Consider the following 72,089-nt stretch of genomic DNA (forward strand, 5'->3'; position numbering starts at 1 on the left):
TTATTGTCTGCATATTTCATCAGTTACATTCATTTTGGAAAAAATAGTAAAGTGTCTCCAGTCCTGCTTTTTATATTAGGAATACTTTTATCAGTAAACATATACAGAGCCAAATGCAGAATAATCCTTAGCATCAATGATTTTAGGACAAATTAAACCTACCAACTGTGATATCTTTGTATGGAAAATGTGCACACCAATAAATGTACAAGGTATGTATCACACTTTAGTTTGACTGGTTGGTAATGCAGATATTTCAGATTTGAAATAATGGTGTAGCCTTCTGTAAAAAATTTATCCAAGTTCCTATGGCGTTCATTTATCAATTGCACTCAAATATGACAACAGACATAATCAGATGGGATAGTATAATTAGAATATATCAGAATATATATGAAAAGAGACAGAAAGGCAACACCAAAATCTGCAATAATGATTTGAGGAAAACAATTTCTTTACATATTACAACTATGCAGAAAAAAGGTTTAGAAATTTTATTCACCATATTGAAATAATATTTCCAAGTATCCTCAGAATTTCCTTTGAGAAGACATTCCAAATCAATTTTGCTATATTTTGCTATATTATGAATTGTAGCTTGACATTTCTGTGTATCCTAATGAAAATGTTCTCTTTTCCCAAGATATCTCCTCCAGTTCTTTGCTTTAAGGGACTGAAATTATTTATTTGAAATACTATGAGAAACTCAAAAATAGTTTGATCTTGTCTTTAGGACTTTAGAAGGATTTTTTTGCAGGATTTCTATGCAAAGTTGGCTTCAAAGGTCCTGAGGAAAGAGGGAGAGATCACATTTTAGAAGCATTAATTTGAAAAGAAATGATATCGCCCCAAAAGTTTGGTTCAAAGATTGTGCAACAGCCTTGAACTTAAAAGCAAAAGAATTCAGAAGACTCAGAATTGTTCTTCATAGACTTTGAATCTTTCTGGTTAATAAAAAATGGAGAACATGCTACTTCTCACAGTCCTTCCTTTGGTTGCTACCTCGTCTAGAAAATTATTGGCATCATGCTGCAGATAACTATGGAAATCAGGGGAAGTGATGCCCAGCTTTAGCAAGTTAAAATATAAGCCTTTACGTCTGTCCAGATTTTCTTAAATCTGGTAGATTATTTAACAAAACAGGTTGACATTGGATACATGCAACATTTACAAAGAGCATGGCTTTATGTGATAGCCATGAGAGCAATAGAGAAAAAGGTAAAGGTTTTCCCCTGACATGAAGTCTAGTCATTTCTGACTTTCGGGATTGTTGCTCATCTCCATTTCTAAGCTGAAGAGCTGGTGTTGTCCATAGATGCCTCCTAGATAATGTGGCCGGCATGACTGCATGGAGCTCCATTAGCTACCACAGAAGCAATACCTATTGATCTACTCACATTTGCATGTTTTCGAATTGCTAGGTTGGCAGAAGCTGGGGCTCACAGAGGCAGCTCACACCGCTCACCAGATTCGAACCACGAACCTTTCGGCCAGCAAGTTCAGCAGCTCAGCAGTTTAACTCACTGAGCCACCGAGGGAAATAAATATGTTAAAATTTCTTTTAAAAAATCATAATCCACACAAGGGTCTACAGTACCACTTTTGCCTGACTTACAAACCATCCACAGTACAGAATTGTAATAGTTTAGCTGCCATGGCTTCATGCTATAGAATCCTCAGATTTGTAGTTTATTGTAACATCGAAGCTCTCTAACAGAAAGGGTAAATATATTGCAAGACTACAGATCTCAGATTTCCTAGCATTGAGCCATAATAGTTAATGTAGAATCAAACTTATAATTCTGCAGTGTGGACACACCCTCAGGAAGCAGCAACCTATAATTTTAGAGTCACTATTGGGAAGGACCTTCTAACCATACCTGATGTGCCAGGAGCTACTTTCAGGAATAGCTTTGATTGCAATTAACCAGAAGGATGTCAGAAATAAAAAGGTGTGGGTAGATTTTATTTTAATTAAAGGAAATGCCCATGTGATTATCCTCAGAGATCATAATATTCACCCTAATTAAATAGAGAGTCAAGTAGGGTATCATGGCTTAGTGCACACAGCCTTAGAAAAACTCAAGTGAGCAGAGTAAATTAACAGTATCAAATTACTAATTTTCATTAAAAATACTTTACAGAAATCATACAATTATTTGATGCATGCAATTAGATGATACCCCTAAAAATATGGGAATCATGGCATTATGAGTGGAGAGGAGATGTGAAGAACCCAACTTCTGAGGTGTGTGTGTGGAAATGATGCACACCTTTAAAGAAAAAGTCATTCCCAGAGTTTGAAAACATTACCTAGGGAAATGACTCCCATAATCCCCAAGCCAGCATGACAATTGGTTGTTAATTCCAAACAAATGAATTTCCCCAGCTCTGATAAATGGAAAGATTTTCCAACTTACCAAAGGGAGGTGCCTCAGCAGTTCGCAATCTTCTATAGTGACGCCATCATCGTCTCCTGAAAATGCAGGATCATACCACTCTGTTTCATCCTGAAGGCTCGGTGGTTTCGGTTTTTTCTGCCTGTGTTGCAGAGTACAAATATACATTTTGTTCAACATAATCTTAGAAACATCCTTGCATTTATTTGCCTTTGTTTAAATGACACAACTGAACTAGCTTCATTATGTATTAGAATCAGACACTGGCACAATATAACATTATTCATAGTGCTCTTATAGAAATCACTTTTCCTCAAAACACTATGCAGAACATTTTGATGAATATATAATAATTTTATAATAATTAAGAACAAATGGGTGAGTCTTGCATAGAATATCCATAGATATATATAGATATATACGCATGTACACCTGGTTTATGCCCTGCTTTTGTTTTGTATATGATCCTTCTTCCAAGCTATATTTATCATAAATTGCTCTCAATAGAAAGTCACTCTTAGGAAATGCTGCTTGTACTTTTTGATATATTATAGTGAGGCTTGTGTTAATAGCTCATTACTGCTTTAGGCATTTAAAAACGATATGCCCTCCATGCTTCTTGTTTTTCTACCTTTTTTCTTCAGTTAAGATAGAGTCCAAATACTTCTTCACAGCTATCCGCTTTCGAAGGCGACTGTAATTGTTAGTGAAGACAGCATCAGAGTGGCGTTTGACTGGCATCTGTTCATCATACCTTGAAAACCAAGGACAACTGTAATCAGCACATTAATTCTCAGCCTCCTAAACAAGAAAATCCCTATGATGAAAAGTTCCCTTGCCAGTGACAAGTTTATTTTCAGAAACCTTTGGCTTCATTTATAGACCTCCCACTACTCTCTAAGTAAATATGTCTGATTAAGTATCTTATAGGATGGTTGTAATTCATTGGTGGAGCATATGTTTTGTATGCAAAGGCACTTTTGGGTCAACTTCTTGTAGAAAAGAACATTGTTTCACTTTCCAGATAGTGCTAGAAAAGAATGTTGCATGACACCACCGGAGTGAATGGACAAATGGTTTAGCACTGTGGAAGGTGGCTTCCTGTGCTCCAGGGGAAGTCGGTATAGGCAGTCCTTGAGTTACAACCAACTTACATACAACCCCTAGTTACAAATGGGAGTGATACAACAGGAAGTGAGAGGAAAATTCACTCCTGTAAGAGTTATCATGTGCAAAGGATGTGTCTCCACTGAAGCTTTATCACCAATCTATTTCCACAACAACCCAATATTTTCAAAATCCAATTGTCAAAGGGACAGAAAGTGAGGTGAAATCTTCTGAACAGAGGAAATACAGTTACAAATCTTATCCCACAAATGTCCTCTAAGTTGCAATTGCATGATCTCTAACAGCAGTCACAATTCTTAAAAATCATGAAGAAACAAGAAAGAGAAAGCTGTCAGACTGTTTCAGAGGATATAAAAGGTAAAGGTTTCCCCTGACGTTAAGTCCAGTCGTGTCCGACTCTGGGGGTTGGTGCTCATCTCCATTTCTAAGCCGAAGAGCTGGCGTTGTCCGTAGACCCTTCCAAGGTCATGTGGCTGGCATGACTGCATGGAACGCACATATACCACAACTTTATTTAAATTGGTAATTTTGTGAATTTATGTTTGCTGTGGTTAGATTTTTAAAACCATCTTATCTGTCCATAGCTCTGGATGCACCATAATAGTACTTGTCATTCCCAGGAAGTGTTGTCTGCAAAATATCACCCTCGGGTTTTAATGAGCCTTGAGCATGATCAGATTCACTTGCCCCCTCAAAGGGCATTCTGTTTCCTGATCTGGTGGAGACAGGAGATGCCAGAGAACTGCCATCATTCATTGGAAAGAAACATAGCAGCATTTTAACAAACAGGATTGTTAGCAATGACTAAGAAAACACTTTACAACAAACACGAAAGAAGCCAGGTTGGCTCTCTCTCCGCTGTTTAATTTAATAGTTTAATTTGTATCCCACCATTGCCAATACAAGCCAGAAGGCAGCTTACAATAGAAATTAAACCAAAACAGAGCTAAAATCTATTCAGTTATAGTAGTAAAGAACAATTTCAAATAATTAAATGTGCTACGATAACTGGATCCCCAGTGGCAAAGTGTGTTAAAGCACTGAACTTGCAGACCGAAAGGTCCCAGGTTCAAATCCCGGGAGCGGAGTGAGCGTCCGCTGTTAGCTCCAGCTTCTGCCAACCTAGCAGTTCGAAAACATGCAAATGTGAGTAGATCAATAGGTAATGGCGCTCCATGCAGTCATGCTGGCCACATGACCTTGGAGGTGTCTATGGACAATGCCGGCTCTTCGGCTTAGAAATGGAGATGAGCACCAACCCCCAGAGTCAGACATGACTGGACTTAACATCAGGGGAAACCTTTACCTTTATCTTTATGAAAAACAAAGCACCAAATGAAAGTGGTTTGAAAACATTAAAAATATATCAAGAAGAAGGAAAGGAGAAAAACACCCCAGCCCCATTAAAAAACCTCTTCATCCACGTCTTTGCTTCTGGAAGATAAAGAGCAGATATCTCCAGGAACTAGCATAGATGTTGCAGTGGTATTTAACTGTGCAAATTATCACCACTGAAACCTGGGCATCTAGGCTCAAGTAAATTTAATGTTTTTAATTTAAATTTATTTCTGTTTGATTTTTATTATTTTGAAAGAAATTGGGTACCATTTTAGTATACATTTAAGCTGAAACACACTGCTTTGAGTTCAATAGCCTAAAAGTCAATGTTGGTGGTTTATATGTATAATAATTCATTCAGTGGAATTTCTGTGAAGGGAAAACACTTCAGTGAATAATGTATATGTTTCCAAAATATTCGTGCCTATTTTCACTTAATGCTTACAAGCTTCCAACATAATGTTGATAAAAATACTTTAAATTGCTAGAATGGAATTAAAATTTTAAAACATGTGTTTCTTTGCTTGCTTATTGTATCTTTATGTCTTTTTATGCCTAATGTTACAAAGACTGGAAGGGATACAAGAGCAGGTAGAGTTTTCTGTTCATTGCCAAAGGGTAGATGTCTAATATGGATGTCCTCGCCCAGCAATATATAGTAAGGGAAATCAACAGACATACTGTATTGACTCTGTCTTTCTACTTTATGTTTTATTTCCTAGTTACTAAGACTGAAGTACTACTGGCTCCAAGAAGGTGTTCAAGAGCCATAAGATACTTAGACCTCTCTCTTCATGAGTGAGGAGAGGGATTTGTCTCCAAAGAAGGAGGTTTAATTGCAATGCTTTCCCTGGATGGCAAAAAGCCTTCTCCTAACTCAGTGCTCCTCAACCTGTAGGTCCCCAGATGTTTTGGTCTTCAACTCCCAGAAATCCCAACAGCTGGAAAACTGGCTGGGATTTCTGGGAGTTGTAGGCCAAAACACCTGGGGACCCACCGGTTGAGAACCACTGTCCTAATTTTTACTTTTTCTGCTCTGATAGCAATGAGGAAAAAGGTAATACTCCATCTGTGGTAGCTGGTGACTTCCATAAGTGCTGAAAATCTGTGTCTGTTAACAAGCTATCAGTGTATAAATGGGGCTTCTGAAGCTGAAATTGAGTTGGCTGGCATTCACCACTAATGACACCAAGACTATTTTCAGTGCTAATGCCCAGCTAGCTCATACTGACAATCATAAAAAGTGTGGATAAAACAACCAGTAATTGTGCCACCTGAATCTGAATTTAGATCCCCCTTCTCTTTGTAGCACTTTAGATTAAAGCCTTGCCATTCAGGCAAACATGAAAGACTTGCCGTTCAGGCAAGCATGAGTCAAGCTAGCAAAGTAATATTTTCTTAGTGGAAAAACAGACAGTAGGCGTCACTTCATCCCACCACCACCCAAATACCAGGATTTCTATTTTCTTTTATAAGTCAATGTCAAATTTTAATTCTTTTCATTCTTTACTCACCTTATGCTTCTAGAAACATAAAATAATATTATTTGGGAATTAGATTTTCATAGGTGAGTGGGCTAGTCTTGACTCTATACAATTACTACTAACATCCATTGGATGATCAGAAGCCTTATTTGCTCATCATAACCATGGTGAGTGAATGCCTTAAAGTATAGGCAGGGTGCACTTACATGCAAACAAGTAAATGATTGTACAAATCATGGTACCTGCATAGGCTTTATCTACAAAATCAAGGCCTCTATATTTTCCAATTTTAAAATAGATCATAAGTAGTACCCTAAAGGAACCACATCCAACCTGATTTGAAAGCTAAGCAAAGTCAGCCTTGATTAATAATTGGATGGGAGAACACCAACAAATACCAAGTGATATAATAGGCAACAATTCAGAGGAAGGAATAGGTAAAATCCGCTCTCATTATTCCATGCCAGAGAAAATCTTATATAAAATCATGGTGTCATCATGCAATGACAAGCAATTTGAAAGCTTAAAGGTTTGTACAACTAAATAAATGCTTTGTATAAATGTCTTGTAGATATCCCACTGTATGCAGGGTCTGTTACTGTAAATCCATGTGTGAGCTTGCCCTCAGAGTTCTGCTGACTACAACTCTTGCCAACTTCTGGACTGTATAAGTCTCTAAAATCAGGAACTCTTCAAGTTAATATGTAAAGATGCCCATTTTGAGAAACTTGAATGTGCACATTTATATTTGCTAAACATTGTTCTCTAATACACATTTAATTTTACTATTTGTGTTTCTGAAATAAAACTGATCTGAAATTTTAATCTGCATGTGCCTTTGTGTGGTGTATTATTGACTAACAAATATATTATTTCCAAATGCTGGCAGAAAACTAGTATATAAAATATATTATAGAATAATAAAAATGATTTTGGCATATTCATAGACAGCACATCAGATGTGCATAATTTCATCAGAATTCAGAAACATAACTGGCCATCCTTGGGGGGGGGGGGGGGGGTTACAGTCCAAAACCTTCCTAAGCCCTTCTTCCTTTAGAAGAGAATGCTGAGAAGCTAAATGTCAGCCAGCCTGAGGATCTGAGACCAATTATTACATGCTGAAAAAGTGCACATTAAAAGAATATCAGATAAGGAAAATATTTTCCAAATTTACAAGTCAGCTGCATTATTTTCACTTTTGAGGTAGAAGCTCCAAAATGACACAACTACTATTTCCGTTCTAAGAATCTATATATATAAAAGGGTAATGAAATTTTGGCCTAGGACAAAACAACAAAACTACACATCCCAGAAACACTAAACTTGGCAGCACAACCCCTCATCCATGCCTCTACGTTCATACAACAAAAAGAAAAGAAAAATTAAGTCCTAATGAGAGGGAGAGGAATAATTGTTTTTATTTTGTTTTTAGCCAATTGCTGCCAGTTAGAAGGCAAAGCTCTGCCCACTTGGTCTTCTAGCAACCCACTCAGCCCAGGGGACAGGCAGAGTTAGGCCTCACTTAGGCCTCTTCCACACTGCCTATAAAATACAGATTATCTGATTTTAACAGGATTATATGGCAGTATAGACTTAAGGCCCTTCCACACAGCTATATAACCCATTTATAATGGACTTTATGTAAGGTAAAACCTTTACCCTTTACCTTAACTACCACCAATTCCTCAATACTTTATTTCCCATACCACCAGACTTCGCCACAGCAACACGTGGCCGGCCACAGCTAGTGTCTTATATTTCTCAAGGCGTTGACATTAATATTTAACAAATATTTTGCCTATTTTTCATCCAGATCAGAAAAAAAGGTTGTTGTTGCTATGTGTGATCAGGTTGTTTTAGACTTACTGCATCCCCAGGCAAACCTGCCATAAGGTTTTCTTGGCATGAGGTGTTCATAGAGGCTTTGCCATTGCCCTCCTCTGAGACTGAGAGAGTGTGACTTGCCCATGATCACAGATTGAGTCTCCATGGATGAGCAGGCATCTAAACCCAGGTTCCCCAGAATCCTAGTCCAAGACTTTAACTACTAAACAACACTGATTCTTTCTAGTAGGTTGCACTAATCAGAAAATATTTCCATTTTCCTTCCTTTTTGGTTGTATTGTCTATTAGTGTTTAGCCCACGAACTTACTGAGTTTGCTGCCAGAAATCAAAGTATTTGTTGGATTTGTGGATCATAGCATTTGTTGTCAGATAGCTTTCAGTACAGAGATCTTACCTCATTGCTGCATATGTTCCCAAAGAAGATAAAGCAAGAGTTTGGGAGCAGAAAACATAAAGAAGCGCAAAGGACAGGAGATACTGGAAGCCACTTCTGTATTCCATCTCTATGGACCTGGGTTGGCAACAACAATACAAATATCAATATCCAGGTATTACAGAAACAAAGAGACATTTGCCAGGAAAGTAGGAAGTTCATCCTTCGCAAAAAAAAAAAAAAAAAAGGAAGAAGAACCGATCCATCTCTCACATCTCCAAGTATCAAACAAGAATATGATATGGATATATTCACTTTGTTGCCTGATGTCCAAAGACATCTTCAAACATGATTTCTGCCAGAGGCAATATATTTTCTTATCCTGAAACATGGGGTAAAAATTGTAAAAAAAAAAATCAGTATTGAAATGACTGCTCTCATAGTCATGAAGAATATGTTTGTTAGTATAAATAGGAAAAAAGCACTGGTATTGTCTTGATTGCACTTATATACACTTTTATTTTACAAGTACTATTTTAGTGATGCACAAATGTAAACTACAGAGGAGCTTTAAAATAAAACTTGACTTTAGAAAGTATATAGTCAAGAGTAACATAGAGACTGGTAGAGACCAAAATAGGTGCACTGAGTGCCATACAATTTTACTAATTACATTGAATTAAAATGTTAAATATTAACCTACATCATATTGATTTGCAAGTGGTTTAATCTTGTTGCTAAAAAAATATACAATTACTTCAATAGTTCAGAAAGAGCTTTCTGCAAAATCGAGTATGGCACAGAGTAACAGGGAACTTTTACTTACAAAGGATGAAGGAGGCTTTCTTGTCTTCTCAGGAGCAGGATAGTACCCTGACCAAAACAACCCTGGGAGCTCTCGTGAGTGCTGAATGCCTTTGCAGCTGTTTTGGTTTTTCCGCAGGTTTCTTCTTCAGATACTGAACTGGAGTTTTGAAGGAAAAGTCTGTGCTCTGCTCCCTCCCTCTGATTGCTGGTCGGAAGTTTACCAGTTCTCCTTGCTAAGCCAATGTCTTCTTTCCCCTTCAGTGCACTCTGTGCAGTCGTTCAATCTGTCTCATGTTGTAGGGTTTATATATATGTATCTACAGAGGACCACTTCCCTACACCAAACAGTTCATATTTAATTCATGGGAAGCCCCCTCCTCCCGCTTAAATTGATTTATAGCTAGATTGATGAATGACTGGACATGAGTAACATTGGACTGGGCAAAGAATCCAGTTTTTAGAATGCATGGCCAAATCCTGCCTCCAGGATCAAGGAATTAAGATTATAGTATTGAGTGGTGATTTAAACTAATGTGGGTTTTTTCTCTTCCCAAATCCATGATTTTAAAGGAAATGAAGGGCCAGAGACTGAAAGCACTCTAACACTCATGGAGAAATTCAGAATAAAATCTCAGAATATTTAAGATGGTGTCATCATTCTTCTGGATAAATTTTTAGTTCTAAATACTGTCATTCAAACATATCTTAGTTAACTATATGTTTAAGGATATGTTTAGTTTATTGCTACTTTGTTGTCTAAATCTATATATGTTGGCATATTTTTATTGCAATTCAGTGCTAAAATATATTGTGTGGCATTTTAAAATTACACAAGAGACAAAACTAGATATTTGTTCAGTAGAATTCTCTACTTTTCTCCATTTTCCTTTAAGGCTGAGAGAGTATTAATAGGTTTCCACAGACAAATGGGGATTTGAACGCTAATTTCCAGAGTTGGAGTCCAACACACAAACCATTTCACTCTGCTGGCTATACTGGAGCAGATATCATTTAGGATCTCTTTGATAAAAATATTTTTCTTTTCATAACTATCTTTATGTTCATGATATGAAATGAGACTGCTGCCTATTCTTTTACAAATCATAGCTAGGTTGCTTAATACATGTATGCCACAATCCTTGAGATAGTTGTCTGGGACTAAGCCCTGTTGAACATAGTGAGCGTTTCTTCCAGGTTCATAGGGTTTCTCTGTCTTATTTCTCATGATGACTTGTAGATTTATTTTTTAAAGGCAAAAGAAATCAAATGAGCCATTTTAAGATATGAAAATATGCATTCTGAATTTTGGAATCACTGAAGTTTGGGCTCACTGGCTTTGTTTAGACAGGGCTTTTTCAAATTTTCCACATTCTCAATCTCTGGATGTTCATCAACTTAGAAAGGACTCTTGCCACACCCTGGACTCTCCACAGATATATATTATTTCCCTTTTTTTGCCTAGTTTATCCATACCTCACAACCTCTGAGGATGCCTGCCATAGATGTGGGCGAAAAGTCAGGAGAGAATACTTCTGGAACATGGCCACACAGCCCGAAAGACATACAACAACCCTGTGATCCCGGCCATGAAAATCTTCGACAACATAGATAGGAATGTTTGCCATCTTGTCTTCTCTCATTTTAAGCATATTTGCCCACTTCAGCAACTCCAGCTAACAAGGTGTTAGTCAAGAATTGTGCCCATTAACTAAACCAGATAGCAGCTGGCATTTGACTCCCTAGTCTCTTTGCATTATCGATTCCCTAAAATCAACTACTTTAATATGATTTCTTGGAAATGGGAATGCTGAAAGAAAGAACATCAGGCAAATGGTTACTACCAAACCTCCTGATAGCCCTGATTTTGAGTTTCTGTAAAATAATCTGTATCTTAAAATATTTGTTTAGTGCAGTGATTTTGAAATGTGGACCAGTTTCATAGCATAGATTGGAAGCATTCTGTGTGTAAAAGTTAAAGACTTCAAGTTGCCTGTCAACTTATGTCAACTCTACGAATTTCATAGGGTTTCCCAGCTAAAGAATAACCAGAGGTGGTTTCAGGCAGACTTTTATTTGATAACAGTCACAGAAGTCCTACAGTCTCAACAAATCATGGTGTGTTCTGCTTTCCATGACTTGGGAATGTCATGGCTTAAAGTGGCCCAACCCCACCACCTAGTGGTTAAATAAAACTATTTCTTAATTTCTACCAGGACACTTTCCCCTCTTTATTTTGTTTATAATTTCATATTTAAAAATCTCAAATACAGAAGAATCTGAATTATTTTCTTCAGATCTGAGAAAAAGAATGTTCAATTGACAATTTAAATATTTTACAGTGGAGGGGGGGCTGGGGTGAACTTTCTTACGGTAGTTCATAAATAAAATCAAAAGGCAATAAAAACTTAAAATATAAATCATGAAGACAGCAGTATCTATCTCCCTAGGAAATTCTGTTTATCACAGATTAAAGACTCCTTTTACTCTCACCATTGGAATGATTTCAACAAAGGTATTGCATCACATCTTTATCAATATTTAACCATATTCCCTCATAATTGCATTAAAAGTAAATGTAAAAGTTTCCCCTTGATATTAAGTCTAAGTCTAGTCGTGTCCGACTCTGGAGGGTAGTGCTCATCTCCATTCCTAAGCCGAAGTGCTGGCATTGTCCGTATACACCTACAAGGTCATGTGGCCGGCATGACTGCATGGAGGGCTGTTACTTTCCCACAGAAGTGGTACCTATTGATCTACTCACATTTGCATGTTTTTGAAATGCTAGGTTGGCAAATGCTGTGGCTAACAGGGGGAGCTCACCCCTCCCTGGCTTTGAACCTCCGGCCTTTTGGTCAGCAAGTTCAGCAGCTCAGAGGTTTAATCCACTGCACCACCGGGGGCTCCCATAATTGCATTAGCACACATTATTGAAGCCATAGTGAAATAGAACTATAATTTTGCCTCAATGCCGCAGTCATCCTTACCATTAGACTGAGCCAATAGCCTCATGGCCAAGTACAAGATTTTTGGATTCAAAATTTAATTTATTATTATTATTATTATTATTATTATTATTATTATTATTATTATTATTATTATGTTGGTGCTTTTTTAAATAGAATATATGGGAAGAGCTTCTTGTTGGATTATGTGGCCCAAATATAAAAGTAATGTGGTGAAATTTAAATTACTTTTTTGTTGTTTTTTGTAGCCCAAATACATTCACTGTCATGGAAGTTCAGACTTCATTCAGAATTACAATCAGTCCTCCATATCCAGTCATCTCCTGTTGGATTTTTAAAAAAATAATCCAAAAAAGCACATTTTGATTTTGTCATTTTATAAAATGGACCCCATTTTCCTATGCTATTATACTTAATGAGACTTGAAAATCCACAGATTTTAATATCCCACTATATCAAGCAAGGGCAAACTAAGACCCTTCTCATTTTCCTTGTCCTTTTGGTATAAAGCTGCTGCAGCCTGCCACATCCTTACGCAGAAAGGAGAGGTGAGGAAGGCACACACCAGCTGAGAGCCCCCGGAGTCCTCTCAGCCACTCTCCGTTCGCCCTCCTCCTGGCATAACAACAGTATGAGCAGCCCTGTCCTTATACCAGGAGGAGTTCTTGAGGAAGGCATGCAGCAGTTGAGAGCCCTCCAGAGCGTTCTCAGATATTGCCTGTCTTGCCCTTCTCCCGGCATAATGCTAACTCTGCCCAAAATATATTTTTCCTCTTCCTCCTTATTTTCGGGACAAACCTTGTATCTTTCCTCATCCTTCTCTCCTCCTACTTCTTCTGTAGAAAGACATGATCCAACACATAAACAATTGTTACTTTACATTTGTTTGTTATCAATATGGATTAAAAAGGCAAAACATTCTGGGATGCAAATCATTTTTCATCCTTATTTATTTATTTACAGTATTTATATTCCGCCCTTCTCACCCCGAAGGGGACTCAGGGTGGATCACATTATACACACATAGGGCAAACATTCAATGCCCATATACACACAGAACAGAGACAGACAGACAGACGCAGATGCAATTTAACCTTCTCCTGAGGGGATGTTCGATTCTGGCCACAGGGGGGAGCAGTTGCTTCATAATCCATTCTGACCGCACTTCCTCATTCCAACATCGTTGTAAATTAGTTATATTTGCCTCCCCACTTTTTATAAGTGGTACCTTATCTCCTACTTGATAGATGCAACTATCTTTCAGGTTGCTAGGTCAGCAATGACCAGTGGCTATTTTTTTTATAATTGACGGGTGCTCACCCCGCCACGGGCTGGCCTTGAACTCATGACCTCCTGGTCAGAGTGATTTATTGCAGCAGGCTGCTTACCAGCCTGCGCCACAGCCCGGCCCCAATCCTTATAAAGATTCTTCTAATCCTACTGGGAAAGGGTAAAAAAAGAGCTAAAAATGGGTAGAGGAAATCCAAAATGGAAATATAGATTGTGTAATATCCATAAGTAGTACATCACACAAGTGAAAGAAGAAAGCTCCATACATAGTCTTAGTCTTGGGCTCAACATCTTTCTGACTGGTTTGGTCTCCTAGAACGAGTCCAAGACTGCTCAGTGCTGTTGTTTTTGTTGTGATGTGGTTCAAATCATTTTTAACTTAAGGTAATTCTAAGGCACCCCTATCATGGGCAAAATTTATTCTGGGGAAAATGTATTCAGAGGGAATTTGCCATTGACTGAACCCGAAAGACTGTTAATTGCCCAAGATCAGTCAGTGGTTTTCCATGACCAGGTGGGGCTTTGAACTCTGGCCTCTCAGAGCACAGAAATCACCACACCACAATATCTATTATTATTCAAGGGAAAACTAGATCAGAGAATAGAAAAGATCCAAGCCATGTGGAAAGGCAGACTGTGGCAAATCCAATCATCTGTATATCCGTTTTCTCCACCTGCCCCCATTCTCTGAAACAAAGATCTCCTATGATGCTCGCCTATAGACCCTTGAACCCAGGGTCATAGCCAGAAAAAAATGGGGGGAGGGGTTTTTAAACTTTTTTAGTGAATCGTGAAGAGTAGTTCCATAACACAAAATAATTTAGAAATTAGGCTCCATTGATAAATTTCAGTGGACATTCATGGTGATTTGGTTAATCAGTTAAAATACATAAATAAACCAGGGTTTTTAAACCTTAAAATTTGGGGGGGGGGGGTTGAACCCCTAACCCCCGCCCCCTTGGCTACAGCCCTGCTTGAACCACATGAATTATAGCCTAGTGATTTTTATAATGAGAGTGGAGAAATGGGAATTAGGAGAAACTGTGCCCACTGATCTGGATACAAATTATGGTGGTCACAACTAGGGTAGTGAAAGTAGATTTCCACCCTTTCTCCTCCCAATATTTACACCTATGACCCCTTGAAAATGCTGCACATTTGGGGAGGGATCTGTCATATGTGTATCAGGAAGATCATCCCCCAGACTCAGGTAGAATCCCCTCCATAGAAGGCAGAAGTTGGATCAAACTCATTGTTTCAAAAAGTGTAATGCTTGATGGTCCTTCAGAGGCCTAGGAGCTTGAGACTGTTTTGCTGAAGCCAGGCAAATGGCTGTTATTTAGCTGCTTCTTGTTCATTCCCATCCTCCTTAGGTCCTCTACTGTGTATTATAGAAATCCCAATCTCCCAATCTGAAAGAATGATGGCTGTGAATTCCTTTTGCAAAATGGAAAGCAGAAGATACTGTTATGAATATAATATTCTTAGGTCTGGTTGAAATAATCTGAAATCAGTTCCAAATAACTATGGTGTATCCACAAACTGCTTCCTTTCCCTTGCGCAGCACCCATCAAAATGTTTCTATTCAAATCTGTGACAGGATACTATGTAAGTGCTCTTTACTGTGACTATATTTATTACAAAATTGCCATTAATTAATTTAAAATAATTGCAGATTTCAGTGCAGAATTGTATGGTTCTTGAAATCATCTTAAAAACTGGTTAGGGGAAAATGACAGTTCAGTTGTTCATTATTAATTCCCGCAAGCATGGGATTTCCCAAATTCAAACTTGGATATCACTCAGAAAAAATTATCAAATGACTTATCAAATGACTTTATACTCCTTCTTTCCTTCCTGCTTTTTGATAAGTGTTGTCAATTAGTGATCCAAATATTTAATCCCAAAGATTAAATAGTTGATTCTAGACCTTTACAAAACTCTGGGAATTTCTGAGGCATGGTCATTTGAGGCCACGCCCTTTTCATTATGCTATCCATTAGGATTGTCCAAATATTCGTTATGCTTCTCGTTTCGTAATTATTTCGGATTGTTCTCGTTTTTTTAAACGAGTATTGAAACGTTTTCCCTGGGCGCAACTGGCAATGTAATTCGAACCATCGTTGGCCCATTCTCTAATTGTTTCTTAAAATTTTCGTTAAATTTTTTCCTTCCAAAATTTTTTTTAAAATATTTTTTTTAATTTTTTTTAATTTTTTTTTGTTTCTGCAACCTAACATGAATGGGAGCCTAGCACAGCCTAACATGGCTACCGCTCCCTGGCCAATCAGAGACTTCCACGATGGCTGAAAAAGGTGGGGGCTAGCGTCCTCCGCGTCCACGTGGAGGATCTCTATAAAAATCCCCTCCCCAACTGAGCCAAGCCATTCTGGGTTGGGATACCGAGGAGAGAGGGTGTTTCGCGTGCGCTGGGAAGCTGCTTGCTTGCTTGGGGGGAGAGGGCTAAGTGACTGGGGGTAGAGTGTTTCTGTTGTTGCTGGTTCGATATTGTGTTTTTTGGGGGGGAAATTGGCTGGGGGCTTGGGGCAGAGTCCTTGCTGTGGCTGGCTTTAGGGAACTTTTTTTTTTCCAAAGGACGTCTATTTCCCTGCTAGTGCTGAGCTTGGGGTGCTTTCCATCTACTCCTGAGGGAGACCTTTTGCCTTTCTGTTTTCCTTTTTGGAATTTAGCAATCACCACATCAGCCCTTCTTTGCAATCCTGAAAGGGGGGGGGGGACTTGAAAATAATAGTTTCCAAAGGATGTCTGCGTTCCTGCAAGTGCATTGCTTCCCACCCGCTCCGTTTGTAATCCCAAGCCCCCGGGCTGAGTGTTATTGCAGCAATCACAAAGACACACATTGTTTTCAAACCAGTACTTTGATGGCTTACAGTGGTATTAACAACAAGTATGAATAAAAATATAAAACTGCTGAGCTGTGAGGCAAGACAGGAAAATTATAAATATAATGGGCGAACTGTAACTTCATGAGCACTTAGTCAAGAACTGGACCTGATTGTGCCCATTATCTATTGATTATAGCATTTTTTAACATTATCACATCATACTGTTATGCTGCTATAGTGATAGATTACTGCTGAATTTGTCTGACCCTTATTGCATGGCATCACTGCTTTCTAGGCATTGTTGCATTGTGGGGTTGTTGAAATTTATGAGGTTTTCCCCATACTGGAAATAATCTATTAATGTCCCTTTTCCTGCAACAATTCAGAAACCAGTTCAGATGCTAATATCTCATAGCACTTTGCAAAAACCATATATCAGAAATATCTTCTATGAAAGATCATGCATTAGGAATATTATGCTGTACATGAAAATGTATGTGAGTTCTAACATTTGCAAATAGATTTTAAAAATGAAATGTGAGGAATTTATGATAAGAAAAAAATGGAATTTGAATGATGTCTATCCCATTTGTTTTATAGACTGGACTAGACATGACATACATGCTGTTTGCAAGGCACTATTTCAATCCACTTCTCACTATAATATGGAAGAACAAATGCAAACTCTACATTTTAGTTTTTATTGAGATCTGTATGTATGCTCTCACACATTTGCACATGCTTGTGTGCGTGCGCGCGCGCGCCATGTCCTTAGACACCTCCAAGGTCATGTGGCCGGCATGACTGCATGGAGCGCCATTACCTTCCCGCCAGAGCGGTACCTATTGATCTACTCACATTTGCATGTTTTCAAACTGCTAGGTTGGCAGAAGCTGGGGCTAACAATGGGTGCTTACTCACCCCCCCCCCCCAGATTCAAACCTGCAACCTTTCGATCTGCAAGTTCAACAGCTCAGCAGTTTAACCCGCTGTACCATAGGGGGCTCCAGTACAATAGTTGCATTTACTTGTTAATAGTTTCCCAATGGTGTGAAAGAAGTATTATAGATATACACAAGATCTTTAAAGCATAACAAATATTAGTGTAGATGATGAAAACTTTAGTGTTGTATTAGAACACTAATACAACCCAAATTTGATAAAAGCCCACTTCTCAATTGGTTAAATCCCATCACACCAACCAGAATTATGGATGGGAACTTGTTTTATTTGGCATGCAGAAGTAATCCAAGATCCCTTTGGTAATGCTATGCCACAAAATCTTTGTTCTGCTTTCATTCATTACTCTACATTAAGCTGGATCATCAGTGCCCTCTAATCTCAGAAAAGTACCTAGCAGTCAGGGATCTGGAATGAGTCATTGTAGGTCTGAGAAGACATTTCCAACAACAACAACAACAACAACAACAACAATTATTATTATTACTTATTTTTATACCCCACCTCCATCTCCCCGAAGGGACTCGGGAACGGCTTACATGGGGCCAAGCCCGGATAAAACAGCAAACCAAAATAAAATAACATCAGAAAATACAGACACAAAAATTAAAATTAACATAGTAAAATGATAATCATAATAAAAACATGGATTTGGCACCCAAGTAAAGGAGATAAAATGAACTGGTGAAGTGGATATTGTAAACAAAGTAGTTAAGTAGCGTTTCGGAAGAGCCTGAAAACCTGGCTCTTCACGCAGGCCTTCAGTTAAAGACAACCCACCCACATAATTAATTATATTCCTTGACCTTTCCTGCATTGGTCGCACTTCTCCTGGTTAACTTGATATTACTTAGGGTCTTTCCCATCCCAAATCAACCTCCAATGAATTTGTAGCACTTTATCTGTTATCTTGAGTTTACAACTTATAACAAAGTGCACTTTAGCTAGTCTATTACTCAACTTCGCTGTTTTTAGTTCCGTGTTTATTAAGTGTGCTTTTATTTTTATAGGTTAATGTTTAAATTTTTATAATTTGGTGGATGTTTTTGTTTATTGATGTACTGTTATTGTCACTGTTTTTATCTAATACTATTTGTGAGCCACCCCGAGTCCCCTTCAGGGGAGATGGAGGCGGGGTATAAATGAACTTCTTCTTCTTCTTCTTCTTCTTCTTATTATTATTATTATTATTATTATTAAATACTATCATCAATAGGAGAGCAACTTGGGGTGGGGTGGACCCTGTGACTATAATAAACTGATTGGGCAAGATAAAGTGCAACAAGTGTGGAAATGGTCATAGATACAAAGTCTATCATGGGGATGGGAATTCACTCTCCAAAAGCCTTTTGAAAGAGCCAAATTTTTAGGCTCTTCCTAAATACTACCAAGGTGGGGGCTTGCCTAATCTCCCCGGGGAGTGAGTTCCAGAGCCGGGGGGCAACCACAGAGAAAGCCCTCTCCCTCGTCCCCACCAACCACCCTTGTGATGGAGGCGGGAGCAAGAGGAGGGCATCCCCTGACGAACGAAGAGAACATGCAGATTCATAGGAGGAGATATGGTCATGAAGGTAGGCAGGTCTTGAACCGTTCAGGGCTTTATAAGTGATCATCTGAACCTTGAATTGGGCCTGGAAGATGAACGGCAGCCAATGGAGCTCCTTAAACAGGGGGGTTGACCGCTCCCTGTAGCTTGCTCCAGTGAGTAGTCTGGCTGTTGAGTGCTGGACTAGTTGGAGTTTCCGGGCCATCTTCAAGGGCAGCCCCACATAGAGTGCATTGCAATAGTCCAATCTAGAGGTAACTAGGATGTGGACCACCGTGGCCAGATCAGACTTCATGAGGTACAGTCGCAGTTGGCTCACAAGTTATAATTATGCGAAGTCCCTCATGGCCACCCCTAACACCTGAGCATCAAGTGTCAGCATTGAGTCCAGGAGGACCCCCAAACTGCGCACCTGCATTTTCAGGGGGAGTGCGACCCTGTCAACAACAAGTTGCCACTCAATACCCCAATTGGACCTACGACTGACCTGGAGGATCTCTGTCTTGTCAGGATTAAGCTTCAGCTTGTTCGTCCTCATCCAGCCCATCACGGCAGCTAGACACTGGTCCAATATCTGAGGGGCTTCCTTGGATTCTGGTGGGAAAGAGTTATAGAGTTGGGTGTCATCTGTGTAGATATGGCACCGAACTCCAAAACTCCTGATGACCTCTCCCAGCGGTTTCATGTAGATGTTAAAGAGATAGGGAACAGAATAGAACTTTGTGGGACCCTACAGGTCAATGGCCAGGGGTCCGAGCAGGTGTCCCACAGCTTCACCAGTTGGGAACAGCCCTCTAGGAAGGACTGGAGCCACAGCAGCGCCGTGCCCCCAAGAGCCGATCCAGGAGGATACCATGATCACTGGTATCGAAAGCGGCTGAGATATCCAAGAGAACTAACAGGCTCAAACTCCCCCTGTCCAGTTCCCTGCAGAGGTCATCGACCAAGGTGACCAAAGCCGTCTCAGTACTGTGCCCAGGTCTGAAACCGGACTGCGATGGGTCCAGAAAATCGGTGTCATTCAAGAAACCCTGAAGCTGAGAGACAACCACCAGCTTCAGGATCTTGCCCAGAAAAGGGAGGTTTGAGATAGGTCTGTAATTATTTAGGATGGTAGAATCAAGGGAGGCCTTATTCAGTATAGGCCTCACTATATCCTGTTTTAGGCTAGATGGAAATTTGCCTTGATCCAAAGAGGAATCGATTATCCTCACAAATCACTCAATTTAATTAGCCAGGAAGGGCAAGAATCCAAGGAGCAAGTAGTCACTCTCACCGCACCAAGGATCTTGTCCATGTCATCAGGACGAACTTGCTGAAACGGATCCTATAAGATCGGTTACCTCATTTGGCATGACCTCCTTCCACTTGAGAGAGCACAGACAGTAAAACAAACAACACAGGGGAGTTAACCTTTCCCTGTGCTATTCTAAGCATATATGTGTGTGTGTGTGTGTATAATCAATCATGTATATATATTTGACTGGAGTTACACTTTTAAAAAGAACCTGTTCCAACTTATATACAAAATAATCTTGTTATCTTGTTTATAACTTGGAGACTGTGTGTGTATATATTGTATGAAACTCTTGTGTTTAACCTTTGGTTTGCTAGTGAAACAAAAGGATGCATATCTAAAAACTGTGTCACAAACATTAAACGTTTGAAAAGGTCTTCACTAGAGGATATGGTTGCTGTTCAATGCCAGGCTTATGAAATGTTCTTTGGTTGAGTTACAATTCTCGGGTATCATAAAAGGCTAAATTTAAAATAGACCTTGGGAAAGTGTGTGTTTTCTTCACAGCTGGAAAAATGGAATACCCCACCAAAGAAACATCATATATAAACTTTCTTTTCTGCCTCTGTATAATGGCAATTGTTTAAAAACATGGCTTCTTCATTTCCTTCAATTTCATTCTTGCAATCTTTGAATATCAATGCATAAGTGCAGAATCACTGGACTGTGAGTTTTCTGGGCTGTATGGCCATGTTCTAGAAGCATTTTCTCCTGATGTTTCACCTGCATGTATGGCAGGCATCCTCAGAGGTTGTGAGATTTGTTGGAAACTAGGCTATTGGGGTTTATATATCTGTGGAAAGTCCAAGGTGGGAGAAAGAACCCTTGTCTGCTTGAGGTAGGTGGGAATGTGGCAATTGGCCACCTTGATTAGCGTTTAATAGCCCTGCAGCTTCAAGGTTTGGCTGCTTTCTGACTGGGGGAATCCTGTGTTAGGAGGTGATTAGCTGGCCCTGATTGTTTTATGTCTGGAATTCCCTGGTTTTTGAGTGTTGTTCTTTATCTACTGTCCTGATTTTAGAGCTTTTTAATACTTGTAGTTTTTACATACTGGTAGCCTGGTTTCTGACAACTACCATGTCAGACTACACAGAGAAGCCATTGACATCCACAAGCATATGGACAATTTCAACAAAAAGGAGGAAACATGAAAATGAATAAAATCTGGCTACCAGTATTTTAAAAACAGGACAGTAAATAAAGAACAGCACTCAGAAAACAGAGGAATTCCAGGCAAAAAACAAGAAGGGCCAGATAACACCTGCCAACAAAGGATTCCCCCAGGCAGGAAGCAGCCAGACCTTGAAGCTGAAAAGCTATTCAGTGCTAATCAAGGTGGCCAATTGAAACAGTCACACCTGCCTCCAAACAGACAGTTCTCCCATCCTGGACATTCCATAGATATATAAACCCCACTTGACTGGTTTCCAACAGACTTCACAAACTCTGAGGATGCCTGCCATAGATGTGGGTGAAATGTCAGGAGATAATGCTTCTGGAACATGGCCATACAGCTCAAAAAACCTACAGCTATCCAGTGACTCCGGCCTTTGACAACACTGAACACAGATGACAATGTATCTGGACCAAACTTGGCACACAGACCCGACATGGCCAGCTTTGTATACTGGCGGGGTTTGGGGGTGAGTGACATTGGCATCAGGGAGTTATAGTTCACCTGTATTCAGAGAACACGGAACCCAGCAGATGTCGGATCTGGTCTACACTTGGCACACAGACCCAACATGGTCCACTGTGAATACTGGTGGACTTTGGAGGTGATTGACCTTGAAACCTGGGAGTTACAGTTACCCAGTCAACTTATATCACCAGCCCTGCGTGAACAATAAGCTGCCGTCCTTAGCTGATTTCCATAGCTCCTAATCTTTCCAAGACCTAACAGCCACCGCTCCTCTTAAAACCTTATCAGCAACTCCTTTTAAAAAAAGAATATACTCTAACTGTCAACTTAGCCACGCCCCCTTTTTCTCCCAAGGGAAGCTGTGTTACTATGGCAACCTACCAAATGTTGCTTCCAGCTAGTTTCCATGTTAGGCTTTTCCTTGCTAATATATAACTCCCTTTTCCTTTAACAAACAAATAAATAAAATCATATCAATAATCTCTGTTTAACACAAAACCTCTCTACAGGAGCATTCATAAAAAACAAAAGACTGTGGCTTTTTTTCCTAAGACATAGCGTAACGTATGATATTATGTACCCTAACTTCCAAAAAAACAAGCAATCACCCTTTCAAATAACCCAGAAATTACCAGGTACCTAAGCTAGTTTTTTTTAAAAAAAACTGGGAATAAGAGGAGAGGGCAGACGTTAGGACCCTGTGGACCTCGGCCGGGGGAAGAGGGAGACACGCAAACACACTCCAAGGCACGAGGGAGTCAAAGGAGGGAAACGGGAGGAATTGCCTTTGCCGCAGGAGCAAAGGCAAAGGCGGCAGCAGCAAGGGACTCACAGCACGCCCTGCCTCTCTCTCTCGCCTGCCTTGCCTGTGTGTGTGAGAGAGGGAGGGAGTGCACCGGGTTTGCTGGCTCATGCCTCTCTCTCGGCCCTGGCTCTCTCTCTCGCGCGCGTGACTTGCCTGTGTGTCATGGGACCAATTCCCAGGGCTGAATTTGCAAGTCCTGGAATTGGAGCCATAACATCAACAATCCTGAATGTTTCTTGAAACCACCTGGCAACAGAGCCTGGGAACTCGGGGTGGAAAATCATAACAATTATAATGAGTAGTTTGTGTGGGAATAGTAGAAATGTGATACAGGGGGTGGGGTTTGGTGATGATATTTACGTGTGGTGTTACGTTGCAACCAAGGTGAAAAATTGCTTGTATGTAAACATTATGTCATTCTCGACTTTTCCAAGTCGTGTGTTCTTCAATAAAGACCGGTTCTGATAGCAGCTGTCTTTGATCTGCGTTCATGCTGGTTGTTTGAAGTGAGCAGGACAATTAAGTCGAGAATCCCCTATTCTCACCCTCCTGCGGAATAGCAGTGAAGTGGAAATGAGTGGAGGGGGGCGATCAAAGCCTGAAAGGAGCAGAGGGGCCCTTGCCAGAGGCTCGGCCGCTGGGAGAGGAAACGCTACAAGCTATCGCTTCCTCTACCGGATACCCCAGACCGAACGGAATTACCCAGAGAATCCCCAGAGGAGGGAGAGGTGTCTCAGCAGCTGCAGAAACCAGTTGGGGGTCTGGAGGGAGCATGCCGGAGACCGTGGCCCTACGGTTGTCGATCTTGGAGACCAACCTGTCCAGGCTGTCGGAGACCGTGGGAAGATTGGTGCCGCTGTTGGAGGAGAATCTCCAGAAGGAGCCCACTCGATACGGTGCCGAAAGAGAGCCGAGTAAGGACGAGGCTTGGGGCCAGAGGGGCCAGCGCGCATCGACGCAGAGCCCGGCGGCGGCAGGCGGCGACGGAGACGAGGAGTACTGGCAGGAGATGGAGTTCAGGGAAAGGATGGCGCGTGAGGAGGAGCGCCAGCGAGCCATGGAGACTCTGAGACCGCCAACTCCAACAGTACTACCGACCCCCCGAATGGGTGTCGGGGTTGAAAGACCGCTGGGACCAGGGATCGGCTCCAGCAGGTTAATGGATGAAGGCGAGGAGGAGCCGGAGATCCCCGGAGAAGGGGAGGATGCCCCGTACGGCGAAGGAGTGCGACGTGCGGGGGCTACAGCAGGACCTGCATTCAGATGGGTGGAAGGGCCGACAGCAGCAGCGGAATCCCGAGGGCCGCGGGGAGCGACCGCTGGGCTGGGACGCGGAGTGATTAAAGGGCCAGCTCAGGGGAACCTGATGCAACCCCTCCCCAGACTACCCATGCAAAGGCAGAGGGCTGCAGAATGGATGCCTAGGAGAGAGGAGCTCAAACTAGAATTCGGAGGGGAATCTTCCGAACTGAACTTTTTCCTCATTAGCATCAGAGGATACATGGAGGACAATGCACACACATTCCCCTCCGAAGGAAGCATGGTGCGGGCCATTGGTAATACTCTGAGGAGGGGAGCGGCCAGCTGGTATGTGCAACTACATGCCAGACGCGACCCGTGCTTGAGGTCAGTGCCCCAATTCCTCGCCGCACTGGAAAACCGATTTAGAGACCCGCTGGAGCAATTAAGGGCTCGAGACCAACTAAAAGGAATAAAGCAGAGGGATAAGACGGTACCCGAGTACGCAGAAGAATTCCTCCATCTCGCGGAAAGGGTACCAGAGTGGTCCGAAGTGACCAAAGTGGAGATATTCAAAGAGGGACTGCGCCCCGAGGTGTTTAGTTGGGCGGCACACAGAGATGATCCAGAGACACTACAGGGTTGGATTCAACTGGCAGGGCGCGTCGAATCCACCCTGTCCCAAGTAAAGCGCTTCCGGAGCGGCGGCGGCGGCGGCCAGCAGAGACCGGTGGCGAGGGGTCAGGGAGAAACGAGGAAGCAGGAGAAACCCGGAGGGAGGCTGGGAATCCCCTTCAAAGGAGACGACAACAGACCTAAACCGGGATGCTTTGTATGTGGGAAGACGGGCCACCGGGCGGCAGAATGTTGGGCCCGAAAGGGAGAACCGCCCAAAGCCTCAAAGCCCACGCCAGCAGCCGGGAGACGAGCGGAGGAGGAGGTGCGAGAATCTCCGGAGAGGCTGGTGAGTCAAGACAAACGCATGCTGGTGGTGCCGATCTGCTTGTCGGGGTTAGAGAGTCGGGCCACCTGTAGAGCATTCGTGGATTGTGGTTGCTCTAGGAACATTATAACTCCGGAATTAGCAGGGGCACTAAAGTGCCAGCAGACGCTGCTTGACTCCCCAATTGCATTTTCGCAGCTAGATGGATCAGTTGCTGCTGGGGAAGTATCTACGAAAGAAATACAGGGGATCCCATGTAAAATCGGCAAATGGGAAGGAAGAATATCCTTTGTGATAGCCCCTATTGCCACATACAATATCATACTAGGGATTCCATGGCTTGAACAGGCAAACCCCGCAGTAGATTGGAGAGGAAAGAGCCTTGCATTTAAAGAGCAACAAACACAATGGGAGATAAGCAAAATAGCAGAAGAAGAGAGCGAGGGAGATGAAGGGGGGGGGAAATAGACCAAGAACTATTGCCCCCTGAATACAGGGACTTTGTGGATGTGTTCAATCAGAAAGAGGCAAGTAAATTACCTCCCAAAAGGAATATAGAAGTAGAAATCGAAATAACCCCAGGAGCAAACTTACCAAAACCAAAAGTGTATCCCATGTCTGTCCAGGAGAAGGAGGAATTGAGGAAATACATTGATAAGAATCTGGCGCGAGGCTTCATTAAGCCGTCCAGCTCCCCTTTGGGAGCCCCAGTGTTATTTAGGAGAAAGAAAGACAACTCTTTAAGACTGTGCATTGACTATCGAAATTTAAATGCAATTACTAAGGATAATAAATACCCTATGCCCTTAGTAAAGGATCTGATTACCGTGTTAAAGAAAGGGAGCATATTTACCAAACTTGATTTAATTTAAGCTTATCATAAATTAAGAATCAAACCCGAGGATACTTGGAAAACTGCATTTTCCTGCGCATTCGGCCATTTTGAATATAAAATTTTGCCTTTCGGTTTAAAAAATGGAGGCGCTTGCTTTATGCAGCTCATAAATGAAATATTACATCCACTATTATATCGAGGAGTATTCATATTTTTGGATGACATCCTTATCGTAAGCGACGACAAAGAGAAACACATTGAACTAGTCCGGGAAGTCTTGCAAAAACTGAGGGAAGCAAAACTGTATGCAAAACTGTCCAAATGTGAATTTAACAAAACGCAAATTGACTTTTTGGGGTATCGAATATCTCCGGAGGGGTTAGCTATGGACCCATCTAAAGTGTCGGACGTAAGGGAATGGGGAGTGCCTCAAACCAGGAGACAATTGCAATCGTTTCTAGGATTTGCAAATTTCTATAGATCATTCATAAAAGGCTTTGCACAGATAACCGCACCCCTCACGGAACTTTTGAAAACAAAGGGGAAAGGGGAGACAGCGAAAGTGAAAGCCCCTGGCGCCAAGTTGAGCTGGACGCCAGAATGCCAAAAGGCTTTTGAAACCCTAAAAGAACGCTTTACAGAAGAACCTGTCCTAAAGCACCCCGACATTCAAAGCCCTTTCATAATACATTGTGATGCTTCGGATTGTGCATACGGAGCAGTACTATTGCAAAAAGATCAAAATGGGAACTTAAAGCCTTGCGGATATTTATCTCGGAAATTCAGTGAAACTGAAAAATGTTGGCCTATATGGGAAAAGGAAGCATTAGCTATATTAAAAGCCTTAGAATGCTGGCGACACTTCCTCGAAGGGAGTGGGATCCCATTTGAAATTTGGTCTGATCATAAGAACCTCCAGTACTTACAGTCTCCTCGAAAATTATCCCCCAAACAATTTCGATGGGCACAATATTTTAGCAGGTTCGATTTCCAATTAAAGTTTTTCCAAGGGAAACAGAATGTTTTGGCAGATGCCCTTTCACGCATGCCTCAGCACGAGGTCACGACCACAGCAAAAGAGGGAACATTATTTTCTGAAAGACAATGGGGTTTAGCTGTCAGTACAAGAGCGCAGGCTCAACGGGAGAGCGCTGCTACTGTCAAATTTGAAGAAGAAGATAGTTGGGAAAAGGAACTGAAGCAGTCATATGAAGGAGATCAATGGATCTATTCCAACGCGGAAAAAGGGGAGCAGAAGGGGGGATTTTGGTTTGTGAACAAGAAACTGTACATTCCAGCGATATTAAGGGTTAAAATCTTGCATCGTTTTCATAATAACCAGAGCGCTGGTCATATGGGGATTACAAAAACGACGAAGGCAATAGCAAAACACTGTTGGTGGCCAGGGATGAGAAAGGACATAAAAAATTATGTTATCCAATGTGATGATTGTGCCAAAAATAAACCGAGAGGAGGGAAACCCATGGGACTATTACAAACGGTAGCAGAACCTACCAGGCCGTGGGAATGTGTAGCCATGGACTTTGTGGGAGAACTGCCTGTTAGCAGGGGACATCGCTACATATGGACAGTATTAGACCTGTTCTCTAAGCAGGCCCACTTTATAGCACTGGCTAAACTACCATCGGCAGAGAAACTGGCTGAATTATATATAAACCATATTTACAAACTCCATGGATGTCCCAGTAGAGTAGTCAGTGACAGGGGTGTTCAATTTACAGCAAAATTCTGGGAAAAATTCTTGGAGATGCTAGGAGCGGAAAGGAGCCTAAGTTCTGCTTTTCACCCCATGACAAACGGGGCGGTAGAACGTACTCAACAGACGCTGGGGCAGTTTCTTCGCATGTACTCTAATCTGAGACAAAATGATTGGTCTAAGCGGCTAGCCTTCGCTGAACTAGCTTTTAACTCTGCCATACATTCTGCAACAAATAAAACCCCCTTTGAAGTAGTTTATGGGTATGAAGTCCAGCCTCTGCCCCAATTGCCAAGGTGGACAGAGAATGAAGAAACAGGGGCAGGGAAATGGAAAACACAAATGCTAGAATGTTGGAGTCAGGTAACTGCATCCTTAAAGGAAGCTCACAAAAAGTATAAAACTTTCGCAGACAGGAAAAGGGTGGAAGGCGATAAATTGGAAAAAGGGGACTTAGTGTGGTTAAGCACACAAAACATCAAATTGGGACTACCTTCAAAGAAACTGGGCCCCAAATTTATTGGACCTTTCAGGATACAGAGTGTGATGAACGAAGTAACTTTCCAATTGTCCTTACCAAAAAGCTTGGGGAAAATACATCCAGTGTTCCATCGCAGTTTATTAAAAAAGTATATGGGTACTTTGGACAAAATGGATACCTAGTATTCTTGTTTGGTTTATTTCAGAGTCATGTTGGAAGAAGCACAGAAGAGGAGGACGGAGAAAAGGGGGGCGCCATGTCATGGGACCAATTCCCAGGGCTGAATTTGCAAGTCCTGGAATTGGAGCCATAACATCAACAATCCTGAATGTTTCTTGAAACCACCTGGCAACAGAGCCTGGGAACTCGGGGTGGAAAATCATAACAATTATAATGAGTAGTTTGTGTGGGAATAGTAGAAATGTGATACAGGGGGTGGGGTTTGGTGATGATATTTACGTGTGGTGTTACGTTGCAACCAAGGTGAAAAATTGCTTGTATGTAAACATTATGTCATTCTCGACTTTTCCAAGTCGTGTGTTCTTCAATAAAGACCGGTTCTGATAGCAGCTGTCTTTGATCTGCGTTCATGCTGGTTGTTTGAAGTGAGCAGGACACCTGTGTGTGAGAGAGAGGGAGTATAGTGCCCCTCGGGGATTGGTGCTATACACAAATGCCTATCTTGCCTATTGCTTCAGCCGCCCCTGGGTACAAATGAAGTATTATTATTATTATTATTATTATTATTATTATTATTATTATTAAGTTAATGTTGGTACCATATTGTTTTTGTTGACCCTACTTTTTAACTTACACTGATATATTTCTTTGAACTACAGTAAATATTCAAAATAATTTGGCTTACTGATGCCTCAATTAATGTAATTTTATTGGTATCTATTTTTATTGTGAAATTTACCAGTAGCTGCTGTATTTCCCACCCTCAGCTTATACTCAAGTCAATAAGTTTTCCTAGTTTTCTGTAACAAAATTAGGCGCCTTGGCTTATATTTGAGTCGGCTTATACTCGAGTATATATATTTTCAGCTTTTCATCATATTATTTACACTTGATTAAATCAGGTGCATCTACACATGAGCATATATAATGCATATGTTTACAATTCTTTTGAATGCACCTTACTCTTTTATACAATCTTTTTCTTACTGACATTTTATTAAATTTTATTGTTAAAAACCTCCCATCCCCACCTCCTATTACTCATCACCCAGACCACATAGTTTCTCTATAGGTTTATTCTTAGCCATGTGCACAATTTTCTTAGTTTCTGTACAATATTTATATTGACTTCACTGCTTTTTATCCATTCCATATAAGTTATCCATTTAGTTTTAATTTTTCCTATTTTATCCCCTGTGTATCATCCTGAATTAAACATGTCATAATTTCAAATTGGACCTGATCATGAAGGTAGTTATTCACATTTTCCATTTTTGTCTTTCTACCTTCATGCTATTACCACCTGTCCTGCTAGAATCTTGGTTTTAAACCATTCTTGTTCTTTTACATTAATTTTGTTATTGCCTAATATTTCCATTAACATCAGCTCTATATTCACTTGAAGTGGTATTTTGAATATTTTTCCATTTTCACTATTTTTCTTAAAATAGTATTTTTGAACATTCCCACAATGGATGGGTGTACCATCCACTTCTTCCATATTTTTAGTGCTATGGCTTTTAAAATTTCTGTTGTTAGGTTACTTGCAAACACCCCATATCTTCCCTCGCCCTTGTTGGCTTCATGCTCTATCCTAATCAATGTTTCTCTCTTCTCACGCTTAATTTCTAATAATGATTTTAATTGGAATGCTTCATAATATAGCTCCGGGTTTGGAATCTCCAATCCTAGATCCTCCTGGGGTATATAACATTTTTGGGTAGTTTAGATTTCTTTTCTCCAAAAATCCAATCTTTTAAAGATTTGTTAAATTTTCTTTGATTATTTTTTGTTGAAAGGACTTGAATTAAATAATGTTTGGATTAAGAACATTTTGACTGCTTTTATTTTGCCCAAAATGCCCAAATTCATATATTTCCACCTTTTTTATTGTCCTGGAAACTTTCTTCCATGCTTCTTTATAATTTCTCTCTGCCATCTTATCTATATATTTTTCTTCTGACACTCCTAAGTATTTTCTTTTCCTCATGCAATAGGGATAGTGTTTTATTAGAAACTGGTATCAGAAAATAGGATCAATCTCTGATAAGCAGAGACTACTGAAGGGTATCCATACATAGAGATCCTGATTCCAAAACAAGGCATCGATATTAAAATCCTTTCTGAAATCATTCCCTTTTCACCCCTTTGCTATTCCTTTAACCAATATTTATTCTTGCTCTGATAGCTCACGAAATGGCAGAACTGGGCTGATGTCTACCATTGACAATTTCTCACCATGCTGTAACAGTGAATCAAACCAATGATATTTTCAGTGATAATAAAGTGTCTTTATTGTCTGCATATTTCATCGGTTACATTCATTTTGGAAAAAATAGTAAAGTGTCTCCAATCCTGCTATTTATATTAGGAATACTTTTATCAGTAAACATATACAGAGCCAAATGCAGAATAATCCTTAGCATCAATGATTTTAGGACAAATTAAACCTACCGACTGTCATATCTTTGTATGGAAATTGTATAATATATCAGGCAACTTGAAAAGAGACAAAAAGGCAACACCAAAATCTGCAATAATGATTTGAGGAAAACAATTTCTTTACGTATTACAACTATGCAGAAAAAAGTTGAGGAATTTTATTAACCATATTTAAACAATACTTCCAAGTATTATTACTATGAGCCACTCAAAAATGGTTTGATTTGTCTTTAGGACTTCAGAAAGATTTTTTTGCAGGGTTTCTTAATTAAGTTGGATTAAAATGTCCTGAGGAAAGAGGGAGAGATAACGTTTAAGAGGATTAATTTGAAAAGAAATGATATCCCCCCCCACCCCCACCCCAAAGTTTGGTTCAAAGATTGTACAACAGCCTTGAACTTAAAAGCAAAAGAATTCAGAAGACTCAGAATTGTTCTTCGTAGACTTTGAATCTTGCTGGTTAATAAAAATTTGAGAACATGCTACTTCTCACAGTCCTTCCTTTGGTCTGTACCTCATCTAGAAAATTATTGGCACCATGCTGCAGATAACTATGGAAATCAGGGGAAGTGATGCCCAGCTTTAGCAAGCTAAAATGTAAGCCTTTATATCTGTCCAGATTTCTTAAATCTGGTAGATTATTTAACAAAACAGGTAGATATTGCATGCATGCAACATTTATAAAGCGCATGGCTCTATGTGACAGCCATGAGAGCAATAGAGAAAAAGTTAAAGATAAAGGTTTTTCCTTCACATGGAGTCTAGTCATTTCCGACTTTGAGGGTTGGTGCTCATCTCCGTTTCTAAGCTGAAGAGATGGCATTGTCCATAGCTGCCTCCTACATCATGTGGCCGGCATGGAGTGCCACTACCTACCACATAATCCACACAAGGGTCTACAATGCCACTTTTGCCCAACTTACAAACCATCCACACTACAGAATTTTAGTAGTTTAGCTGCCATGGCTTCATGCTATTGAATCCTGAAGCAGCAACCTATAATTTTAGAGTCACTATTGGGAAGGACCTATTTAACCATACCTGATGTGCCAGGAGCTACTTTCAGGAATAGCCTTAATTTAATGCATTTAATAAGCCTTTATTTAATGCATGCAATTAGATGATACCCCTAAAAATGTCATATGGGAATCATGACATTATGAGTGGAGAGGAGTTGTGAAGAACCCAACTTCTGAGGTGTGTGTGTGGAAATGATGCACACCTTTAAAGAAAAAGTCATTCCCAGAGTTTGAAAACATTACCTAGGGACAATGACTTCCACAATTCCTAAATCAGCATAACAATTGGTTGTTAATTCCAAACAAGTTAATTTCCCCAGCTCTAATAAATGGAAAGATCTTCCAACTTACCAAAGGGAGGTGTCTCAGCAGTCCGATATCATCATATTTTCCTGATACTGCAAGTTCAGCCAGTTCTGTTTCATCCTGAAGGCTCGATGGGTTCAGTTCTTCCTGACTGTGTTGCAGAGTACAAATATACATTTTGTTCAGCATGATCTTAGGAACTTGCTTGCATTTATTTGCCTTTGTTTAAATGACACAACTTGAACTAGCTTCATTTTGTATTAGAATAATACACTGGCACAATATAACACTTTTCATAGTGCTCTTATAGAAATCACTTTTCCTCAAAAAACAATGCAGAACATTTTGATTAATATATAATTATATTATAATAATTAAGAACAAATGGGTGAGTCTTGCATGTAATATACATAGATATATATGCATGTACTCCTGGTATATGCTCTGCTTTCTAATAATAATAATAATAATAATAATAATAATAATAATAATAATAATAATAATAAACAACTTTATTTTTATATCCCGCCCCATCTCCCCAAAGGGACTCAGGGCAGCTCACAATAGGGACAAGCCGAAACAACAACACACTTATTTGACAAAAACTTAAAACATTCCAACGATACACAAAATAAAATAATGGACAATACATTAATAATACATTTTATTTTACATAATACTAATACATTTTAGTATATGATCCTTCTTCTTCCAAGCTATATTTATTAGGTAAAGGTAAAGGTTTTCCCCTGACGTTAAGTCCAGTCGTGACCGACTCTGGGGGTTGGTGCTCATCTCCATTTCTAAGCCAAAGAGGTCATGTGGCTGGCATGACTGCATAGAGCGCCGTTACCTTCCCACCAGAGCGATACCTATTGATCTACTCACATTTGCATGATTTCGAACTGCTAGGTTGGCAGGAGCTGGGCCTAACAGCGGGCCCTCATTCCGCTCCTGGGATTTGAACCTGGGACCTTTTGGTCTGCAAGTTCAGCAGCTCAGTGCTTTAACACACTGTGCCAGCAGGGGCCCCCTATATTCATTAGGGTAGGGCAAAAAAGTCAAAGTTGTTGTGTGTCGGATCCAATCCATTTGTTTTGTCATTTTTGAACTGGGTTTCGAGGCGAGTTATCCCATCATGTGTATCCTGCGACATTGGACCGGGATAGCCAATTTTTCTAATGGCTTTGTAAGTTTTTCAGTACTTAAGCATTTTAAAGCATCCAAACTTGGTTTGAGGGAGGTGCAGCCTAGCCTGGCCTTGCCTTGCCTCCCTGTGGCCAGTCGCAGAAGGGAGGGAGTCTCGTTTGCAAAGGGCATTGGTGGCTGGCTGCGGTTGCTATTCAGGAGAGAAATCCCCTTTGCTGTTCTGGAGTGGTTGCTTTCTATGGGACTCTTAAACTGGGTTGCAAGAGGAGGGAGTCTCGTTTGCAAAGGGCATTGATGGCTGGCTTCGGTTGCTATTCAGGAGAAAAATCCCTTCTGCTTCACTCTGCGGGATCTCCCTTGCAAACCACTTGCTCTTGCCCTTCGCAGCCTTCCCTCCTGCTTTTGCCAGAAGCTTTAAGTGAGGAAAGGGGGGAAAGGAGGGGGGATCAATCCCAATCCACGATTCAGATCAATTCACTCTGGTTTTGTGCTGGCAAAACCTCAAACTAGATCTCTAACTAAACCTCCACCCAGGTTGGTGTGTCACTGACTTTCCACTTCAGGGGGAGAAGAAAATTGGAAATGGGTGGGGAAAGCAAACTATCACCCTGCTAAGGATTTTCCACAACTCCCTCTAATATTTTAAATTACCCTGATATTATATTATTATTATTATTATTATTATTATTATTATTATTATTATTATTAGTAGTAGTAGTAGTAGTAGTTAACGCTTCTGCAGTAAGGTAATGGTGCTCCATGCAGTCATGCCAGCTACATGACCTTGGAGGTGTCTAGGGACAATGCTGGCTCTTCGGCTTAGAAATGGAGATGAGCACCAACCCCCAGAGTCGGTCACAACTGGACTTAACGTCAGGGGAAAACCTTTACCTTTACCTTATTATTATTGGCACCCCACTTTTCTCACTAGACTTGAGACTGAAAGGGAGTCACGTTAAAATATATATAATACTAGCTGTGCCCGGCCACACGTTGCTGTGGCTTAGTCTGGTGGTGTTGGTCAGTCTACATTAGGTTGTATTTATGCTGTGACCTCTAACCTTCTTTATACTCACATTAGTAGTAGTATTTGAAGTCTGTTACCTTCTTCAATTTTTGTCTTGATTGATAATTGCTTGAGATCCCTGTTGTCTTTGGTTTGTTGATAATCATGATGTCTGATTCTGCTGAGTGCGGTTTATATTTTTATTGTGGTACAATAGTCTTTTTTTTTTGCCTATGTAGGTGTTTATTATTATTGTTGTAGTAGTGGTCATGAAGGTTGGATAAGTTAGATGCTACTGTATTATTTTTTTGGAGGCCCAGTATAGCACTGACTGGCCTCTCAGCCTCAGTGCCTGGCTGCTTCTTGCCTGTGATGGTGTTGATTCTTGTTGTTGTCATTGTTATTATTGTAATTGTTTTTTTGGAGGCCAAGTATGAATGTAGGGATTGGGGAGATGGATGAGCACTGAATGGCCTTGTAGCCTCAGTGCATGGCTGATTCTTGTAGAGAAAGGTTGTCCTGTTACACACAGTATATAATAGAAATGAAGTAGCAAACATATAATCACCAAGGCACATATATAAACTATTTTACAGCATTATATAAACTATTTCACAGCATTATAGCAAACATAGCATTCATGTTTATATATTGCCAACATAAAGGAGTTCATAAGCTGAGGTTAAAACTCAGTATTCAGTGTTGTCTTGAAGCTTGGTAGAAAAAGCATCTCAATTGATGATCTTTATAAATGAGGGTTGTACCCTTTAAACAAATTATCAAAGTCCCAAGCAAGAAAGAGTCTTCAAAATGTACATTCAAAGAAAGCAACAGCAAAAAACAACAAGGGTTCCCGGGGTATTCTATGTCCTTGTTTCAGGATGGGTGTCCCTTCTTCAGGTTTAGTTGCTTCTTGTATAGTCTTCTGAAGATTATAACAAACTGTATTATAAGGAGACAATATAATAGATTTGCTGTTATCAGCACCCAGTAGCATGAAACAAAATTTAAGGATATTTGCAAAAAAACTTACTTTCACTTTTCTAGGTAGTGGCTCTGCTGTAATTCCAGCTCAGGATAGCAACTTTTTCTTTTTCCAAGAGCGAGCAAATTGACTGATAAGGGCTACTCCCTTTTAAGGATTGTGAGCTAATTGCAAAGCTAATTCACAGGTAACAAGAGAGATCTAATTTATCATTCAGACCATGTGGATGCATAGTTTGTAATTTGGAAATCCAGAAAGCTTCTCTCTGGAGTAGAACCCTTTTAACATCACCATGAGGTTTTATGGTGATCTTTTCTAAGGCACAAAAAGTAAAGCTGGTATATGAGTGGGCTTTCTCTAAAAAATGAGAGTAGAGGGTAGACTCTGATGATTTATTTTTGATGCGTGAGCGGTGTTCAAGTATTCTAATTTTTAACGATCTGGAGGTCATGCCTACATATAGAAGTCCACAGGGACACTGTATAACATAAATGACCTGGTCAGTGATACATGTAGTAAAACTTCGTAGTTGTATATGGATTTTTAGAGTTGGATGTAAAAAATGTTTAGTTCTGAGAGACTGTGTGCAACATTGACAATGTCCACAGTTTGAGTGGCCTCTAAGGTTAGATTTCTTGATAGTAGAAGTTGTTAAATCAGAGCTTATTAGCATATCCTTAAGATTTCTTGAGCGTTTATTAGCTATCATAGGTAAGTATTTGCAACCAGGGATATCTCTAATAAGATGCCAATGTTTCTTAAGTATTTTGTGAATTTTTGGAGTGAACTGAGTCAAAGTTAAGGGCCAGATGATACGGTCATTGTGTTTCTTTACTTGGTCTTTCAGTAAATTTCTTCTATCTATGCTTTCTACTTTCCTAATGGCAGTGTTTAGAATTCCTGTAGGATAACCTCTCTCGTTAAATTGGTCTCTGAAGAGAGATACCTCTGCTACGAAATCCTCAGGTGTACTGGTGTTGCGTTTTAATCTCATTAATTGTGCAAAAGGTAAGTTGGTTTTTAACTTGTGGAAGCTGGAGTAATGCATAATGGAGTTTTTGTCTGTAGGCTTTCTATAGTTCTTGACCAACAGTTTATTATCCTTTTTGTAAACTGTGACGTCCAAAAAATTGACACTGGTATGGCTGTGGGTACTGGTAAATTTTATGTTATTGTGTATAGTATTTAGCCAAGTGCTAAGTTGTCTGGCTGTATCCTCTGTATTACAAACTAAAAAAATGTTGTTTATGAATCTCCCATAATATATTATATCATGTAGTAATTCGTTCTTAGTACTATTCAAGATCCACATTTGTTCCAAATTAGTGATATAGAGATTTGCCAGGGAAGGGGCTAACGCGCTCCCCATTGCGACGCCAAATGTTTGTAAGTAGAACTGAGAACCAAATCTAAAATAATTATAATCCAAAACTATATCCAAAAGATCAATTAGAAATTGGGTAGGTGGTATTGAGGATTCACGTGTGTCTAATAATTCTTTTAGTACTGTTCTGGCTTCATCCAGTGGTATGTTGGTATAAAGTGAAGTGATGTCAGATGTCATAAGTACAGCTTGTGGAGGTATTGATAATGTTTCTATGATATTGATGAAATGCTTGGTATCTTTAATATATGATTGCGAGATGGCTGATTCTTGCCTGTGTAGGTGTTTATTATTAGTGGGTGAGTGGATGGATAGATAGAGTGGGTACTCTCCTTGTTTCCTTCATTCCTATGCTGTTCCCTTTCTCTGCTCTGATCCTGAGCTCACTGATAAGAACACACTGGTCAGAAAGGAGGGTAAATATAACCGGATCAATGGTCTTTCTCTCCCTTTTGCTCTTGGCCTTCCGGGCAGAGAGGGAGGGCTCTTGTCCTTGGCATTCCTTCGCTTCCCTTCCCTCACTCCTTCCTTCCTTCTATCCATCCCAGCCTTTCCTCTCTGTGGAGCCATAGAACTGGGTCAGTGGGTTGGATGGCGGGGAAAGGGAGAAGGAAGAGGCCTCTAATTGAAATGCATGGACTCCATGCCATGGGGTGCTGGGATTTGTAGTTTGCATCCAGTCCAACCCCTTTCTTTCTTTTTGTCATGGAGGAAGACCCCACTCAAACCCCTCAGACAGATGGGCATCTGGTTTAGTTGTGTTGTTATAGTCATAATGCGTTGTTGTGAGTTTTGTGGGTCCGGATTGTGGTTTTGTGGTGTGGTTGTGTTGTTACAACCAGGAGGCAAGGCTTTTGCCTTGTGTTGCCAAGTTTCGTATTTCTGGGGCATTTAGTTGTGTTGTTAAAGTCATGATAAGTTGTTGTGAGTTTTGTGGGTCCGGATTGTGGTTTTGTGGTGTGGTTGTGTTTTTACAACCGGGAGGCAAGGCTTTTGCTTTGTGTTGCCAAGTTTTGTATTTCTGGGGCGTTTAGTTGTGTTGTTATAGTCATGATGCGTTGTTGTGAGTTTTGTGGGTCCAGATTGTGGTTTGTGGTGTGGTTGCATTGTTACAACTGGGAGGCAAGGCTTATGCGTTGTGTTGCCAAGTTTCGTATTTCTGCGACGTTTAGTTGTGTTGTTATAGTCATGATGCGTTGTTGTGAGTTTTGTGGGTCTGGATTGTGGTTTTGTGGTGTGATTGTGTTGTTATAACTGGGAGGCAAGGCTTTTACATTGTGTTGCCATGTTTCGTATTTCTGGGGTGTTTAGTTGTGTTGTTATAGTCATGATGCATTGTTGTGAGTTTTGTGGGTCCGGATTGTGGTTTTGTGGTGTGGTTGTGTTGTTATAACTGGGAGGCAAGGCTTTTGCATTGTGTTGCCATGTTTCGTATTTCTGGGGTGTTTAGTTGTGTTGTTATAGTCATGATGCATTGTTGTGAGTTTTGTGGGTCCGGATTGTGGTTTTGTGGTGTGGTTGTGTTGTTATAACCGGGAGGCAAGGCTTTTGCATTGTGTTGCCAAGTTTCATATTTCTGGGGTGTTTAGTTATGTTGTTATAGTCATGATGCATTGTTGTGAGTTTTGTGGGTCCAGATTGTGGTTTTGTGGTGTGGTTGTGTTGTTATAATTGGAGGCAAGGCTTTTGTGTTGTGTTGCCAAGTTTTGTATTTCTGCGACGTTTAGTTCTGTTGTTATAGTCACTGTGCAAACAACTTTATCCTTTTATATATATAGATGAATTAATAGTATAATTATAGGAAGGGGAAAGGTTGCATTTTAAATCTATGTTTTAGTAGTTTTCCTTTTACAATTTGCTCTATATTTGTGTGTATGTGACATGTGTAAGCCCCACTCCTGAGGGTGTTCCCTCCCCTCCTGGTTAGAAGCAGGCTAAGCCCCATTGGAAGAAATCCACTCCTAGATTATCTTCTTATCCCAGATTATCTGGCAATGTGGACTCGTATAATCCAGTGTTGAAGGAGGAGCAGTGTTGAAGATCTACACTGCCCTATATCCCAGGATCTGATTCCAGATTATCTGATTTAAACTGGATTATATGAGTCCACACTGCCATATAATCTGGGATAAGAAGAAAAGGAAGGAAGGGAAGGAAGGAAGGAAGGAAGTAAGTCAAGGGGAAAAAGGAGAAGTTTACCTTGGCTTCCCTTTCTCTCTCCCTATTTTGCACAAAAGTTCTCCAAAGCTTTGCAAACCTCCTCCAGAAGGAGGAGGAGGAGGAGGAGGAGGAGGAGGAGGAGGAGGAGGAGGAGAATAATTGTCCCCACTGCCATATAATCTGGGATAAGATCCCGGGATATAGGGACAGGGTCTCAGGCAGGAACTACGCTGCCCTATATCCCAGGATCTGATTCAAGATTATCTGATTTAAACTGGATTATATGAGTCCCCGCTGCCATATAATCTAGGATAAGAAGAAATCTGGACCAAGCTTGGCACACAGACCCAGCATGGGCAGCTTTGAATCCTGGGGGAGTTTTGGAAGGGGTGACCCAAGACTTTTGGGAATTGTAATTCGCCCACATCCTTATACATTATCTCATGGGAGCATTTACAAAAAACAAAAGACTGAGGTTTTTTCCTCATCGAAACATCGAAAGCGGGCCAAGTCTCATAGGGAAGAAACAGAGGGCCCCTTTTTGGGACAGCATGGTGTAGTGTAGCAGTTTGAAAATTGGAATATGATTGTGGCTTGATTCCCCACTCAGCCATGGAAACCCGCTTGGGCAAGTCACACATTGTGATGTCTCAGGGACCTTTGCCCCATGACCCCGCAACCATCATAGATCAAACTGAAGAGGATTTGGGCTTTTTTCCATCTCAGCAAGATTCTGTTCCATTCCAGATGTCTCCTGTTGACATTTTTGTGCCAGAGCCAATTAGGGACACCCTTGAAACAGATCCTGTTGTTCTGGAAAGCTTGGTGTTTGATAGGAAGGCTTTTCTCAAAACACATCGCTCCCAAAAGCAGTTTTTAAGGCGAAGCGCGAGATTAGCGGAGAGAGACAATTGTGACTAAACCGTTTCCCTTGGGAAGTTTCAGGGAAGCAGGCATCTGGTACAATGTTGAAACAGCTCCGTTCTCTGGGAAGATTTAGGGAGTCAAACACCTGCTTGGGGGGAGTTCTTGAACTTCCATAAAAGTTCTGCACTGAGCTTTCCCTATTGCGGTGTCAACGTGACTATTCATAGAAGAAGATCGTCTGTTGTTCCTGAGCTTCCAAGTGGCCCTCCGGTGTGCTTACTCACGAGTAGACCAGGAGTTGCATTCCACTCCTTGTCAAGTTTGGACTGCGTTTCAGATCTACCACGAAGTACCTTGCCTAGCCTTGAATCCTTGTTCTGGACTTTACTTCAAGAATCTCCCTGTGAAACCTTGCTCTTTTCCCCACTCAAACCTCCAAAGAGTTTGAGTGTGTTTCGGTTATTTGGATTATAGACTTTGGACTCTAATACTGGACATATAACTTCATTATATTGGACTAATTTTGATCTTCTCTAAAAGGTCAACTGCTGGACTATATACTCTGCTTATTTTTGTTTAGAACTTTTATTGCTTTAATAAAGATATTAGAATGTTTTTTGGCCTCCGTGTTGGTTTCCATTGTTCGCGCTGCTTAGGAGTGTTACACACACTCTCAGCCCCAGAAAACCCAATGAAACAGGAAATAACACTTTCAAACCAGGAACAGATTTCCTTATTCAGAGGCTGATGACCATCTGTCAGGAATGATTTAATGGTGTACTATGATTTCTGTTCCTGTGTGATATGTCATTTCCTAATTAGTTCTATCATAGAAACATGGCAAAACATATACCACTGCCAAAACTTTGTCTTTGCGCAAGGGACATGGTACAATAATAATAATAAAATAATAATAATAATAATAATAATAATAATAATAATAATAATAACAACAACAACAACAACAACAACAAAACTTTATTTATACCCCGCCACCATCTCCCCTCGGAGACTCGGGGTAGCTCACATGGGGCAAGGCCCGACCAGCATAATTTACATAAACAACAGCATAAATACATTGCACAATAAAACAGGAGTTAATACAGTGGTAATAATATCAATCAACCACCAAGTACAATTCAGTCAACTTCATTGGTGGGGGGGACTGCAGCAGCAATATAAAAATTACATTACAAATTACATAGCACATTATGGTTTGCTGGGACACTGTCCACCAATTTCACTGAGTTTCAGCCACAAAAACAAATTTCTGAAGTAGAACAATGACTTTCAAAGTAAAGACAACCCAATGAAACAGGAAATAAGACTTTCAAAGCAGGAACAGATTTCTGCAATTATTAAAAATGGTTTCTTATATAAGCTATGAAAATTCACCAAAAATCAGAGGATAAGGGAAACGTTATGAATTTTGGTGAGCCAGCAGTGTTAAATATGTTCTACCACTGTACCAAGTTTGAGGAGGATAGCTCAAAAAAATGAGGACAGGAAAGTCCTGTAAATTTCTCCCCGGTGCTGTTTTTGGCCACTGCTGTTTGTACTTTTCGATATATTAAACAGATGCTTGTGTTAAGAACTCATTACTGCTCTAGGCATTTAAAAACGACATGCCCTCCATGTCTCTTGTTTTCTTACCTTCTTTGCCCAGTTAAGACAGAGTCCAAATACTTCTTCACAGCCATCTGCCTTAGAAAGCGACTGTAATGATCAGTGAAGTCAGAATCAGAGTGGCGTTTGACTGGCATCTGTTCATCATTCCTTGAAAACCAAGGACAACTGTAATCAACACATTAATTCTCAACCTCCTAAACAAGAAGGTCCCTATGATGAAAAGTTCCCTTGCCAGTGACAAGTTTATTTTCAGAAACCTTTGGCTTCATTTATAAACCTCCCCTACTCTCTAAGTAAATATGTCTGATTAAGTATCTTGTAGGATGGTTGTAATTCATTGGTGGAGCATATGTTTTGTATGCAAAGGCACTTTTGGGTCAACTTCTGGTAGGAAAGAACATTGTTTCACTTTCCAGATAGTGCTAGAAAAGAATGTTGCATGACACCACCAGAGTGAATGGACAAATGGTTTAGCACTGTGGAAGGTGGCTTCCTGTGCTTCAGGGGAAGTCGGTATAGGCAGTCCTTGAGTTACAACCAACTTACATATGACCCCTAGTTACAAATGGGAGTGTGACAACAGAAAGTGAGAGGTAACCCACCCCTAAGAAGGAAAATTCACTCCTGTAAGAGTTATCATGTGGAAAGGGTTTTTCCACTGAAGCTTTCTCACCAATCTTTGTTTCCACAACCCAATATTTACAAAATCCAATTGTCAAAGGACAGAAAGTAAGGTAAAATCTTCTGAACAGAGGAAATACAGTATAACAATGATATAAACCATTGGTGTAGGTTAAGACTATAATAATGGCTATGTATCATAACGTCTCCAGCATCCAGATCAATATGCCTCTAAATACAAGTGGCCAAGGAACATGAACAGGAAAGCACAATGTTGAACTTAATATCTTAATGGTGGGCTCATCACAAACAACTGTTTGGCCACTGGGAAAAACCAGATATTAACTAGGTATATCTGTATCTTATTCATGGAAACTCTTCTTCTCTTCTTATGATTGCCGGTAATTCTTCAAATTCCTGCCCTCTAATCTTTTTATGTTAACAAATGCTCTTCAATCTATATATATAAAAGGATAATGGTGTTGCTCCACCGGGCAAAACAACAAAACTAAAGGTTCCCCAACCTAGAAAATTGACAACGCAACTCCTCATCCACGTCTTTACGTTCTTATGCTCAACAAAGGATCCCCCCCTCAAACAGGGAAACACCCACTCTTTGAAGGTCCAAACCCATTCGGTACTCATCACTCTTTCATCTCAAAACACAAAATAAAGAGCAACACTCTGAAAACAAAGGAATTCCATTCAGGAAACAATCAGGCCCACCTAACACCTCCCAACAAAGGATTCCCCCCCCCCCCCCAAGACACGGAACCACCTAAAAAAAGCCACAGCAACGCGGGGCTGGGCACAGCTAGTATTTCTATATGCAGAGGACATCTCACTGATAAGGATGTGGAGATCTTTCTAATATACATAAGGTAAAGGGTAAAGGTTTTCCCCTGACATTAAGTCTAGTCGTGACCGACTCTGGGGGTTGGTGCTCATCTCCATTTCTAAGCCGAAGAGCTGATGTTGTCCGCAGATACCTCCGAGGTCATGTGGCCAGCATGACTGCATGGAGCACCGTTACCTTCCCGCGGGAGCGGTACCTATTGATCTACTCACATTTGCATGTTTTCGAACTGCTAGGTTGGCAGGAGCTGGGCCTAACAGCGGCCGTTCATTCCGCTCCCGGGATTTGAACCTGGGACCTTTTGGTCTGCAAGTTCAGCAGCTCAGCACTTTAACAGACTGCGCCACCACCAGGGGCCCAATATACATACTGTATTGAAATTTTTTCATCTATGTTTCTTTTTAGATAATGTTCTAGCCACTTCTGCAATGCTATGTAGTTGATCAGTGCAAAACTTTTGGTTAATTCATCTCATATTCAAGATGGTATGCCCTCCAACATTTCACACAGTGAAACTGGGATACATTTGGCCAAGCAACATTGGAGTGTCATCAAAATGGCTAAGGAACACCCAACCAAGAGAAAAGAGTAGTAATAGTTTATTTATTTTTCCTGAGACTATTTTTTACTATAACAACTTGAATTTGGGGTGATGGTGGTAGTGGTTCCCATCTTCTTTGTTCCCATGCAAAACAAACAAACATAGCCATGGTGAGTGTATGCCTTAAAATATTATTATTTGGGAATTAGATTTTCATAGGTGAGTGGGCTAGTCTTGACTCTATACAATTACTACTAACATTCATTGGATGATCAGAAGCCTTATTTGCTCATCATAACCATGGTGAGTGAATGCCTTAAACTATAGGCAGGGTGCACTTACATGCAAACAGGTAAATGATTGAACAAATCAAGGTACATGCATAGGCTCTGTCTGCAAAATCAAGACCTCTATATTTAACAATATAAAAATAGATCATAAGTACCCTAAAGGAATCACATCCCACCTGATTTGGAAGCTAAGTTAGTCAGCCTTGGTTAGTAATTGGATGGGATAACACCAACGAATACCAAGCAATATAGACAACAATTCAGAGGAAGAAACAGGCAAAACCAACTCTGATAATTCCATGCCAGAGAAAATCTTATACAATCTTATACAATCATGGTGTCACCATATACTGACAAGCAACTTGAAAACTTATAGGTTTGTACAACTAAATAAATGCTTTGTATAAATGTCATGTAAATATCCCACTGTATGCAGGGTCTGTTATTGTAAATCCATGTGTGAGCTTGCCCTCAGAGTTCTGCTGACTGAAACTCTTGCCAACTTCTGGACTGTACAAGTCTCTAAAATCAGGAACACTTCAAGTTAATATGTAAAGATGCCCATTTTGAGAAAGTTGAATGTGCAAATTTATATTTGCTAAACATTGTTCTCTAATATGCATTTAATTTTACTATGTGTGTTCCTGAAATAAAACTGACCTGAAGTCTTTATCTGCATGTGTCTTTGTGTGGTGTATTATTGACTAGCAAATTTATTATTTCCCAATTCTGGGAGAAAGATAGTATATAGAATAAATTATAGAATAATAAAAATGATTATAGCATATTCATAGACAGCACATCAGATGTGCATCATTTCATCAGAATTCAGAAACATAACTGGCCATCCTTTGGGGTGGGGGGGTCGTGGGAGTTACAGTCCAAAACCTTCCTAAGCCCTCCTTCCTTGAGAAGAGAAGGCTGAGAAGCTAAATGCCTGAGGATCTGAGACCAAGTGAAGCAGCCAAATATGTTATAATTATTACACATTGAAAAACTGTTCATTAAAAGAATATCAGATGAGGAAAATACTTTCCAAATATACAAGTCAGCTGCATTGTTTTCACTTTTGAGGTAGAAGCTGCAAAATGACACAGATTACTATTTCCGGGTGAGAAGGGTGGGATATAAATGCTGGAAATAAATAAATATTTCCCAAGGCATTGACATTAATATTTAACAAATATGTTGGCTATTTTTCATTCAGATTTTAAAAAGTTATTGTTGCTATGTGCCTTTGAGTTGTTTTAAACTTATGGCATCCCCAGGCAAACCTGCCATAAGGTTTTCTTGGCATGAGGTGTTGATAGAGGCTTTGCCATTGCCCTCCTCTGAGACTGAGAGAGTGTGACTTGCCCATGATCACAGATTGAGTCTCCATGGATGAGCAGGCATCTAAACCCAGGTTCCTCAGAATCCTAGTCCAAGACTTTAACTACTAAACAACACTGGCTTTTAGTAGGTTGCACTGATCAGAAAATATTTCCATTTTCCTTCCTTTTTGGTTGTATTGTCTATTAGTGTTTAGCCTATTTACTTATTGAGTTTGCTGCCAGAAATCAAAGTATTTGTTGGATTTGTGGATCATAGCATTTGTTGTCAGATAGCTTTCAGTACAGAGATCTTACCTCATTGCTGAATATGTTCCCAAAGAAGATAAAGCAAGAGTTTGGGAGCAGAAAACATAGAGAAGTGCAAAGGACAGGAGAAACTGGGGGCCACTTCTGTATTCCATCTCTATGGACCTGGGTTGACAACAACAATACAAATATCAATATCCAGAAAGAAAGAGACATTTGCCAGGAAAGTAGGAAGTTCATCTTTCACAAAAAATGGAAGAAGAACCAATCCATCTCTCACATCTCAAAGTATCAAACAAGAATATGATCTGGATATATTCACTTTGTTGCCTGATGTCAAAAGACATCTTCAGACTATTTCTACCAGAGGCAATATATTTTCTTATCCTGAAACATGGGGTAAAAATTGTAAAAAAAAAAAATCAGTATTAAAATGATTACTCTCATAGTCATGAAGACTACGTTTGTTAGTATAAATAGGAAAAAGAGCACTGGTATTGTCTTCATTGCACTTATATACAGTTTTATTTTACAAGTACCATTTTAGTGGTGTACAAATGTAAATTACAGGGGAGCTTTAAATAAAACTTGACTTTAGAAAGTGTATAGTCAAGAGTAACATAGAGACCGGTAGAGACCAAAATAGGTGCACTGAGTGCCAATTTTGCTAATTACATTGAATTAAAGTGTTAAATATTAACCTACATCATATTGATTTGCAAGTGGTTTAATCCTGTTGCTAAAATGGTATTACCCAGGTTTTGTATTTCGACAAGACTAAAAAAAAAACCACAGGCTTAATGTTCTTAATACTTGAAGTACAATGACAAATAAAGGCAGTTTGCAACCAAAGGCAGCAGTTGTTTTGAGGGACTCTAAACTCAGTGGGAATTGGTCCATAACATCTGCGTTCAGGATTTCAGAACTAGAAACAAGCTACTAATGAGCTGGAATGAGTTTTCACGCACGACTGCAATGCACAATAATTTATTGTCATGCAAAACCATCCACATTGTTTCACAGAGACAATCACTTTGGAAACTGATTTTACTTCAAATAGAAATTGAAGAAATCCTCCCCTAAAAAACATACAATTACTTCAATAGTTCAGAAAGAGCTTTCTGCAAAATCGAGTATGGCACAGAGTAACAGGGAACTTTTACTTACAAAGGATGAAGGAGGCTTTCTTGTCTTCTCAGGAGCAGGATAGTACCCTGACCAAAACAACCCTGGGAGCTCTCGTGAGTGCTGAATGCCTTTGCAGCTGTTTTGCTTTTTCCGCAGGTTTCTTCTTCAGATACTGAACTGGAGTTTTGAAGGAAAAGTCTGTGCTCTGCTCCCTCCCTCTGATTGCTGGTCGGAAGTTTACCAGCTCTCCTTGCTAAGCCAATGCCCTCTTTCCCCTTCAGTGCACTCTGTGCAGTCGTTCAATCTGTCTCATGTTGTAGGGTTTATATATATGTATCTACAGAGGACCACTTCCCTACTCCAAACAGTTCATATTTAATTCATGGGAAGCCCTCTTCCGCTTAAATTGATTTATAGCTAGATTGATGAATGACTGAATATGAGTAACATCGGACTGGGCAAAGAATCCAGTTTTTAGAATGCATGGCCAAATCCTGCCTCCAGGATCAAGGAATTAAGATTATAGTATTAAGTGGTGATTTAAACTAATGTGGGGTTTTTTCTCCTCCCAAGTCCATGATTTTAAAGGAAATGAAGGGCCAGAGACTGAAAGCACTCTAACACTCATGTAGAAATTCAAAATGAAATCTCAGAATACCTGAGATGGTATTCTTCTGGATAGATTTTTAGTTGTAAATACTATGATTCAAATATATCTTAGTTAACTATACATTTAACACTATGTTTAGTATATAGCAATACTTTGTTGTCTAAATCTATATATTTTGGCATATTTATACTGCAATTCAGTTCTAAAATATATTGTGGCATTTTAAAATTACACAAGAGTCAAAACTAGATATTTGTTCAGTAGAATTCTCTACTTTTCTCCATTTTCCTTTAAGATTGAGAGAGTATGAATAGGTTTCCATGGCCAAATGGGGATTTAAACTCTAATTTCCAGAGTTGCACTCTGTTGGCTATACTGGAGCAGATATCATTTAGGATATCCTTTTACAAAAATTTTTTTTTCTTTTTACAAGTATCCTAGTGCTCATGATATGAAATGAGATTGCTGCCTCTTCTTTTCCAAGTAATAGCTAGGTTGTTTAATACATGTATGCCACAATCCTTGAGATAGTTATCTGGGACTAAGCCCTGTTGAACATAGTGAGCCTTTCTTCCAGGTAAATGTTTATAGGGTTTCTCTGTCTGATTTCTCATGATGACTTGTAGATTTGTTCTTTAAAGGCAAAAGAAATCAAAAGAGCCATTTTAAGATGTGAAAATATGCATTCTAAATTTTGGAATGCAAATTTGGGGTCACTGGCTTTGTTTAGACAGGGCATTTTCAGATTTTCCACACTCTCAATCTCTGGATATTCATCAACATAGATAGGAGTGTTTGCCATCTTCTGTTCTCTCATTTTAAGCATATTTGCCCACTTCAGCAACTCCAGCTAACAAGGTATTAGTCAAGAATTGTACCCATTAACTAAACCAGATAGCAGCTGGCATTTGACTCCCTAGTCTCTTTGCATTATTGATTCCCTAAAATCAACTACTTTATTTTAATATGATTTCTTGGAAACGGGAATGCTGAAAGAAAGAATATCTGGCAAATGGTTACTACCAAACCTTCTGAAATCTTAGAATCTCTATAATTTCCTGCAAATTAAAAAAAATGGGTATCTATTCATTTTCAGTGAAATCCGATATTCCTTTAATAGGAGCAAGAATTCAATAGAGTAGGTTCTTCCTGATGTTTCAGTTCTCAGTTTTGTAACATCTAAAAGTTAAATATATGCATAGTATATTGGCTTGTGAACCCCCAGGTAGTGCAGCGTGTTAAAGTGCTGAGCTGTTGAACTTGTGGATCGAAAGGTCACAGGTTTGAATCCGTGGGGGGGGGGGGGGCAGAGTGAACACCCACTGTTAGCCCCAGCTTCTGCCAACCTAGCAATTTGAAAACATGCAAATGTGAGCAGATCAATCTCTTATTCCTGCAGCGAATTGGGAGATCTACTATTTACAACTGTTTGCCCCTTCATCCCTTCCAAAGAAATATCTTCCTCCTAGTACAGACAGCCCCGAAAATCTGCCTGACTGGTCCCCGACTACTGTACAGGAAATAAAGAGTATAATTGAAAGTCTTAACAACAATAAAGCTCCTGGAGAAGACCCTGACTGGTGCCCCCCCCCCCCAATAGTAGGTCTATGTAATCACATAAATAACACTGCCAATATTCCTACAGGTTAGAAATTGGCAATAATTATTCCTATTTACAAAAAATGGTGCAAAAAAGATCCAAAAAACTATAGACCTATCAGCCTAATAGATATAGTGGCCAAAATCTATTCTAAAGTACTTCTTTTTAAATTAGAGCTCTGGGAATATGAAAATAAAATCCTATCAGAAGAACAAGCCGGCTTCAGATCAGGAAGATCCACCATGGATAACTGTTTTGTCCTAAACTACCTAATATATAAACATCTAAAAAGAAAGAGCAGACTTTATGTTACTTTCATTAACTTAAAAGCAGCCTTTGACAGCATCAACAGAGAGCTCCTCTTGCAAAAACTAACAGTACGTGGAATAGACTATAGATTACTACTCCTGATCAAAAGTTTATACTCCAACAAGCAAATCCAGGTTAGAATGGGAATCAGTGGTGCCTTGACAAAGAGAATAGGTTCCTGCAAAAGTGTAAGTCAAGGATGTTTATTGGCCCCTTTACTTTTCAACCTTTATATCAATGACCTGCCAGACCACCTCAGCAGCCCCGAGGTCCACATGCCTAAAATTGGTAACAGACACATAAATACTTTTCTATATGCAGATGACATGGTTTTGATGTCTAATACTCAAATAGGTTTATGAAGATTACTGATTAAACATAACACCTACGCCCACAAAAACGAGCTGACAATAAACAAAACCAAGTCAAAAATTATGGTGTTCGGAAAGCACCCATCTAGACACAAATGGGTTCTAGATGCAGAGCGTATAGAACAGGTTAGCTCTTTTACATATCTAGCTCTTTTACATATTGGGATAGACATCATTCAAATTCCATTTTTTTCCTTATCATAAATTCCTCACATCTCATTTTTAAAATCTATCTGGAAATGTTATATATAACTCACGTACATTTTTCATGTAGGTGTTTCCTAGTATAATATAGCATAATATTCCTAATGCATGATCTTTCATAGAAGATATTTCTGATATATGGTTTTTGCAAAGTGCTATGAGATATTAGCATCGGAATTGGTTTCTGAATTGTTGCAGGAAAAGGGACAATAATAGATTATTTCCAGTATGGGGAAAAACTCCTAAATTTCAACAACCCTACAATGCAACAATGCCTGGAGATCAGTGATGCCATGCAATAAGGGTCAGACAAATTCAGCAGTAATCTATCACTATAGCAGCATAACAGTATGATGTGATAATGATAAAAAATGCTACAATCAATAGATAATGGGCACAGTCAGGTCCAGTTCTTGACTAAGTGCTCATGAAGTTACGGTTCGCCCATCTATATATATAAAATGATAAAGTTGTTTGCGCAGTGACTATAACAACAAAACTAAACATCCCAGAAATACGAAATTTGGCAACACAATGCAAAAGGCTTGCCTCCAGGTTACAACAACACAACCACACCACAAAACCACAATCCAGACCCACAAAACTCACAACAACGCATCATGCGATAACAACACAACTAAACGCCCCAGAAATACAAAACTTGGCAACACAATGCAAAAGCCTTGCCTTTCAGTTATAACAACACAACCACACCACAAAACCACACAGGACCCACAAAACTCACAACAACGCATTGTGACTATAACAACACAACTAAACGCCCCAGAAATACGAAACTTGGCAACACAACGCAAAAGCCTTCCCTCCAGGTTGTAACAACACAACCACACCACAAAACCACAATCCAGACCTATAACACTCACAACAATGCATCGTGACTATAACAACACAACTAAACGCCCCAGAAATACGAAACTTGGCACACAACTAAACGCCCCAGAAATATAAAACTTAATAACACAACGCAAAAGCCTTGCCTCCCAGTTGTAACAACACAGCCACACCACAAAACCACAATCCGGACCCACAAAACTCACAACAATGCATCGTGACTATAACAACACAACTAAACGTCCCAGAAATACGAAACTTGGCACACAACTAAACGCCCCAGAAATATAAAACTTGACAACACAACACAAAAGCCTTCCCTCCAGGTTGTAACAACACAACCACACCACAAAACCACAATCCAGACCCATAATACTCACAACAACGCATCGTGACTATAACAACACAACTAAACGCCCCAGAAATACGAAACTTGGCACACAACTAAACGCCCCAGAAATACAAAACTTGACAACACAACACAAAAGCCTTTTCTCCTGGTTGTAACAACACAACCACACCACAAAACCACAATCCGTACCCACAAAACTCACAACAACGCATCATGACTATAACACAACTAAACGCCCCAGAAATAAAAAAATTGACAACACAACGCAAAAGCCTTGCCTCCCAGTTGTAAGAACACAACCACAACACAAAACCACAATCCGGACGTACAAAACTCACAACAACGCATCATGACTATAACAACACAACTAAACGCCCCAAAAATACGAAACTTGGCAACACAACACAAAAGCATTCCCTCCCGATTGTAACAACACAACCACACCACAAAACCACAATCCGGACCCACAAAACTCACAACAATGCATAGTGTCTATAACAACACAACTAAACGCCCCAGAAATACAAAACTTGGCATACAACTAAACGCCCCAGAAATACAAAACTTGACAACACAACACAAAAGCCTTGCCTCTCAGTTGTAACAACACAACCACACCACAAAACCACAATCCGGACCCACAATACTTACAACAACGCATTGTGACTATAACAAATACAAAATTTGACAACACAACTCATCCACCTCCCCAATCCCTACATTCACACTTGGCCTCCAAAAAAACAATTACAATAATAACAATAACAACAACAATAAGAATCTACACCATCACAGGCAAGAAACAGCCAGGCACTGAGGCTGAGAGGCCAGTCAGTGCTACAGTGGGCCTCCAAAAAACAATACAGTAGCATCTAACTTATCCAACCTTCATGACCACTACAACAACAATAATAATAAACACCTACACAGGCAAAAAAAAAAGACTATTGTACCACAATAAAAATATAAACCGCACTCAGCAGAATCAGACATTACAATTAACAACAAACCAAAGACAACAGGGATCTCAAGCAATTATCAATCAACACAAAAATTGAAGAAGGTAACAGACTTCAAATACTACTACTAATGTGAGTATAAAGAAGGGTGGAGGTCACAGCATCAATACAACCTAATGTAGACTGACCAACACCACCAGACTAAGCCACAGCAACGCGTGGCCGGGCACAGCTAGTTATATTTATAATTTTCCTGTCTTGCCTCACAGCTCAGCAGTTTTATATTTTTATTCATACTTGTTGTTAATAGCACTGTAAGCCATCTCAGTACTGGTTCTGGGAAAATAATGCTTACAAATACAAAAGGAAGGAAGGAAGGAAGGAAGGAAGGAAGGAAGGAAGGAAGGAAGGAAGGAAGGAAGGAAGGAAGGAAAGATCTCAAGCTGTTTATCATTTGTTATTGTTTAATGCATGATCCCTAAACTAAGGCTGTGGGCCCTTCAAGATCATTTGTGCAGCCCCCACCCTAAATTCAGACTTATGGGCACCCTAAGTCTGAAATGACTTGAAGGCACATGACAACAACCATTTTAATTAACTTGACTATCTCATCAGTCAAAAGCAGGCCCACTTTCCATTGAAATAGTGGTAAGTTTATATTGGTTAAAATTGTTCTTCATTTTAACTATTGTATTGTTCCTTCTTTTTTTTTCTTTTTCTTTTTTTGCACTACAGATAGGACATGTGTGCTGTGCATAGGAATTGATTCCTGTTTCCTCCCTCCCCCCCAAACTATAGCCCAGCCCCACAACACTCTGAGGGACCGTGAACCAGCCCTCTGCTTAAAAAGTTGAACAACTCCTGGTTTAATGGAACAGCGAGATATTCCACTTTGTTTACAGAAAGTCTCAGTTCAAATCACAAAATGGTGAAGGCAATCTGGCCACTTAGGTAAAGAAAAGGAAAGAATAAAACATACCATGCGATTAATTCTGAAAACTAATCTTTGGAAGGCCTAAGTGCTGGACTGGCATACATAAAATAGTAAGGGGCTTTCCCTAATTCTTTTCTAACTGTATACCAGGTTAGGAAGATTATCACCCACAAAAAATACCTTCTATAACATTTTTAAAGAATAAATCAATCTTTTTCATGCAATGTATCATATTGAATTCTTCTTTCTTTATGCTGGTATTTTTCTGAATTCTCAGACTGCAGTGTTTGATTCCAATCCAAGTATAAACTGTTGTCAAAGGCTTTCATGGCCAGGATGACAGGGTTGTTGTATGTTTTCCGGGCTGTATGGTCATGTTCTAGAGGTATTCTCTCCTGACGTTTCACCCACATCTATGGCAAACCTCTGAGGATGCCTGCCATAGATGTGGGCGAAACATCAGGACAGAATACTTCTAGAACATGACCATACAGCCCAGAAAACATACAATAACCAAGTGTAAACCTATCCTTCTTCACAAAGGATACATAAAATGTCATAAAGAATGCACTGATGTATCTCCCTCAGATCCTAATCCTTGACGTCCTTGATGTCCATATCAGTATATTTATTAGGGTTACAAGAGTTATAAATAGGTACTTTCTGATCTGCTGGAGTCTGCATGCCACATTGATCTGCAGATGGATTTGGATGGTACACTCAGTGTAGCATGAGCTAGGAGATTTCCAATCAAGAACAAATGCTTCACAGAATGGGGATTTGGAGGTACTTGATGCATATTGAACACATCATTTTCCGTGATGCAAGACTTTTCAAGGTGAGCAAATCTGACACAGATCACTCTCCCATGGCAGGAAAACTATATATTTAACATATAAATATATAGGCAAGTATGAGGAGAATCATAGAACCAAGTGTACCTGATTTCATCTAAATCTGCATAGATGTATGTTGTTAATTGATCTTAAACTGTTACAACTAGTTTTAAATACTCTAATTTTACATTGAATTACATTTATTAGTATGCTTTTTGTCTGAAGTAGAAACTGCCAACATGTTAAGTTCTGTAATCTGGCTCCTTGGGGTGGTCCTACTTGCAATAGGAGAAGCTAAATGCACCATAGATCTTCTTTCTGCAATTTTAGTCTGGCATCATCCCGAATCCCCTTCATATATGTTATTATTTCCCTCTAACCAGTTTTTAAGATGATTTCAAGAACCATAAAATTCTGCAGTGAAATCTGCAATTGTTTTAAATTAATTAACAGCAATCTTGTAATAAATGTAGTCACAGTAAAGAGCATTTACATAGTATCCTGTCACAGATTTGAATAGAAACATTTTGATGGATGCTGAGCAAGCGAAAGGAAGCGGTTTGTGGACACACCATAGTTATTTGGAACTGACTTCAGATTATTTCAACCAGACCTAAGATTATTATATTCATAACATTATCTTCTGCTTTCCATTTTGCAAAAGGAATTCACAGCCATCATCCTTTCAGATTGGGAGATTGGTGTCAGAGACAGAACGCCACCAAATAGAGTAAAACTCAGTTTATTGAAGTTACAAAACTGAAAATGCCCGTAGGAAACAAAGGATTAGGCAAACACTTGACTTCAGTGTGAAAAGTAACAAAAAACAGCTCCGTTTGAACTAAAACGGTTCAAAAGGATAAACCGGATTAAACAGGAGTTTAATCCGGATTAAATCAAAAGTGCTTACTTCAGCCTGGCAGATTTAGCAAACAAAAGAGGATTAACAGAGGTCAGAATGAACACAATAAACTGGCAGCAGAATCCTCTCTGCTACTCAAACGCTACAGATGAGTAAATCAGGCTGTTTACTCCTCCGTGCAACGAGCGAAATCCGGGTCCAGGCACATCAATCAGGGTAACGGCGGTCAGCAGGGTCTCAATCCGGTCCAAGGTCGAAAGCCAAATGCAGACTGTAAGGATGTTATGAGTTAATGGGAATTATTGATATGATTTTATTTGTTTATTAAAAGGAAAAAGGGGAGTTATGTATTGATGAAGACAGGTCTCACATGGAAGCCAGCTGTGTTCAGCGGGTTGCCATGGCAACGTAACCTCTCTCTGGAGGAAAAAGGGGGCGTGGCTAAGATGACAGTTGGAGCATATTCCCTTTTAAAAAGTTCTGTTGCTGTGAGGGTTTAAAAAGGACAGTTGCGGTTAGGTTTTGGAAAGATTAGGAGCTGTGGAAATCAGCTAAGGACGGCAGCTTATGGTCACTCAGGGGAAAGGCTGGGAATATAAGCTGACCAGGGGAGTTTAGTATACTGTGTTGAAGAGAAGTTATTTAAGAAATATCCATTCAAGAAAGACTACATTGTAACTTAAGATCCGGAACGTTTACTGATTGAAACCATACGCTTATGTACCAAAAATAAACTTGAATTTTGTTATTGTTCATAAAGATAAGTCTCCTTGCCTCTCTGTAAGCCTGTTACCTCACGTTGGTGGCAGTTACCGTACCTATCTATATAAGTTACCGTACTTTCCTATATAAGTTACCATCTTTACTCATTTAAACCCAATCAGTTCCGTTATCCTTCCTTATCCACTAAATCATCCCTGTCATACATTCACACATCCTCCACTCCTCCCTCTCATACGCGCGCACATCACCACAGTTCTCCTCAGTTGGAGGCAGTGGTGGGATTCAGAAAAAGATTCCTCCCTGCCTCACCGCTCTTCACAGACGTCTAGAATTCCACAAGTCCCACCGATAGCCACAGAAGGGATAATCCGGGGTCGAAGTCAGTCAGTCCAGCGTCAATCCAGAGTAGGTAATTAATGTCCGTCAAAAAGACGACGGAGGTCCAAGCTATCAAGATTAAACACAAGTTGCACAGAAAAACCCCACACAGTACCTCCCGCCATCTATGCCCAGTGTCCTTAGTAACTTACGTATCCAGCAACGAGTCACACCCGTCTTCAGGAAGTTCCCCAACAAGAGCCCAAGCGTTCGTCCAGATTACCTTGCCCAACGCAATTAGACATTGATCCTAAACCCCATTTTATCCCAGTTCAAACTCATCATCGCTGTCAGCTGCCATCCTAATCCCAGGTGCCCCATCATCATCATCCTCATCAGAGCTAAAACACCTTTGACTACGCCCCACAGCATCCCCAGCTGTGGATCCCGCTCCATCTCTCCAGCCCGTCCATGGGTCTGATCCTGCAACCCGCCAATCGCCTCCCATGCTTTCATTGCCGGTGACACCCAAATCCTCCCTCACACGAGTCCACTCCATGTCATCCTCCTCCGAGCTGACCATTTCTTCCTCCATTCCCTCGGTAAAACCCTCAAATGAGTCCTCATCTGTTGGTTCTGCAAATAAGTCCCGGAGCCGTTTCCTTTCACGCTCCTCAAAAGAGTCTGACTCTCGAGGAGTCTCCTAGTATCGGAGCCAGAAGGCTCAACCATAACAATTGGGGTTTCTATAATACACAGTAGAGGAGCTGTGGTTTTTCTTTTATGAACCCAGGATATTCTAACTGGAGATATTAATGACTTATGGAAGAGCTTCATTAAATACTATTTGTAGAGAATAAGTACTAATGTACCGACTAGCACTTAAACTCACTCTTCCCATACTCTTCCTTTCTCTTACTGAAAAACACATTAGGGGCAGTACCACACAATAGAAAAGTCTGCACTGACCTGGGTTTAAAAAATGCGGTTCGGGGCAGATTTTAGTCCGCACACCAGCCTCAAAAGCCCGCGCTTTTCGTGAGAGGTGTCTAGATGTCCTCCCGGTACCTGTGTCATGATACAGGTCTCCCGGGGTGGAAAGAATTGGGACCTGCTCTGCTCCTCCTATTGTTTCTCTTAGTGCATTGGTTAGCAGTGCACTGTCCAGTGCCTTGATCTGTCCAATGCCTGCCAATCCTGTTTATCAGTTGTAACAAATAAACAAGTTGTGGCCCTTGGTTATCCCAACATCATGTATGAGACTGTTTCTTCTGGCTGGTGTGGGTGGGTGGCTGTCATCTTTGCCCACATAATTCTCACATTTTAAACTCTTTGTATTACAACTTCTGAAACTAAATACATTTGAATCAGAAGTTTTCGCAGTGCATAAAAATACTTTTAATAGGAGCAAATTAAATATGATTGTCTCCAGTGGTTCTTGAACATAATAAACACACAATGTTGTTACTGTCATACCAGGCAAAAGTGAACTGAATGGTGATGCAATGTTCTGTTCCCTCTTGAATAGCTGCAATGTGTTAGCTCATCAGTTGGGAGCTAATCTTCATAGATGCAGTGAGAGTTATGATAAAAGCACCTGTGTAGCAACAACTGTGCATAAGGGCAAATCCAGGTCTGTCTGAATTACATTGTTTTAAAAAGCATGCCAGAATTACATTATATTGTACAGAGGTTAGGCGATCCCTCCTAGTTTGAGGATGATGGTCCTCCATTTCTTGGAAGACGCCTGTGCATGATTTTTTTAATGTGTGGAGGTCAGTGCATGGCCGGTCAACACACAGTCTTCACAGATTGAGGTCCCAGCAGTGGTGTGATTAACACAACGAGAGTGGCTTCTCACTCTGTTGCAGCCTTCTTCTGCCTTCACAGCCATTGTAACATGTACCATGTTATCCTCCGCCTGCTCCGCCGTTGAAGTCTTTGGGTCTTCGGATTGTTCTTGGTCTGGATCCTCCCCTGTGGCCACTCCTGGGAGTGCATGACTCCAGTGGTTGTGCCCTCAGGTTCATTGGAACATGCAAGCCCCCTCACCACGTCAAGGTGACAATCCATCAAGGGGGTCATATTACAGTATGACCATTGCATCCATAAGGTAAACTTACCAAGGAAACAGGAAAATGTGGATAACAACAAACTATTGAAATGAATGACTTCTGCCAGAAGTTAGCATAGCCTCACACTGGAGAACTTAGAAAATTTCTAGAAAATTCCTAGATCCTCCAACATGACTTTGTGGTAACCTCCAGTAGAAGTATATCATAGAATCACCTGGATGACCAAGATCATCCACAACTTTTGTCCTCCAGATGTTTAGGACCCCAGCTCCCAGAAGCCCTGGTCAGCTTGTCCAATGGTTGGGAATTCTGGAAGCTGAAGTTCAAAACACCTAGGGGGTACAGGTTGGACACCACTGGCATACATAATTCTTAGAAAATACATATTTTGTCCAAATGCTCAAATGTCTTAAAACATATGTCATTACATCCTACTAAACTGCTTCATAGCTACTCAATCCAACCTTTTTCTTATCCCTTATGTCCACATTCAAATTCTGAATTTCAAGCTAGGCCAAGGCACAGGTTTTAACACAATAATAGTGGTTGAGGATAATGGGAATTATAAACCAATTTATGTGGGGACACTTGAATGGGAAAATCTGTTTTAGTCTTTTGCAACATTTTGGCAGAGTTCTTCCTAGTTGTATTCAAGCACAAGGCCCAAGTGCATTAAATATCAAATGGCTGATGAAAGCCATTTCCTTTCATTGTGTTTTTCAACCCTCCTGGTCTATATGATTTCGTTTTTTTCAAAAACAATAGCTCCAATCATGAGGTAACTTCTAGTTTGGAAAAAAAAAGTCCTTCAACAGAAAAAAGTACATTTGCAATGTATATATCATGCAATTTACATATACAGATGCTTTTTATGTGTTTCTAAGGCAGTTGTGTGATGGTGACTGTAGTCACAACTATCCAACAGAAGTTACAAGGTTAGTTAAGGGAAACATTCATTCGAGTTATGGTTCATATGCTCAGGCAAAGCCTGTGTGTAAATATGTGTCTTTAAATTCCTTGTTGTGTGGTGCTGCAGTAATTAAACGATTACACTGTTAGACTGTATTTTTCTGACCACGGAATACAAAAGCGCTCCAAATTAGTCAAACTGTTGTTTCTAATGAAAATTGTGGCAATATTTCAGAGCAATTGGACCTATTGGGGAGAATTAGAGCCAAAGTACTTTAATATCATCAGATCCCAGCTGAACTTGGAAGCTGAGTATAGACAGCCCTGATTTGTACTTGGATGGGATATCACCAAATAGTATCAGGTATTGTTGGCTATAAGCCGGGCTGTGGCGCAGGCTGGAAAGCAAGCCAGCTGCAACAAATCACTCTGACCAAGAGGTCATGAGTTCGAGGCCAGCCCGTGCCTGCGTCTTGTCTCTGTCCTATGTTATGGCATTGAATGTTTGCCTTTGTGTGCAATATGATCCGCCCTGAGTCCCCTTCGGGGTGAGAAGGGCAGAATATAAATGCTGTAAATAAATAAATATTTTAAAGGCAAGAAATGGCAAAACCACTTCTTGGTATTACTTGCACAAGAAAACCCTATGAAATTCATAGTGTCACTATAAGCTGGCCATTAATTTGAAGGCACACATATACCCACAGAAAGAATTGTGGTCCATATATGAAATACCCCACATTTACTCAAGTATAATGCACCATCGAATGTTATGCACACCTCAGTTTTGAAGGTGTGTATTACAAAGAAAAAGATTTTCTGTTGAATGTAATGTGAGGCAGTGGTGGCTGCAAAAAGGTGAGTGGGAAGCTGTCAGGCCCATCAGGCCTTCCCACCAGTCTTATTGTGGTCACTATCAGTTTTCCACCAACCTTTTAATGACCATTGCTGCCTCTCCCTTCTCTATCCCCAGCTGGAGTCCTTCCACTGGGGCCAGGACACGGGAGGCGGAGCCAGGTCTGGCCACGCCCCGCCTCCCGCGGCACATGGCCATGCCTCCCGTGGCGCGGGGAGCGCAAATCTTTTTTTTTTTTTTTTTTTTTTGCTTAACACTTAAAATTACCTCGGGCCGGTTCTGTTCCTGGGAATATCTGAATAAGCATGGAGATCTCTGGAATATATTACTGGAGTGCTTTACTGGAAAAGCAGGGAGCTAGACTGTTTAATTGATGACCTCTGGAACAATAGATAGTATAATTAGAACAGGATGGTCTCAACACTGGTACTTTCATTAAGACATCCTTGTCTATATATTTGTAGAAATGTTCTGACTCACTGCCTGAATATTATAATTTATTATGCTTTATTTTATTTAATAAAAGAACATTCTTAAAATAAAAAAGTGATACAACAGACCATAGAATAATTCTGCCCAAAATGCAGGCATTTATATTCTACCATCTAAGGAAATACATTAAAAAGTATTTTTAATGTACTAAAAAGCAAAAATATACTATTCTAGGAGTAAGGACATGATTTATTACTAGCCTTAATGAAATATAGACTTATTATAAATGCACATTATATTATTCTTCTATATCTCTCTGTTAATCAAATGATGACATACTGCTTGGAAATCCTGACTATTACTACTACTACTACTACTACTACTACTACTATTTTATTTTCCAACTGTTGTTTTGGAACAACAATGATTGTTTAGTTTAACTTTAACAGTTTTTGGCAGTTCTTTGTTAGAGCATTTCCAATGTCAGCTGCTTCTAAACTAGCGATTTTATTTGAAGTTTTTAATGCCACTGCTTTTGCTTTTTGGTGTGTTTCTTTGTCAAGTACTTTTGCATTTTTATATCACCATTTGTTCAGATTTATTAATTTATATATATATATATAAATATGGACACTTTAGCTTTTTTGTTTCTTGGGGTTTTTTTCTCTCTCTCTCCCTTTTTGATCCTTTTTTAATCTCAGTTTTCCTACTTTCTATACAATTACATGTTCTCACTCTTTTGATGTTAATTTACTCTATCTTATAAAGTAAAACTTCAATTAAAAAAATATATATAAATAAATTGAAAAAAAACAACACAGATGGGTTTAAATGCACAATTCTATCATGCCATCAAATCTAAAGTGCACATCAATTTTAACAATGTCATTTAACAAACAAAAAAAAAGATGAGCATAAGACATGGGTGTCCTGCTCACTTCAAAGGATCAGTCTGAACGCAGATCAGAGATGGCTGCTCTCAAATCCAATCTTTATTGAAGAACACATGACTTTGGAAAAGTCAGGAATGACCCAATGTTTACATACAACTATTTTTATAACTTTTGATGCTACGTAACACCACACGTAAATATCATCATCAAGTCCCACCCCCAATATCACATTACTACCATTTTCACACACTAGACCAATTATAATTGTTTATACTTTCGGCCCCAAGTTCCCAGGCATATTCTATCTTCTTCTGCCAGGTGCTCCTGGGGTTGTTTATGTTATGACTCCCAGTTGCAGGGCTGAATTACCAAAGCCCTGTAACTGGGTTCCATGACATGGTGCCCTCCTTTTCTTCGTCCTCCTCTTCGGTTCTTCTTTCATCACAAGCCTGAAACAAAACAATAATTCTATGTGTCCATTTTGTCCAAAGTACCCATATATTTTTTCAGTAAGCTACGATGGAATACAGGGTGTATTTTCCCTAAACTTTTTGGCAATGTCAACTGGAAAGTCACCTCGTTGATAACACCCTGTATTCTAAATGGTCCAATATATTTAGGGCCCAATTTTTTCGAAGGTAGCCCCAGTTTGATGTTTTGGGTACTTAGCCACACTAAATCTCCTTTCTCCAATTTATCACCTTCCACCCTCTTTCTGTCTGCGAATACTTTATACTTTTTATGTGCTTCTTTTAAGGATGCAGTCACTTGACTCCAGCATTCCATCATTTGCGCTTTCCATTTCCCTGCCTCTGTTCCCTCATTCTCTGTCCATCTCGGCAGCTGGGGCAGAGGCTGTATTTCATACCCGTAAACTACCTCAAAGGGGGTTTTATTTGTTGCTGAATGTATAGTCGAATTAAAAGCTAGTTCTGCAAAAGCCAACCACCGAGACCAGTCATTTTGTCTCATGTTAGAGTACATTCGAAGGAACTGCCCAAGTGTCTGCTGAGTACGTTCTACCGCCCCATTTGTCATGGGGTGAAAAGCAGAACTTAAACTCCTTTCTGCTCCTAGCATTTCCAGGAATTTTCCCCAAAATTTTGCTGTGAATTGTACTCCTCTGTCGCTGACAATTCTACTGGGACATCCATGCAGTTTGTAAATGTGGTTTATGTACAATTCAGCTAGTTTCTCGGCTGATGGTAGTTTCGTCAGTGCTATAAAGTGGGCCTGTTTAGAAAACAGGTCCAATACTGTCCAAATATAACGATGTCCTTTGCTAACCGGTAGTTCCCCCACAAAGTCCATAGCTACACATTCCCAAGGTCTGGTAGGTTCTGCTACTGTTTGTAATAATCCCATTGGCTTCCCTCCTCTCGATTTATTTCTGGCACAATCATCACATTGAACAACATAATTTTTTATGTCCTTCCTCATCCCTGGCCACCAGCAATGTTTTGCTATTGCTTTTGTTGTTTTTGTAATTCCTGTATGACCAGCGCTCTGGTTGTTGTGAAAACGATGCAAAATCTTGATCCTTAATGTTGCTGGGATATACAGTTTCTTGTTCACAAACCAAAATCCCCCCTTCTGCTCCCCCTGTTCTGCATTGGATGCGATCCACTGGTCTCCTTCATAAGACTGTTTCAGCCCGTTTCCCCAATTATCTTTTCCGTCGAGTTCAACCATAACAGTGTTCTCCTTTTGGGTTTGTGCTCTTGTTCTGACAGCTAAGCCCCATTGTTTGTCAGAGAATATTGTTCCCTCTTTTGCTGTGGGTATTCCTTCGTGTTGAGGCATGCGTGAAAGAGCATCTGCCAAGACATTCTGCTTCCCTTGAAAAAACTTTAATTGGAAATCGAACCTGCTGAAGTATTGTGCCCATCTAATCTGTTTGGGGGACAATTTTCGAGGGGACTTTAAATACTGGAGGTTCTTATGGTCAGACCAAATTTCAAATGGGATTCCGCTTCCTTCGAGAAAGTGTCGCCAGCATTCTAAGGCTTTTAATATGGCTAGTGCCTCTTTTTCCCATATCGGCCAACATTTTTCAGTTTCGCTGAACTTCCGGGACAAATATCCACAGGGTTTTAAGTTCCCATTTTGATCCTTTTGCAATAGTACTGCCCCATACGCACAGTCTGAGGCATCGCAATGGATTATGAAAGGGCTCCTGATATCGGGGTGTTTTAGAATGGGTCCTTCTGTGAAGCATTCTTTTAGGGTTTCAAATGCCTTTTGGCATTCTGGCGTCCAACTTAGTTTGGCGCCAGGAGCTTTTACTTTTGCTGTCTCTCCTTTCCCTTTTGTTTTTAAAAGCTCAGTAAGGGGTGCAGTTATTTGCGCGAAGCCTTTTATGAAGGATCTATAAAAATTTGCAAACCCCAGAAACGATTGCAATTGCCTCCTTGTTTGAGGCACTCCCCATTCTTTTACATCTGATACTTTAGCTGGATCCATAGCTAACCCTTCTGGAGATATCCGATACCCCAGAAAGTCAATTTGAGTTTTATTAAATTCACATTTGGACAGTTTTGCGTACAGCTTTGCTTCTCTTAGTCTCTGCAAAACTTCCCGGACCAATTTCACGTGCTTTTCCTTATCTTCAGTCACAATCAAGATATCATCAAGAAATATGAATACCCCTCTGTACAACAATGGGTGCAGTATTTCATTTATAAGCTGCATAAAGCACCCGCCTCCATTTTTTAAACCGAAAGGTAAAATTTTATATTCAAAATGGCCGAATGCGCAGGAAAATGCAGTTTTCCAAGTATCTTCCGGTTTGATCCTTAATTTATGATATGCTTCAATTAAATCAAGTTTAGTAAATATGCTCCCTTTTTTCAATACGGTAATTAAATCCTTTACTAAGGGCATAGGGTATTTATTGTCCTTAGTAATTGCATTTAAATTTCGATAATCAATGCACAATCTTAGGGAGTTGTCTTTCTTTCTCCTGAATAACACTGGGGCCCCGAGAGGAGAATTGGATGGCTTAATGAAGCCCCGCGCCAGGTTTTTATCAATGTATTTCCTCAATTCCTCCTTCTCCTGCACAGACATGGGATACACTTTTGGTTTTGGTAAGTTTGCTCCGGGGGTTATTTCAATTTCTACTTCTATATTCCTTTTGGGAGGTAATTTACTTGCCTCTTTCTGATTGAACACATCCACAAAGTCTCTGTATTCAGGTGGCAATAGCAGTGGGTCTATTTCACCTTCTTCATCTCCCTCGTCCTCCTCTTCTGCAATCTTGCTTATCTCCCATTGCGTCTGCTGTTCTTTAAATGCTAGGCTCTTTCCTCTCCAATCTACTTCGGGATTTGCCTGTTCGAGCCATGGTATCCCTAATATTACGTGGTATGTGGCAATAGGGGCTATCACAAAGGATATTCTTCCTTCCCATTTGCCTATTTTACATGGGACCTCCCGTATTTCCTTTGTAGATACTTCCCCAGTAGCCACTGATCCGTCTAGCTGCGAAAACGCAATTGGGGAGTCAAGCGCCATCTGCTGGCATTTCAACGCTCCTGCTAACTCTGGAGTTATAATATTCCTGGAACAACCACAATCCACAAATGCCTTGCAGGTGGCCCGATTCTCTAGCCCCGATAGGCAGATTGGCACTACTATCATGCGTTTGTCCCGACTCACCAATTTTTCTGGAGATTCTGGGGCTTGCACCTCCTCCTCCGCACGCCTCCCGGTTGCTGGCTTGGGCTTTGGGGGTTTTGGCGGCTCCCCCTTCCGTGCCCAGCATTCTGCTGCTCGATGGCCCGTCTTCCCACATACAAAGCATCCCGGTTTAGGTTTGTTGTCGTCTCCTCTGGAGGGAATCCCCGGCCTCCCTCTGGGTCTTTCCTGCTTCCTCGTTTCTCCTCGACCTCTCGCCACCGGTCTTTGCTGGCCGCCGCTGCTCCTGAAGCGCTTTACTTGGGCCAGGGTGGATTCAACGCGCCCCGCTAGTTGAATCCATCCCTGGAGCGTTTCGGGGTCATCTCTGTGCGCTGCCCAGCTGAAAATCTCGGGGCGTAGTCCCTCTTTAAATAACTCCACTTTGGTCACTTCAGACCACTCTGGTACCCTTTCCGCGAGGTGTAGGAATTCCTCTGCGTACTCGGGCACTGTTTTGTCCCTCTGCTTTATTCCTTTCAGCTGGTCTCGAGCCCTCAATTGCTCTAGCCGGTCTCTGAATCGGTTTTCCAGTGCGGCGAGGAAGCGGGGTACTGACCTCAGGCATGGGTCGTGTCTGGCATGGAGTTGCACGTACCAGCTGGCTGCTCCTCGCTTTAGTGTGTTGCCGATGGCTCGAACCCTGCTTGCTTCGGAGGGGAATGTGTGTGCATTGTCTTCCATGTATCCTCTGATGCTAATTAGAAAAAAGTTCAGTTCATCTGATTCCCCTCCGTATTCCAGTTTGAGATCTTCTCTTCTTGGCATCCATTCTGCGGCCCGTTGATGCTGTCTGGGAGGCATGGGGAAGGGTTGCATCAGGTTTCCTCGGGCGGCTCCTTGGAACACGCCGCGCCCCACTCCGGTGGTCATTCTGCGCGGCTCCCGAAAGTCTGCCGCCGCTGTCGGCCCTTCCGCCCATCCGCATACTGGCCTCGCTGTAGCCCCCTCATCTCGCCTTTCCTTGTCGTACGGCACATCCTCCTCCTCTTCCTGGATCCCCCGCTCCTCTCCGCCTTCGTCTGCAAATCCACTGGACCCGATCCCTGGCCCCAGTGGCCTTTCCACCCCGACGCCCATTCGGGGGGTTGGGAGCTCTGTTGGAGATGGCGGCCTCAGAGTTCCCAGAGCTCGCTGGCGCTCCACTTCGCGCGCCATTCTGTCTCGGAACTCCAGCTCCTGCCAGTATTCCTCGTCTCCCTCGTCCCTTGCCGCCGCGGGACTCTGCGTTGAAGCTCGCTGTCCCCTCTGGCTCCAATCGCCTCCTTTGCTTGGCTCTCTCTCGGCGCCATATCGGATGTGCTCTTTTTGGAGATTCTCTTCCAATATTGGCACTATTCTCCCCACGGTATCCGACAGCCTGGATAAGTGAGTTTCCAGGATGGATAACCGCAGGGCCACGGTCTCCGGCATGCTTCCTCCAGATCCCCAACTGGTTTCTGCCGCTGCCGGAACGCCTCTTCCCCCTCTGGGAATCCTCTGGGTCACGCCGTCCGGCTTGGGGTACCCCGTAGAGGAAGCTATGGCTTGCAATGTCTCTTCTGCCAACGGCAGAGCTCCCAGCGGAGGCCCCTTTGCTCCGTCATGGCTTTGATCTCCTTCCCTGCTCATTATCACTTCACTGCAAATTTGCAGGAGGGTGAGAACTGGATTCCTGACTTAATTGTCCTGCTCACTTCAAAGGATCAGTCTGAACGCAGATCAGAGATGGCTGCTCTCAAATCCAATCTTTATTGAAGAACACATGACTTTGGAAAAGTCAGGAATGACCCAATGTTTACATACAACTATTTTTATAACTTTTGATGCTACGTAACACCACACGTAAATATCATCATCAAGTCCCACCCCCAATATCACATTACTACCATTTTCACACACTAGACCAATTATAATTGTTTATACTTTCGGCCCCAAGTTCCCAGGCATATTCTATCTTCTTCTGCCAGGTGCTCCTGGGGTTGTTTATGTTATGACTCCCAGTTGCAGGGCTGAATTACCAAAGCCCTGTAACTGGGTTCCATGACACATGGGTATATATTATATTCTTCATGTGTTAAAATATATGAGATTACCAGAAAAAAAAATATTTCAGAAAGAAAAGAAGTGTGAGAATGAACCTTTATGCTCCCATCTGATATTGGCTTATCTCTATGGAACAGAAACAATGGATATCAGTCTGATATCAGATATGGCAATATACATAGAAGAGTTGGAGACCACTTCAGTCTACCAGGATACACTGATCTGACCTTAAGGTGGACATCCTAGAAGTTGTCTCTAATGGCAGGTTTACAAACTTATCAAGAAGTATAATTTATTTGGGCCTGAATGGAGACAATCTCAATAGTGATATGGACATATCTGTGTGCTGTTTCAGTTTGATTTTGGAGGAATACAGTAGAAACCAGCATGAAACTGGTGCTATTTTTGGCCTAGACAGCTATATATCCCAACTATTTCAGCATGAAAGTAAATAAAGTTTGAAGGAGTTTTCTTGCATTATTGAGGTCTCCAGAGGCCGATGTCACTTCACACAGTAATGTTACAACTAGAATCTTACATGCGTGTTCATTTGACCTGAGAAGCTGGTTCCATCTTGGTGGCTATGATAGTTTCCCCCGAGGGCAGCAATGATCCAGCCAAAGAACAATGTGAGATTAATCATTTCCTTTCTGGGCAGCAACTATCCCTGCAAAAAGGAGGAATGCCTTAAAAGTGTTTCTATATCTGGCAGCCAGCAAGTATCTAATGGATTCCTTGTAACTACCGGTAGTTCATTTCCGCAATAGCAAGGGTATCACCACAACATATTACAATTGTATCATAGCAAGGGACTATTTCATCTTGTTTTATGACATAACTGTATCTTTTAGTTAATTTTATAGCAGTGTAGCCTCACTCAATGGTGGTGCAGAATCATGACATTTGGCAAGTCAAGTGCTGCAATGGGTTGTACCTTTTGCTAGTGTACCCAGATTTAGCAAGTAACTGAAAAGTAATTGCTGTAGTTTTAGTGAGGAAATGAAAGAACAATTTGTTGTTTTAATTGTAACCATATACATTCCTGCCTATATTGTGGGACTTTGAAATTTCAAATGAAAAACATCACTCCCAATGTGGAGCTCAAGGCAGTTACAGCATAAAATAAAAGGAAATGTAGCTAATACAATATATACAGTAGATATTAGAATACTATTAAACAAAGTAATTAACAAATTAATTTCATGATTTAAAACATCAAAAAGATAGAAATGCCTAAAGTGACACAATTTTTGTTAGAGTGAATTTTGGATTGGGGTTGGGACTACAAAACACATTGCTGCTGTTGTGGGCTTTCAATTTGTTTCTGATTTATGGGTACTCTAAGGGCACTTCTACACATCACTAAATCTTGGGCAGAACTGGGATATAATATCCCAGTTCCTCCTGGGATTCAGTCTTCACACCCTCCCACAATGTAGGGATTTCTAAAGGTCGACCCAGGAGGGCATCCAGCTACCCCCAAGTCCCTCATTTATATTTCCAAAAAACGTACATGAGGAGCCTGCCAGCAGTGCAGGCCCCTCAAGAGAGCAATCCTGGCACTCAAAAATGCATTGGGAAGTAAGAGAGAAGATGGATTTCCCTCCTGCCTCACATGTCATTTTTGAGTTCAGATTTCAAGAGCTCACACTGTTTTTTGGACTCTGATATTTGTCAAGAGAAAAACAAAATAATCTTGATGCTTATTAAGTCAAGATAAAAAACACAAATATTTTAGCAGAATACTGATTTATGCACAAAATGACTTTCTATCAACATCAAACGGGCTGGGAGAAAGCGAAATGAGCTTCACAGAAACAAATCAATGGCACCTTTCTGGCTTTCAAAGTTGCCTTGAGGATTCAGATCTCACACATGATTAGGGAATGAATAATTCATTGAAAAGTAGTGGAATATCTATTGTTATAATGGGTAGCAGGAAGGGAGAACACAGATATTACATGGATCTCAGCCTCACAGGTTGTGTGCAAAGTGGATCTTTGTAACCTGGACTGAAAACACTGTGAGTTTCCAGCAACATCATCCCTCTTTGCAAAAATACAGTATTTGGGGGAAATTTTCTAGGGGAATTTTTTGACTGGGTTTGGAAATGACACTTTGTTTATCATCATCCAAATAAAATGCTGATCAAAATGTTAATACATTATGTACATAGATACTCGAAGTTACTGTTATTTATTAGTAATAATACAGATTATCTTAAATTCTGAATTCAGAACTTCTTCAAAATCCAAAATCCTGGTGGGAAGTTTGAGATGCCTAATAAGTATGTTTCGGGTGATTTATTAAATCTTTTTTCTAGGATCTTTTGTATACTTTCATGAATTATTGCCCAAATTTTTTTTGCTTTCCTGCATTTCCACCAAATATGAAAATATGTGCCCTCTTCCTCTCCACACTTACTTTGTATTTTGTATTCATACTTCTATTTATCAATCCTAATTTTTTGGTGTTATATACCACCTATAGAGCATCTTCATCCAGTTCTCTTTTAAATCGTAAGAATATGTGAATTTTAATTTTCTGTTCCAGCACGCCTCCCATTCATCTAATTGTATCACCCTCCCAATATTATTCGCCCATTTGGTCATACATTCTTTGACTGTTTCTGTCTCTGTGTCCCATTCAAGAAGTATTTTATATATTTTTGAAATTGTTTGATGAAATGATGAAAAAATAGTAACATACTTAACAACTGCAGCCAGAATTATTTATGGGAAACATTGGAAACAAAAAGAAACACCTAGGAAAATAGATTGGATAATTAAAGTCTCAGAAATAAAAAACATGGATAGACTAACTTTTCTAATGGCTAAACAGCAGGGAAAACCAAGAAAAGAGACAAATTGGCAACAAGTAGAGAATTATATAAATAGAAAAGAGAAAAATAAAGATAAAGGACAGAGAAGAAGATAATATACCTAAAAAACTATAAGAAAGATCAACCCTTCAGAAAAATATATATAGATATAGGTAGATATAAATATAGATTTGTATATATGTATGTAGACTCAAATATAAATATACTCAAAGAAGCAAGAAGAATTGAATGAAGATTGAGAAAGAAAAAACAACAAATGAAAAATACTCCACCGGAAGAGACTTGGAAGATCCAGACTTTTATATACTTTTTTATTCTTTATCCTCACTCCAATTGTTTTTTTCTATATATATATATATATATATATATATATATATATATATATATATATATATAACTTCCCTTCTGATATCCCACAATATGCTTTTTCTGGCTTTCTCTCCCTATCCTCCCCTGGACCCTTTCCACAATTCCTCCCTTTCCTAAACACTCTTTCTCTCTATTTTTTATAAAAATTGTATGAAAAATCTCTAATAAAGAATTATATTTTTAAAAAATCCAAAATTGTCAATGAGTGGCTGAGATTGTAGCATCTCCACTTTCAGATGAGTCAATGTATACAAATCTTATGCACAAAATTAGTAAAAATACTGTGTAAATGTACCTTCAGGCTATCTCTATGAAACATAAATAAATTTTGTGTTTAGATCTGGGTCCCATTTCCATGTTTTGTCATTGTGTATGTATATGCAAACACAGATAATCCAAAATTTGGGGAGGGGGAATCCAAAATTGAGACTTTTCTTGTTTCAGGCACTTTGAATAACCTGTAAAAACAGTCAATAGTTTTAATTATTACCAATGTATGGTTTTGAATATCTCTCATTGCATCCTAAAGCTATTTGAAATTTTCACGCATCTATCTAAAATATGGGGGGGCCCTCCTGGTGGCACAGTGCGTTAAAGCGCTGAGCTGCTGAACTTGCGGACCAAAAGGTCCCAGGTTCAAATCCCAGAAGCGGAATAAGTGCCTGCTGTTAGCCCCAGCTCCTGCTAACCTAGCAGTTCAAAAACATGCAAATGTGAGTAGATCAATAGGTACTGCTCTAAAGGGAAGGTAACAGTGCTCCATGCAGTCATGCTGGCCACATGACCTTGGAGGTGTCTATGGACAATGCCGGCTCTTCGTCTTAGAAATAGAGATGAGCACCAACCTCCAGAGTCGGTCACAACTGGACTTAACGTCAGGGGAAACCTTTACCTTTTTTTAATCTAAAATATGTGCAATGAAGAGACGAGTTGCATATTGTTTTTGCAGGGTCAGATAATCCACATTATCTGATTTGAACTGGATTATATGTGTCTACACTGCGATATAATCCAGTTCAAAGCAGAAAAATCTGGATTTTATATGGCAGTGTAGATGTGGCTCAAGTCAACACAATCATGTAAACAAACTGGATTTTTTTTCTGACCATAACTGCATTGGTTACAGCAATCAGGTTGGCACCTTCATGTGTCTGTATCTGGAAACTGCCTAGCCTGTTGATGAACCCAACTGGCCCATTGGCAGAGTACCTTGAGATGTTGGGGTAGCTGCCTCCAGGCCCCCTGAGTCCCCGGGATTGAGCCCCTACCAGTGTACCAACTGAGCTGGAAATATATATCCTGAATTTAGGACCCATGCCCAACCACCCACAAGGTTGTAACCCAAAAATGCCACATATAGAACCCTATAACTCCAGACAGAAAGTGGGGCTATGTCAGCCAGATTTGCTGGAGTGAATACTAGAAATAACTGATGTACCTTGAATAGTTATGTAGGAAGGGAATTTGAACAGGTGCTTCTTTTTACTTGGTTGTACCACAAGCAATGCCGGTTGAAATTCCTTTTTCTCGAAAACTGCTATGGGCACAGAACTGTCTCCTGTTTTTCACCTGACAACTCTCACTGTGACTTTTGTTTTTCCCCTCCCCCAGAATACATTTTCTATATCTTTAAAAACTTACTAAACATTTTCAACTATAAAAAAAAATCTGGTTATTCGTTCCCACTGGTTTGCCATCCTGGACTTTTCACCAGTAATTTCCTCAAATATTTAGTTAACAGCATGACCATTCTGTTTAGACAGGGGGCTTATTGTTTCACTTAGATCTTTTGCTTGAAATAAAATTTAATTCAAATCCTAAAGCTTTGATCTCACAGATTTATAGAAACAGCACATAACTTGTTACATGAATACAAGTAGGTTTTGTTCTTGTCCAGAAGATGGTGATATGTGACCAGGTTTTAAGATTCACTAAAAGTTGCTTTCAGCTCAAATTTTACTCAACAATTGCTATTTTTAGCTGTTAAATTTACATATTGTCTATTTATAATAAATGTGCAGCATAATGCACACTTATTCAACAGTAAGTAAATAGGTGTTCAGCTTACTTTGTGTGTGTAGGATTACAGTATTTCTAAAAGAAAAGCAAATGTTTAATGACAGAGACACAAGCTAAATAGTATTAATAGTGTCTAACCTTTCAGCTTGTTCCTTGTGTGCCTGTGACTTTTTATACATATTTTCAACTTCATTAGATTTCTCATTCTTAGACTACATCATGTCATATGTGATCACTCGTGGTCAGGTATGATTGTCTTCCAAAGGTAGAGTCTTGGTAGTGAGTCTGTAACTGACTCCGAAGACCTATTTTGGATCCACATAGTCTTTCACAATGAGGACATAGATTTCCAAATGGAACATGGTATTGACAAAGGTCTGCTTTTCTACTGTCCTTTTTCTACTGACATAACCAAAAGTGCACAACTGCAAACAGATTAATAAACTGATCGGACTAATTAAACGTAGGACAACATACAATACAAGATGCATATGAACAAAAGTGATTTCCTCCCTTGTCCATTTCTTGTGCATGTCTCTTTTAAATCTTAGCTCAGTTGAAAAAGTTTTGGACATCCATTCTGGTTTCTTTACACTTCTCTTATTTTTTCTCCGTGTTGGCACTTTTTGCAATTGTGCCTTCAGTATCTGGCTTTTAAGAAACTCACATCCATCATTAATTCCCTTCTCTTTTAGCATTCCTATTTATGGGATTACACTCAGTATTTCCTTAAATTTCCTGAAATCTAGAATGCATGACTGACTTATCTTAATTTTCCTCTGCATCACAAACTCCAGGAGCACATGGTAACTCCACCTAAGGATCCCACCACTTCTGTTGTGGCTGATAGGAGAGATAACACCAAGAGCGACCCTTTCTTGAGGCTGAAAAGTCCAGTTTTATTTTCAGCTGAAGACTCTGGCATGGACTTTCCTCCAAAAGCAAACCAGAGCCAGGATAAAGGCGTTGACATTGC

At 40.2% G+C, this 72,089-nt stretch overlaps 2 protein-coding genes and 2 long non-coding RNA genes across 4 annotated transcripts in view; 1 reads left to right on the plus strand and 3 right to left on the minus strand.

Annotated features, from left to right (window-relative positions):
• LOC134297994 (uncharacterized) overlaps nt 1-7,174 on the plus strand; it is an 11,849-nt gene extending 4,675 nt beyond the window's left edge. The window contains exon 2 of the long non-coding RNA XR_010004954.1: nt 3,044-7,174. This is a non-coding gene — a long non-coding RNA (uncharacterized LOC134297994). The remainder of the gene's footprint in view (nt 1-3,043) is intronic.
• LOC134297993 (VIP peptides-like) overlaps nt 1-9,796 on the minus strand; it is a 9,801-nt gene extending 5 nt beyond the window's left edge. Inside the window, exons 1-5 of the mRNA XM_062977167.1 lie at nt 9,398-9,796; nt 8,593-8,709; nt 3,031-3,153; nt 2,421-2,541; nt 1-787 (exon numbers count right to left, since the gene is read on the minus strand). The exon at nt 1-787 is cut by the window's left edge and continues 5 nt beyond it. Coding sequence (XP_062833237.1) covers nt 779-787; nt 2,421-2,541; nt 3,031-3,153; nt 8,593-8,699 — 360 coding nt within the window. The 5' untranslated portion in view covers nt 8,700-8,709; nt 9,398-9,796 and the 3' untranslated portion in view covers nt 1-778. The remainder of the gene's footprint in view (nt 788-2,420; nt 2,542-3,030; nt 3,154-8,592; nt 8,710-9,397) is intronic.
• Nucleotides 9,797-30,397: 20,601 nt separating this feature from the next.
• Nucleotides 30,398-46,874, minus strand: LOC100564168 (VIP peptides). The gene is made up of 5 exons (XM_008123780.3): nt 46,125-46,874; nt 45,006-45,122; nt 41,094-41,216; nt 31,935-32,040; nt 30,398-30,852 (listed from the first exon to the last, which is right to left on the minus strand). Exons 2-5 carry the CDS (start codon nt 45,110-45,112, stop codon nt 30,829-30,831), a joined length of 360 nt encoding a protein of 119 aa, XP_008121987.2. The 5' UTR covers nt 45,113-45,122; nt 46,125-46,874; the 3' UTR covers nt 30,398-30,828.
• Nucleotides 46,875-53,838: 6,964 nt separating this feature from the next.
• On the minus strand, nt 53,839-55,787 carry LOC134297992 (uncharacterized). The gene is made up of 2 exons (XR_010004952.1): nt 55,228-55,787; nt 53,839-55,144 (listed from the first exon to the last, which is right to left on the minus strand). It is a non-coding gene; the product is annotated as an uncharacterized LOC134297992 (long non-coding RNA).
• Nucleotides 55,788-72,089: the final 16,302 nt, after the last annotated feature.

This window comes from Anolis carolinensis, chromosome 1 (genome assembly GCF_035594765.1).
Source record: "Anolis carolinensis isolate JA03-04 chromosome 1, rAnoCar3.1.pri, whole genome shotgun sequence".
Classification (NCBI taxonomy): Eukaryota; Metazoa; Chordata; class Lepidosauria; order Squamata; family Dactyloidae; genus Anolis; species Anolis carolinensis.

Bases quoted from the DNA above. Each gene is read 5' to 3' on its own strand.
- LOC100564168 (XM_008123780.3), bottom strand. From the start codon at position 45,112: ATGGAATACAGAAGTGGCCCCCAGTTTCTCCTGTCCTTTGCACTTCTC. The intron at 32,041-41,093 runs GTAAGAAAACAA...TCTGCAACACAG, and splicing joins GTCTTAACTGGGCAAAGAAG to TCAGGAAGAACTGAACCCAT. The intron at 30,853-31,934 runs GTAAGTTGGAAG...CTCTTTCCTCAG, and splicing joins TGCTGAGACACCTCCCTTTG to GACATTTTAATCCAACTTAA.